Source organism: Coturnix japonica, chromosome 14 (assembly GCF_001577835.2).
Source record: "Coturnix japonica isolate 7356 chromosome 14, Coturnix japonica 2.1, whole genome shotgun sequence".
Lineage (NCBI taxonomy): Eukaryota > Metazoa > Chordata > Aves > Galliformes > Phasianidae > Coturnix > Coturnix japonica.
This window is the reverse complement of record NC_029529.1, coordinates 2067656-2138905: the sequence shown is the minus strand read 5'-3', so window position 1 is coordinate 2138905 and position 71250 is coordinate 2067656. Positions and strand designations below refer to the sequence as shown.

The 71250-nt window shown below is 45.9% G+C and overlaps 1 protein-coding gene across 13 annotated transcripts; it reads left to right on the top strand.

Annotated features, from left to right (window-relative positions):
• Nucleotides 1-13949: 13949 nt before the first annotated feature.
• Nucleotides 13950-48827, top strand: PDGFA (platelet derived growth factor subunit A). Of its 13 annotated transcripts, none has more exons than XR_001558353.2 (8): nt 15012-15197; nt 15753-15849; nt 22966-23070; nt 25304-25491; nt 32417-32543; nt 40374-40547; nt 46004-46204; nt 46859-48827. XR_001558353.2 is itself a non-coding variant. In XM_015876874.2 (7 exons), exons 1-6 carry the CDS (start codon nt 14686-14688, stop codon nt 40505-40507), a joined length of 714 nt encoding a protein of 237 aa, XP_015732360.1. In that variant the 5' UTR covers nt 13950-14685; the 3' UTR covers nt 40508-40547; nt 46004-48827. The 13 variants fall into 13 exon arrangements, 8 of the variants coding, with proteins under 8 accessions (XP_015732360.1, XP_015732363.1, XP_015732364.1 ...); XR_001558352.2 differs by having other exon boundaries at nt 46004-46401; XR_001558354.1 differs by lacking the exons at nt 40374-40547; nt 46004-46204; nt 46859-48827 and adding exons at nt 34032-34114; nt 35063-35176; nt 35293-38644.
• The last annotated feature ends 22423 nt before the right edge of the window (nt 48828-71250 follow it).

Below are 71250 nucleotides of genomic sequence, written 5' to 3'. Positions count from 1 at the left end.
TTGGATCATTAGAAAACCTCAAATACCCAGGCAGGCCCATTTCTGGCAGCACCCTGCAGCCCTGTGCTCTGACACAGCAGTGTGTCAGGGACATCCCAAACGCAGGGCTGTGGCCCCTTAGGATGCTGTGCCCGCAGTCAGGGCTCTGGCAGCCCGCAGCTGGCCTGCACTGCGCCAGGACAGGGACTGTTGTGTCTACGGGGCAGTGGAGGAATGCTCAGTTTACAAGACAATGGTTTTTAGGAAGCTGGGAAAACTTAAACAGCCTTCTCTGATGGAAGATGGTCCCTTTCCTCCCTTTGTGTAATGAGGGCAGCTTCTCCTGTAAAGAGATGATCTGTTTAATATAAGAGATTTCCAAAGTCTTAGCAAATTAGTATCCGAGAACAGGCGTCTGATGTGGTTTATGTTCTTTATGATAGATTTAGGTTATGGGAATGTTGGTTCCAGAGGCAGTGTGATTCATGCTGAAACCATCCGGTGCCATCTGATCCACACGTCCACCCGAAGGTAGAGGCACTGCTGTGCCCTGCGAGCTGCTCCACTCTGAGTTCTCACTTGCAGAACAACTGCAATGGCAGAGAAAAAGAAATGGCTGCATTCTGCCAAAGAGAGGTAATTCCGAGCAGGGCAGCACTCACACAGCAAGCTGAGGGGTTTCACAGCGATGCCTGAAGGCCTCAAGTTGCAGTGCTGTGTGTCAGGACCTGAACCTGCACCATGCAAAAAGCAGGTCCTGTCCCAGGCTGCATTGAGGGAGGAACGGGGCGATTCCCTCAGCAGAACTCACAGATTCCCTTTGGACTCCCATAGCTCCTCATGGGCTCCTGTGAGAGCAGGGCTAGGCCACCTGCCAGCAGCTCTGCAGCATCGCATACCTCAATTGCCATGTAATAAGCAGAAGACTCAGGGATCCTAATTTTGTTTGCAGGCTTGTTTCTTTTTTTTCTTCTTCTTATTTTTTTTCCCCCAGGTTTCCCCCTCTATTGCTCAAGTTTCAATGACACATAAAACTAGAAGGAAAATCTGTGTCTTCTTTTATATCACCAACCATGTAGCTGAGTTCTGGGGTTCCCTCATTCTAAATGTATTCATGTGAAGACAATTTCAGAGTCACTGGGGATTCCCAGGCACCAACAAGCACTGGAAGCACTGTGTGAGCTGCATGTGCAGGAGCAGCACTGCACCGTGCCTATGGCAGCGTCCTCATGCGTGCAACCAATGGGCTCCATTTCACCTGCAGTCACCTCCCTGCACCTGCACAGAGCACAAAACTGCTCCAGGAAGGACAGAAGGCAGCAGGAGGGATGCAGATCTCCCTGCTTCAACAAGCACATCCCTTTCTGCACCACATGGGGTCATGGCCTTGGGCAAAGCACTGCAGATAAAGTCAGACCAGGGATTGGGGCAGTGGCCAGAGCTGGGCCAGCAGGTAACTCCCACCTGAGATAGCACTGCGCTGTCAGGACTTATTGCCTTTATCCACAGCCTGAATGTTTCAATTATCTTTCCATGTTTTGGCATTTCCCTAACAAGCAGCATTATTTTGTTGCTTCTGTTTCAGCAGAGACAGACAGGGCCTTGTTTTCCAAACGTTACATGCACACACACTGAAAAGCAGCAGGCAGTGACAAGGCATATTTGGTCTGCTTTGGTGGCTGGAAAGGTCATTCACCAACCCCTGCCTCACCACCTTGCCCCTCAGCAATGAATCCTCTTTTCCTCTGCGATGATTTCGTTGCTGACCCCACCAATTAATTGCCATAATTCGTTCAGTCTGAGTTTCTTAGAAGTTAATCCTCTCCCCAGCTTGACTTTCCTAAGGCAATTTCAGTCTTGGTGGAATAAGGAGTTACATCAGTGCTGACTTGAGCCTACGGTTTCTGCTTTTTGGCTCTATTTGTATCTCAAATTGCTTATTGGCATCAGGTGGTTGTTTTGAAGATCTCTCAAAGCTCCAAGCCTTCCTCTGCGATGCTCCGCACATCGATAATGAGCCGCTCTCGCTAATCTCCCATCAGGACTCATAATGTCATACGAAAATCCTCGTCAAAAAAAACCCACGTTCATTGCAGTTTCTTTGCAGTCCAAAAGGTCATTCTGCCTGAGTCGTTTGTCAGAAAATCTCCATTTGGTGCAAAAGTTTTCAGTGCAAATTGCGAGCTGCTCCTCGGTGACAATCAGTGCTTCATTCCCAGTAGCCACCAAAAGGGGAGATATTTCCTATGGCTGCTGAGAAGGGCAGGTGCGGCACTGAGGGATGCAGACTTGTGGGTGTGATGGGGATGGGTTGGGGCTGCCCTTGGTGATCTGAGAGGTCTTTTCTTACCTTGATGATTCTCTAATTCAACCATCCGCTGTGTTGCAAAGTCATAGAACTGTTCCAGTTGAATCTTTAAAGGGCATCTGTCCCCATCCCTGTGGAACACCCACAGCTCCATCACATGCTCAGATCCCATCGCCTGACCTTGGGGCACCTCCACCTATTTGGGTATCTTCTGACAATGCTTCACTGCCTTCATTGTGTCTGTAGCACCATGCATCCCAAAAACCAGCATTGCCTCTCACCGGGCAGAGAGGATGGTGACTGTGACATGAAGAGCTCCGTGGCTCCTGAAAGTAACCTCTGTGATCAAAATGCCTTGTTTCAACACAAAAACAATAGCACACGAAACCTCAGTTCCCAAGGGGGCAGGATTAAAGGAATGGATTTCAGCCAAATGGGGAAACTGGATGGAATCTGCGTGCTGACCCCCAGCAGTGCAGCCCCGCAAGCAGTGCGCAGGTAGGGGAGGGCTGTCTGCAGAGCAGGGCTGGTCTGTAATGCAGCGCTTCTGATTGTTTCCTACCCACTTGATACGCCACCAAAATAGATCCAGTTCTCCCCTGTTTTAGCCTCTGCTAAAACCCTCAGACCGCATCTTCTCCTATAACAAAAAGTATGTGGAATTGGCTAAAAAAGAAACATTCCTCTTCTCACAACAGTTAAAAAAATTAAAAATAAAAATCCACTCCTTTCCTAAAGAAAAAAATAGCACTTTATGGGACTTTATAAAACCGCTTCTGTCCAGAAGGCTCCTGCGTCAGCACGGCTTTGTACCTTTAACCATTGCTGTGCCAAGCCTCACTGTAAATTATTTATCATCCCAAAGTAGCTGCTGAAAATAGAGGCTGAGGGGAAGAGCAAGAACAGCTCTGCGTATGGCATCGTTTGTTTTGATTGTCCTGAAAGTCTTGCCTGGAGCCTGCAGCCAAAATCTGACCATTAAGGAGGGAGGGAAAGGGGAGATGAAGCTGGGACAAACATGGGGTGAGTTCACTGGGGCCCGGGAGTAGCTGGGGAGAATGGGAGAGGAATCAAGCAGCAAGCTGAACTTGCAAATGTTTTTGGCATGAAATCACAAGGGCAAATACAAAGCTATCCACACACATGGAACTGCCACTCTGCATGGACAACCCTATCTATCTATCTGTCTGTCTATCTATCTATCTGTCTTTCTATCTATCTATCAAATCAGACTGGATGGGGGTTCTTTGCCTCTTTACAGTGGAGAAGAATACCGCGGGGCCACTCATGAGCTCAGCACAGGGTGCAGCACTGGGTAAATGCAGCTGCTGACAGATGTAGGACACAAGGATACACAAGGATAAATGCAGATGCCATAGGAGTGCTGTGGGATACAAGGCAGATAAGTGACACAAGAGCGATGTGGGATGCAAGCACATTTTTGCAGGAGTGTGGTGGCACTGGGCAGCCCTCAGAGCTGGGATGAGCCCAGTGGATGGGGACACTGTGTGGGTGCTCAGTGCCTGGCTGTGCAGTGGCTGCTGCTGATGCAGAGCCAAGAGGTGCACAGACCCTGCATCCAAATGGGGGGAGCACTGAGCACCACAGCCAGGCAGTGCTGCCGGCAGAGGGAAGGACATTTTGTTGTAGAAGCTTTATTTTTTTTTTTTTTCTTCTTGGATATCTTTTTTCTTCCAAGTTGCATTTCTTTGCGAGGCTTTGTGGACAGAGTGGGCAGAGCCAAGTGGGAGGAATTTAAAGGGAGAAGCCAGTTCAAGGTCACAGCCTGATAGGCGAACATAAACCAAACAACTGCTCATGGGATGAAGCAGAGCCCCAGGGCCATGGGCGTGGGGTGGGCCGGGTGCTGGGGCAGCACTGGCAACACACAGCCACCAGCCAGAGGTACCCGGGGAACTGGGGACAGTCTGCAGCCAAAACAAGGGGGAAGACATGAAGGGTTCCTGCAGGGAGCCCAGGGGCACAACCCAAGAAATGAGCCTGACTCTGCTGTTTGGGTCTTGGCCCTAAATCTGGGGAGGGAACGTCTGGGCAGCTTTCCAGATGGGGCAAGTGAAGCTTGGGAGAGAGCAGCTTAAGTCATGGCTTTGGTAAAGGAAACCTGCAAGGCTGGATTCACAGAACCACAGAACGGCCCATGTTAGAAGGAACCTCAAGGATCATGAATCTCCAACCAGGCCAGGCAGGGCCACCAACCTCCCCATTTACTAGACCAGGTTGCCCAGGGCCCATTCAACCTGGCCTTGAACACCTCCAGGAATGGGACATCCACAGCCTCTCTGGGCATCCCATTCCAACACCTCACCACTCTCATAGTAAAGAACTTCCCCCTAACATCCAACCTAAATCTTCCCTTCTTCAACTTAAAACCATTTCCCCTTGTCCTGCTGTTATCTTCCCTTTCAAAGAGTTGACTTCCCTCCTGCTTATAGACTCCCTTCAGGTACTGAAAGGTTGCAATTAGACTGCCCCACAGCCTTCTTTTCTCCAGGCTGAACAAGCCCAGCTCCCTCTGTCTGTCTTCATAGGGCAGGTGCTCCAGCCCCCTGATCATCTTCATGGCTCTCCTCCGGACCCTCTCCAACACCTCTCAGTGCTTATTGTACTGAGGGCTCCACACCCAGACACAGTACTCCAGATGGGGCCTCACAAAAGCAGAGTAGAGAGGGGCAATCACCTCCCTGTCCCTGCTGGCCAGCTAGATTAGAAAATAATCATGATAATGAACTATCACTGCTTAGCCTGGCATGGTTTTGGCTCCTACAAGCATGGCCAAATTTTGTTCTCAATCTGTTTCATGCCAGGGACACCCCAGATGCCACTGTCTTACTTCTTGCTCTTGGTGCGGCTCCCTTGGCCCAGAGTCAGCCCCGAGAAACCTTCTGCTGGGTGCATGAGTTACAGTCCTGGTGTGACCAGGCTGATAGGTTGTTCGTAAAATGGCTTGAAAGCCATTTGGGAGGGAAGGAAATACATTTCCTGCAATCTGAATGACTCTGCACACCAGCCACATGCAGGCATGTCTGCTGTCACCATACAGGCCTTGTGCAGCCCACTTGGACAGGCCAAGGTGCCCACACACACTGCAGGTCTCAAGCCAGACTGGGGCTATTCAGTGGGGGAAGGTTTTCTGGCATGACCAGTCATGTGCTGGAAATTGGACTGCAACCACAAAGTGGATCAGAGCTGCATTTTGAAGCAGTGATGTAGAAGTTAAAGACTCCATAGCTGATTCCCAGTCTCTTGAGCCATCTGGCTCCCTATCACTATTTTATCTCGCTCAAATGCTGTGAATGTTGAGGCCCTGCTCTGCAGTAATGGCATTTCCAATTAAATCGACAGCCAGTTTGGGTTACACAACTACCAAGAGAAGAAACATGAGGCAACTCGGAGCGTCTCTTCCAGTGAAAAGCCTTTGATGACAGTTATGGGTGGCTCAGGGGCTGCAGGGGAATTCCAAGTGGATGGGGAAGCATCAGTGCCACAGCCAGCGACTGTGGAGGGTGGGACCAGAGACACAGGGAAGATGTGGTTATGAGATCAGAGTGGCCTGGGGAAAGTCAGAAATGTGTGGAAACCCAGTGGGCAGCGTGATGCTGGGGTGAGCGTGCGATGGGAAGGGTGTGGTAGTGCAGGCTCCAAAAGATGAAGTGCTTGCTGAACGCCAGGAAAAGAAGCAGGTCCATCCTGGTGACGTCAACAGAGCCCTCCAGGCTCGGCATTAGTCATAGGGCTCAGTGCTGGGCTGAACCTGGGCTGTGCTTGACCCTGCCCCGGCATCCCTCAGACAGCCAGCACTGAGTAAGACCACACAGCACACCGCACACCTCCAGGGGGAAGTGATTAAGCCATGAATAAGAGATCCACCAGCTGTTGTGCTTTGGTGTGCGCCGCTGCTGTCGGAGCATGGCAGAAAACTAAACCGTAGGCCAAGTGACCAAGGGTGAGACCTCCACGAAGGGCCACGGCAACAGCTACAAGACTAAAAGCATGAGCAATGGAAACAGATACAACACTGGCATGGGTGTTTGAATGCTGACATCTTAATTTCAAACAAAGGAGGGTAGAAGACTATTTCTGAAATCCTTCTGATGCAGTAACGCTCCCAGCTCCCACTCCAACAGGAGCTGAACTTACGCAACTTTTGGACACCCTTGGGAAATTCTACCACTTCTTTGCTTTCACAGTTGTCAGGAGTTGCAGCTGGTGTGGGAGTGGTGGCATGTCCTCCCCATCAGGGCACCAGGGGAACACCCCACTGCTGGGGGACTGCCCACAGCCCCCATCTGCTCCAGCACTGCTGCAGCTGAAGGGAGAGGGGAAAGCTGTGGCAGAAGAGGGAAGAAACAAAGAGGCTGGGGAGATCTGGAAACAGCAAACAGAGAAAGAATGGGCAGAAACAAGGGGAAAAATGCAGTGAGAGGAGGAAAGAAAGAAGTTATAGTGAAGGAGCAAGAGAAGTAAGCCATGTGATACTAACAGAAACTGTGCGAGCAATTTGACTGTATGCACCATGGCTGGGCTCTTGCCCGTGGCATTTAACTTCACAAACTCTCCCAGCCATTACGCACCGAAGGATCATTAACGCAGCAGATGCGCCAGACATACGTAGGAGCGTGTTAATATAGGCCCTGATGTAAAAAACACCTGCTGGTTTGGCAGAGCAGCTCAGGAAAGATACATGTGGCTCATGTGATTCTGCGGTACTTACAAAAGGTATCTGCAGCCTTCTCATCACACCATGTGTGATTCCCATTTGCCTTGCCGGGAGCTTTGCACAGTGATGGTGTAACAGACACATCAGCCTGGAGTTAAATGGAGCCGGCCCCGTTTACGATAGCAGAGAAGCTGACGTCTTAAACATTGTTCTCCTTTTCTTTTTAACCCCCATATGAAAATATGTAGGACATGGGGAGGAATTTTCTCTCTCCACAATGCCTACACTCTCAGTCCTTCTTGTTTACAATGGTGGAAGCTTTCATAAGGAATTGGGCTGATGCCACATGGCTAAGAGACACATTTTGAAGATGTCTGCCACACAACCAGCCTTGTCCCAGTCCTGAAACCACACCACTGTCATGGACGTGTGAAGCCTGAGAAGCACTGGTGTGCTCTCCCAGCACGCAATCTCTCGCACAGCACCAGGCTGGTACCTGGAGATGCAGCAGTGTCATGAGGCTGCTTCCAAGGGGCATTGCAGGGACATGGGGCTCTGACTCACACACAGCCAGCAAACAGCTGCTGTGACTTCAGATGTCACCGCCCCACAGCTGTCTGTGAGGGCTCTGCAGGAGGCTGGAGGGAGGCCTGGGATCTGCGCTGCCAGCTCAGGGCACAGTGAGATGCAGGGCAGGGCAGGGGCAGAACTGCACAAAGGACGAAGCTGGATAGAGTGAACATTAGCTCTCTCAGATCACTATGGCCCATTCCTCAGGGCCCTCAGCAAACAGGTTTCTGCTCTCTTTCCCTGATGCTCCATGGGATTTTCTCCCTGGGTTCTGCCCATCCCTGACCCCCCCTTGCTGGAGCTCCAGCATCTCCTGCTCCCTGCAGAGGCGGGCAGCAGGGCTGCAGCCGGCCCTAGGTATTATCATAGACACAAAGCAGGGATGCAGAAAAAGCTGTTCTTTTATCCCTCATCTCCTTGCCTGCTTCTTGGAATTTAAAACCTTTCCTGCTCACCTTTCTCTTCTCAGATTTTCTTTTAGCCCAAAATAACTGCAGCGACACAACCCACCGCCTTGGATTTCATTCTCAGCCTCACAGTCGCCACTTTATTTTGCCTTTTCCCAGTTTCATGAAAGAACGCAGTCGCATGAATAACAGGATTATTTATCATCCTCTCCCTCCCCTTCCAGGATGACTTGCTGTTTATGGAAAGCACTCGAGTGCAGGAGAGATCGTGCTGCAGTTAAACAGACAATGCTTAAAGGGCCATTGCCCACGCTTGGTTTAACAGAGCCTTTCTCACTGGTTTCCAAGGAAGGTGTTCTGCATCTCTGCTGCTGGGCACCACAAATTGATGCTGGAAGGCAAACTAGTGCTACATTCAGTAGGATGGAGAAGACGACTCTGCACTTCGATTTTGGTGAGAACTGAGAAATTCACTTTTGGTGTAAATGGGACACATGTCCCCTTGGTAGCCCAGCACCATAGCATGTGCAAGAACATGCTCCTTGTACATGGAACAGTGGCTAGCAGGTCACTGACCAAGTTAAGACGTCCACAAGTGGCACAGCCAAGCAATGTGACCACTGTGTGCTTGGGAGATCTCTACTGCTCCTGAAGAGCAGCAGGGTGTTACCAAAACCTGCCTGCAGGTGAGAGATCAGTTGGGTTAGGAAGCAGCTGCTCCCATCAGCTCATCCACAACCTGCCCTGGTCACAAGACGGGCTGCTGGCCTTCACCACATCCCTCTGTGTGTCCAACCATGTGCCTCGTGGCTACAGAGCTCCCACAGCTCTTAGTGAGACACTGCATAAGCATGAAACATTGAGGGTGAGCACTGCAGAGCACTGAGTTCCGTGGGCAGTTCTGCTGAGCACTGCATGCTTCTGCTTGGCCTGCTTGCTCTGCTCTGCTCACCACGGCCAGTGGGTCTGTGATAGCACAGTGCCTTGAGAGGATGGAGGTGCTCAGAGAGGGTGGGCTTCGGGTGACACTGCAGAGAGCAGGAGATTTCATGCACGGCCCTTCCAACTGTCTGCAGCCTCCGAGACCATGTGAGGACAAGGATGCTGTATTTTTAGAAGATGAAAGAAAAAAAAAAAATGAAAAGAAAAAAATGAAAAGAAAAATTGTACAGAACTCTGCAGCACAGTTTCTTTTTTGCCTGTTTTCTTCTTTTTCTTTTTAAGGAAAGTCACGCTTTCCATTTGCTCCTCTCCTTCCCCTCTATTAACTGGGTTTCTCTGACAAAGAAAAAAGGGTCAGATATTCAATTAGGAAACTTCCCAGCCATTGCAAACATCTGCAGTTCAAAATAAATCAGCAATTCCACTCGGGCAGCCTTCAGACCTCCTGTGTCCTTTGGGCATGGCCGGGTCCTGCAGCCTCTGGTGTGTGCAGTGCTGAGAGCGCGTGCATCACTCTCGTGAGTTTTTATTGTAAGGGAGGGAACCTCACAGGACAAATGTGTAATGTTGTAGAAGCAACAAGGTTGCATGGATACCAGAACACAAACGGAGCGGCCTGCACTTTGAGACTTTGAATTCTTGGGAGGAACAGCTATCTCACTGTGTTTGGATGGTGTTTGGATGGGGCTTAATAAAATGGACTGCTCCAAGCTAGGCCTCTGCAGGCTTCCAAGCTACAAACAATGAAGAATAATATCACAGTTTTATGGTACTTAGCATGGCTGAGTTACATCCTGGATGGTCTCCACAGAATCCCTGTGACTGGCTTTGATTTGAGTCAGAAAAGAAAGGTTTTACACCCACACTGTTGAGGATAAATGCACACCATGCATGGGGCTCTGGAGATTGAACCCACGGCATATTCCTTGCATTTACAACACGTTTCAGCACGGGATACCCTAAGCTGCACTGGTACTTTCACAGTTACTCAGCCGGATGAACTAAGCATTACTGACAAAGCACGGCCCATTTTTAATAGCTCTAACCACAGGGCAGAAGATATCTGTGACTTGCAGCAACTCCATCACCCCACTGGGGTGGGGAGTGGGGAACAACTGCATCTAACCCAGCAAAATAGCAGGCTGTGCTGGTATGCAGGAGCCCTTGCTCAGTGCCTAAACATGGTATCTTGCTATCCAGGCTGGCAGGGCTGCTGATCCCACTCAGCCCTAAAGGTGAAGCTCATGTCGCTCAGCACTGAACAGCTCGGTAGGAAGGGCAGGGGGAGAGCGCATCAGAGTGTCACTGACTGCCTTTGCTATGAAACCTGGGCATTTCTCCAGGGAGAGCTGGGTCTGTCCCCACTGAAGTCAATGTTGGACAATTGCAACAGCTTTATCAGACCCTGCCCCATGCACAGGGCAGCAAACCCACTCCAAAAATACTACAGCTTCAAGTGCCAAGGTGCACAGGTGGCACGGGCCATGGGCACCACTCTCCTCACCTATAGGGATGCTGTAAAATCTTTCTGAGCCCCTTCTCGTCACCCTGCTGAGCTGAAACCTCGGAGCAGATCTGCATCTCACATCTATTTAGGAAAACTATCAACCATGAAAGCATCTGGAAAGTCACACCGAGAAAAGTTTCAAAGAAAACAAAGCCTGGCCAGAAAGACGGAGCTGGCACACGGATCCAAAAGGAAGAGCTGGAAAAGGAGGAAACAGTCTTCGTGGTGCTGGAACAGCAGCTCTTCTGCTTGCTCTCCTTGCAGCTTTCCTGTTGCTGTTTCTGGGCCAGGTGTCAGGACTGAGGTGGTTTGCCTGCTGTCAGCCCTCTGCTTTGTAAAGTGCCGTCTGTTCTGCACTGCACCTGTGACAGCTCTGTGCCTGTTCCTGAAGGCAGGTGGCATCCGAGAGGAGGGAAGAAAACCCTCCCCGTGGCACGTGCCCCTCTGAACTCAGGCCAACAATATGGTCAAAAGCATGAGCTGAACTTGTATCCCCAGTGTTGTCCTGTGAGGCACTGACATGGTGTGGGTCTCAAATGCTGAGAGCATTTTTGTGGTCTCTTTCCAGAGCCAACACACTCGTGGCTCTCAGTCCATCATCAACTGCCGTGGCAGGATACAACCCCAGAGCACAGCAAGCCCCATTCAGCCCCTGCAATAAAGCAGGTCGCTCTTCCAAACCAACCTAACCCTCAAGCCAAACACTGCAGAAATGGGAGCATCCCTCCCTGCCATGGCTGTGCCCCGACTGCCCACCTTCCTGTGCTCACAGCCACTGCTCGTCACTCTGAAACATGAGTTGTTCCCACACAGCTGGAGCTCCTCATGTCTCTAAAAGCAGAGCCTGCATGGACTGAATGGAGCTCAGCAGGTGGTGCTGGGAGCCCAATGTGGGGCACCCTGCCCTCGTGCGTCACTGCTCACAGAACACTCGGGTGCTGCTGAAGAAGCTGCATTTCATGTCAAGGAGTGCCTGCATCCCTTCCCCCAGACCAAGAGCTGTGCAAATCCTCCCTCAGCACTCCATGATAGTGTAATTCTATTATAACTCCTGACATTTGAGGGGCATGTAGCAGTGTGTGCTTCAAATGAGACAAATGAGACATCTTGCTGTTTCCAGATAAATAAAGAAGCGCAAAACCTGATTTTCTGACACTCATTGTATGGATTTTCTTTTCAGCCTATAAATACCACCCCGTCACTCCACATGTGTGGTTACAGGTATTACATAAAAGAGGAACCTTCATGTTTGGTGCACACGTGTTATGTCGACTTGCTGACTGGAGGAAGGTGCCATGCAGAAGTCAAGATCAGCTTTTGTGATGTTTTTGCACTCCTGGACTTCCATGGCACAAAGTTTGCACTTGTCTCTGAAACAAAAGGGAAGGAGGTGGTGGTGTGTTTCAAAATCAGACAGACAGCCCAAATATAAATCCTCCTGCAGATCCCATGTGAATTTTATTCGCGTTCCCTGCTCCTCGGTCCTTTGGGATCCTCCATATCTTGCATTATTATCAAATATTTGCAACCATTCATATGAACAGCCCGATGTTAAGAGCTACTCTGAGTGTAACTGGACCCGGAGGAGAGATGCTTATCTGAGCTCTGCAATGACAGATTCAGAAGAGCCGCCGATGCTTCTCATCCAGAGAGGGAAGTGCAGGAAAAACCCAAACTGCATCGATTTTTGAACAATAGATAGAGTAGGAGTTATCCCTATGGCTTTCATACAGCTGTACCATCGGAGGGGGCTCCAGCACTGCTGACCCCGGGCACATCGCCTGGCGGGAGAAGGAAGGAGAGGAGCACACGAACACTCGGTGCCAGACTTTATTTCACCGTTTGGTTATTATTGCTTTTATGACATCACAGACTGTAAGAGCTGCCGCTTCAACCCACAGAACTGATAAGTGCAGAGCAGACATTCCTTTTCTTTTGTAGCCAAAGCCGTCGCTTTTTGCTCTGCGTTACCGACCCCGTGCGGGAGGTGGGGGCGGCCGGAGAGCCCCGCAGTGCCCGGCTGGGGCACCCCGAGCTCCTCATTTCATTTATCAGAAGGCATTTGAGAACGGCTCCACACTGGCTCAGCGTTTTCCCTTCTTTAAAAACACAACATGCTCCTTTCTCAAGTGCTTCCAAATCTTTTTACATCTCTTTCCCTTTCCAACCCCCACCTTTTTTCTTTCCCCCGTTGTGGTCCTGCAGACCACCCTGCAAGCCTACATGACATCACGAGGGAGAATTAAACGTACTTGAAAGGCCACTTCTGTTTTGGTGGGAACTTCTATGCAATTGCAAAGTGCCCATTAAAGCACAGGTTGTTTCCTAGAAGCATGTCCAAGCAGCAGCGCGCAGAGCCCTCCAGGGCTTCTAGAAAGCATTCGCTTTTGAAATGCTGAAGGAAATTCAGAGATGAAAGGATAAGTCTCCCTGGCTGTGCATTTACAGTCTATTGTCTTCCATGAAGGATAGTATCACTCCTCAGTTGTGTTATTGCAGTTAATCCACTTAAATGCTATTGGATTTTCAGATGAGCTGAATTCTTTGCATCTGCTATTAAGATGCTTTGTTTAGATGAGAAAGGGCCGTTATTTAAATCACAATGAGTTCAGGGAGATGTCAGGGCGCAGCAGCACCTTGTGCCAATCTGCGAGGGCAGAAGGGGGCATCGGCGCTACGGGAGGGCGGAGGATGCGAGTGAAGAGCGGAGCCGCCCCGCCCGCTGCTCGGGGTTGGGGGGCGGCCCGGCCGCGGGGGTCGCGGGATGCAGCGGTTCCGCGGCCGCGGTGGGGAGCCCCGCACCCGCGTATGGCGCAGCCGCTGCCGCAGGGCGCCCGCTGCCTTTCGCTCCTACTTTAATTTGGGGGGGGGGGGTGCTCTCTCCTTTGCAACGAAGGCTGCGCTGCGAAAATATTTATATATATATATGTGTGTGTGTGTGTGTGTGTGTGTGTGTATATATATATATGCAGAACCAATCCACTGCCACCCTGCCCCTCCCCTTCTGCCAAAGGCGAGCCTCCCCCAGTTAAAAATAAAAATAACCCCAAGCCCTCCGCGATCATGGCGATCTCTTCCGCCTTATATAAAAGGCAGCGGGGGCACAAGGTGGATCCCGTCAGGTTACGGCGGCTGTTGCGCAGCAGCTCCCCCGCCCCGGTGCCGCAGAGGGCCCCGCAACCCCCGGCACCGCTCCGGCTTCTGATTGTATTTCTTCTTTTTTTTTTTTTTTCCCTTTCCCTCCTTTTCTCCCCCCTCTTTTTGCATGTGGGCAGACCCCTCTCGCAGGGCTGCAGCTGCCGGTGGCCCCCACGCCACGACTTGTTGTCGGTGGGGTTGGTGCCGGGGAGGAGGGGCGGGGGAGGCGCCTGGCAGCGCGCAGCGCTAAATGCCGCTCCGGCGGCCGCACGCTGCAGACAGGCCTGGCTGCTGCGAGCACGGAGTTGCAGTTCGTCTCCGCTCCCCTTGGGATTTAAATCTTATTGCGTAGAGACAGATTATATATATATATATATATATATATATATATATATATAATTTTTCTTTCCTTCTTCCTTTTTTTTTTTTTTTTTTTTAATCTCTCCCGTGCAAAGTGAGGAAGGAGCTGCACCAAGGCAGCCCTCGAGATCTCGCAATAATTGCTCCGATTTATCGCTGCTATTATTCATTAATTAATTCCCGTTTTTAAGCTCACCCATCTGAGCGGGCCGCTCTTAAGAGAGAGAGACGTTTCCATCCGTATCAGTCATTTGATTTTTCGCCCTTTTCGCAAGGGAAAAAAAAGAAAAGCGGAGAGAGGGTGCAGGGCGGCCCGGCGGGGCGGGGGGAGACGCCGGCAAATCCCGAGCTCCGGCGGTCCCGGCGCGGAGCGGCCGCGGGGGGAGGCGGGACCCAGCGCCGCCCGCCAGGGGGGCGAGCCGCCCCACACAGGTGATGGGCGTTTCGGCTGCGCTCCGGATCGACTCCTTGGGTTTCACTTTGGTCTGATCTAAGCAAATATGCAGAAGTACCGGCTGGTCTAGTCCTAAGAGCCAAGAGGAGCGAGCGAGAGCGGCAGAAAGGAGAGCGGCCGCGCTCCCGTTGGAGGGGAACGTACAAACAGCGGCAGCGCCGTAATTCCAGCACCGCCGCCCCGAGGCAGCCCCGAGCCACCCTGGATGCGGAGGACCCTCGAAGCCACCCCGCTGCCTTTCCCCTGAGGGATGGTACTGAATTTCTGCGCGGCAGGAGCCGGCCTGCAGCTCCTCTCCATCAGCGTTGCCTTCCCTCCGTATCTAAAGTGCACTAGACCGCGATGAGGACCTGGGCTTGCGTTTTGCTGATAGGTTTTGGCTACCTGTCCTTTACCTCCTGCGAGGTAGGTGCGAGCGCTTCGCCGCGTTCTCGGTGCCCGAGGGACGCCGCAGCCGGGGCTCGGGGCGGGGAAGGGCTGCGGCTGTGCCCACCTGGGGCCCGCGGGCATCCCCGCGCCTCGGCCCGGCTGGAGGAACCCGCCCTACCCCAACCCCGAGAGGCAGAAAGCAAGTTGCCATTTCGTGCGTGCCACCGGCGAGGGGAATGACCGTGCATTCCGCTCCGGGGCTGCTGGCTGCGCTTGAAAAAAAAATAATAATATAGATGTACATACGTACCCGCATGTTTATAGGATATATAATAGAGAGATTCACGCCCCCCGGGTACAAACGGGCTGCGGTTATTTGCAAACAGAGCGGGAGCGGAGCCGCCCGACAGCGGCCGCCCCCGCGGCGCACAGCGCAGCGCGCAGCCCCCGCGGCACCGGCAGCGCTGCGGGAACGGCACGAGACGGTGCGGGCACGGGTTGGGTGCGGGCCCCGAGCTGAGCGAGGCCCGGGGGGCGAAGCTCCGGGGGGTGGGTGGGAGTGTTGCTACTCCCCGGGCTTCGCTACAGGTGCCTCGGGGTGGGGAGTGCGCGCCGCTCGGCGCTGCGGGGCGGCTTCAACTTTCCCCGGCCCCGGGGCTGCGGTAACCATCCCCGCTCCGGGAGAGCCGGGGTCGCCGCGAACTTTCAGACCGTTCGGGCAAACTTCGGCGGGCGGCTCCCAGCGGAGGCGGGGGGGGGCTATGGGAGAAGCGGCGCTGCTCCGGCGGGCACCGAGCCCGACAGCCCGGAGCCGAACCGCTCCGAGGTGCCCGGCTGAGCCGTGGCGCAGCCCCGCGGGTCCGCTCCGGCAGCCGGCGGAGCCGGGGGCGAATGTTTCCCCCCCTCGGTCCAAAAGCCCCGCGGCGCCCCGCGCCCTATTGGAAACCCCGTGCCCATCCCCCCGGCCGCGGAGCGCCGCGCGGAGCTGCGCTCTGACCCGCGGTGTGTGTGTGTGTGTGTGTGTGTGTGTGTCTTTGAAGGAGGCCGAGATCCCGCAGGAGCTGATCGAGCGGCTGGCGCACAGCGAGATCCACAGCATCCGCGACTTGCAGCGCCTCCTGGAGATTGACTCCGTAGGTAAATTAGTCCCGTCCTCCTTCCTTCCGCGCCGGCGGCCGCCGCCGCCCCGGGGGGGTGGCACCGCTCCGCGCCCCGCTCCGCTCCGCACCGCGCGGGGAGCCGGGCTGCCGAGGGAGGCGGCGGCCACGGGGCCGCTCGGGAGTTCAAACTTCGTGGGGTTCGGGGTGGAGAGGGACCCGGTGACCCGCGGTGTTTTCAGAGCTCAACGTCTGTCAGCAGAGAAGAATTTCCGTAAGGTTTGCTGTTCTTGCATCGCTCTGTTATCTTTAAACTACTGTCCTAGAGGTATTTAAAATATTTGAAACAATATTTATGAATGAAGTAATGTCTCTTCAAGCGCTGGGCTTTATTAAAAGCAAAATAAACCGTCCGCGTTGATTTTGAGCAGGAACCTGTGCATGGAGCTCACCCTGACAAACACGCTTTTCCCAAAAGAAAATAGCACGGGGTTATTTTCTGCATCATTAGGCGTGCAAATGGGTGTAGTGAGAACGTGCAGTTCAAACAGATCGTTGCAGCAGTAAATCAGATGGAGCAGCACAGGGTTGCTGGCTGCCTTATCGTTGGTTTCACTGGATGCACTTTGTTCCTGGTGATTTCGTGCCTCAGTTGTGAGAGAACAAACCCGACACCTTTGATGTGCCCAAGGGAAACCCGCATCGCTCTGAGGAGCAAACATGGAGAGAAATGAATGAGTTCTTGCTTGCGTTGGTACGGGGCCATCTCTTTCTAAACCATAAGCTGTGTGTTTTTGTAAAGGCTGTGCCAGGTTCAGTTACCTTCATTCAGTGTTGCAGGATCTTTCTAGAGTGCAACTCATCGCATTTGGTGTAGTGCTACGTTGAGGACAGCATTGGAAGATGTCTTAGAGGCATAGCTTTCAATTTTCATGTGATTAGGGAGCAGAGTTTCCCATTATACTGAAAATGGGAGTATTTCTTTCTTGCGCAGTACTTTACCATAGAGACCAATTAGTAATTACCAGATCTGTTGGCATTGCATTAGTATTTTTGGAGAGCAATGCTTCATCATCAGTGCAATTAAAGAAGCTTTCACAGCAGAGGAGGGGGATGCAGTGCATATCTCCCCTCTGAACATTGCTCTGGACCAGACAAGTGTGCTACTGCTGAAATCAGAGGAGGGCTGTGCTGCAGGAGGGCTGGAGCTGAGCGCTGGGATGTTGGAATGCTGTATTTGAGTCAGTGTTGTGTAGCTACCAGAGTACGTCTGTGTTTTCAGGTATGCCGTGCTTCATTTTTAAATACCACTTGCAAGGAGAGCAAAAGTTCACAGGGCTCCACTGAGGCAAGCAGACAAGTGGTGGAGGGAGCTGAATCCATCAGCGCGTGTAGCAGGGGAGAGAAATGTATTTCAGGAAAGAATTATTTACCTCGTGGCAAATATTAACCAGAGGATGTGTGACCAAAAACTGAAGAGGTCAGCCACGAGTTTACAGCTTCGTTCTGCTGTTTCCATGCGATGTGTCAATTTAGAAACCATTAGAGAAACGAGGCATACATATTTCACTATTTCAGTGCAAAATGGTAATGCTTTAAGACATGAACTCAAAACAATATTAAAAAATAAAACATCCGGCCTTTCAGCCTCTGCCTGCTCTGTTTGCACGCACGCTGAGCTACGCAGACAGGGCTGGATCTTCATAGGCAGTCTCTGCTCCTTCCTACCTGCCTGTATGCTTTCTGGGCATGGTCTTTGCTGCCGTGAGTAATGCCTATGGAGGGGTTATCAGAGTGACTAATCCAACATTGGAATTACCGTGTTTTCTTCAGCTAACAGGATTGGGCCTGTTTACTGTCTGTAATATGGGCTTGGCTTAGCAGATCAGCTGTGTTTTCCCTGCTGTTGGTGAGATGGTCTTTCTGAAATAAGTGCATTTCTTTAGGGCTGTCGTTGCATTTAGGGAAGGGCTGGTTTGGTGAGGGCCTGTGCAGTGGCTGTATGTCTCTTTTATGGCATGTACTGATTGGACTCAACAATCAGAATTACATACTCCAGCAAGTATCTTCTCCTTCATTTCAGTGCATGGTGCTGCCAGCCCTTCTGCGTGCGAGTAGCCCTGTTAAAACTCAGTGGGTGGACTTGAGAATTAAGAATGATCTTGAACGGGAAGAGTTTGCAGGATCATTCATGCACCCAGAAAATGTCTGATATTACTGAGTAACAAGGCAGAATCTTGTGGGAAACGAAGGAAGAACAGTCGTTTTCTTTCCTGCCATGCAAGGCATGCATTTTTAATTGGGAAAGTAAGTTTTGTTAAGTCAGAGTGGGCAGGTTTTTCTTGTATTCTGACAGATTTGGTCGCTATATTGTAGCACAGAGATGACTGATAACCCCCTTCATAAAATTAGAAACGACACCCCCAGACCATCTGGCGTATTACTTAAAGAAAAACACAACCCAACATGGAGCTCATCATTGTTTTCATAAAGAGACAATCCAGGCCAGTTTGTCAGAGCCCAGTTCTGTGTCCGATCCGAGGAGAAAACCCTGTGAAGGCAACATGCAAATGCTACATTCCATCAGAAAACAGCCTTGTATGTTAACTTGCTGTGATTGGGATCTGAGTCAGTGCTGGGTGTTCGTTGGCACGACAGAGAGCAGAAGCTGACCCTATTTAAAACAGAAAGCACGCACGATCCCAGGAAGTAGGCAGCTGCAGCGTGCAGGGTTCAGATTTACTACTAGCAGACTAACTCGCCAAAATGGGGGCATTTCCTACATTCTGCCTCTGAAAGCTCTCCTTGCCTTAGCAGTGTGGTTTCTCTCATCGCGCTTCACCTCTCCCATCTGTCCTGTGGGAGGTAGAGCTCATTTCATCACCTGTTATGTTTGCCTCCCGCTGGGAACAGACTTCCCCCAGTCGTCTCCCTGTGTGGGGAAGCGCCAGGCTGAGTGTGTTTCACTGCATGGTTTAAGGGCATCAACCACAAGGTCAGCTTAGGCCATGTGAATGGAGCGGCCTGCGAGTAAGAACTAGCAGAGCAGCTTTGTGCTCATGGAGGAACTTCTAAATGAACAGTTTATGGGCTGCATCCCAGTGCTCAGTCTATTGGAAAACCTTCTGTTGACTTTGTGGCTTTTGGGGTGGTGCACCAATTAGGGATGTTGCAGTGTGATGTTAGTTTGCCTTGCACCTCTTAAACACGATGAGAGGCGGGCAGCTGCCTCCTGCATCCTGTGCTTTTTTCAGGCAGGTGGATAATGCTCCTCTTCCCTTACAGTTGGTGGACCCCATCTAAGAAGGGAAAAAGTAATCTAAACCAAACAGGACCTTGCAGGCTGCTACACTTATATTTCCTTTATTAGCTCAAAGCTGAAAACTTAATGACATCTATTTCTGCATTTGAATGTCAGAAGGGCATATTTTGCATCAGCCAGAAAGGAGATCAAACAAACAGATTGACGTTGCCTTGGGCTTTCTGGCTCTAGGACCAATTTATAAGACAGACCATTTCACTTTATTGTACCTTGCACCAAATTCCTGGAAGCAGAGAGGCTGAGAATTTCCCCAGCTCCTGCAGTTGGTACAAGAAATCTTGGACCTGCGCTTCTTGGATGTACATCCAAGTGACATCTAGAAGGGTTTGTGTTAGGACTGCTTATGTTGGCGACTGTACCTTGCATGTAACGTTGCTCAGGAAGGAGGTGGCAATGTGAAAATATAAAGTGACAAATATAAAGTAACAGTAGTCTCAGGGTGCTTTCCACTTGCTTTTTTTGGGAGAAGAGTAATGGTGTATTGGCAGGATGTCGCAGGAGCTCTGTGATTTGTGCTCCATGACCTAGTGGAAAAATGCCAGCCTGACAAAAAAGAACAATTTCAGCTCTACTAATGGATTGACCAAAGCTGAATGTGAGAGTTTTTCTACCCAGCATTGATATGTTGTCACTACATGAAAGATTACAGAGAAATGTCTTGATCAGCTGCCATGAAAGCATTTTTAAAAATTATTTAAATGTTAAAAAAGAACTTAATTAATCTGGCACAGTGCAGCATCCTCCATCTTTGCTTAGTGACAAGCAGTGTTCAGTTTCTAAACTAAGGACTGCCCATTCCTGAGCTTTCTGCTCTCAGGCTCTTTTTGTGAGGTGCTCAGCACCCATAAACCCCCATTTCCTTTGCTAAGAGCTGGAAGACCTTATCCTGCAACTCATGGGTGGGAAAAAGTGATGTAAATGAAGGTGTGATTTGTTAAGGAATCTTTCTGACAGGTTGTAGGTTGGGCATTGGGTTTCTTTAAAGTCAGACTGGAGAGAGTTATTTGTAATTACTGCAGCACTGTTGTTTTGATGAAGTGAAATAAAGTCTTCTGAACGCCTGTTTATAGTGATATATGGATTCCAAAGCTGTCTTTCTGATTTCTCAGTGCAGTGATTTGTCTTTGGACTTCACTGGGAAATGGAACTACTTTCAAATGCCAGTGGGGGGGTCAAGAGGAGACCGAGTGCCTTTAGCACTGCAGTGTTGTCTTCACCAACCGTGTGCTCCTGTTTATTAAAGAATAAAAAGCAACATCATGGCTTTGGAGATAGAAATAATACAATTTGTGTTGCATAATGCATTGGGGTTTGACTGGGACTTGTTTGGCAGTTTGCTGTGCTAGCTGCATCGATCTTTTTTTAACCACCACAACGAGATGTGAACTTACAAAATGATATACATGCCTAAGATATGTAGTGAGACAGTGAGATACAGCATGAGCCAGAGGCCTTCTTCACCTTAGGAGTCGTCTTATAAGCAACACATGCTCCTCGACGTGTCATTTTGCTTTATAAACATGATGATGGAATATGGCTAATTGCAGCTGAGTTGAGCAGTTAGATATAAGCACATGGCTAAACATATTGGTTAACTGATCATACTATTCCTTTAGTCTTAGTTGTTTCTTTAAACAAGACGGCAAGGAATCAGTCATGCTAAAAGGGAGCTATGGCAGGGTGTTGAATAAGGGATTAGGACTTGGGGCTAAAGCTGGTATCACTGGCAGCTTCTCTTTTCAGCAAGATGGCTGTGCCCACCAAGCAGTTAGGGTTAGCAGCTTTAGTGCTGTGTTTAATCTCTTTTAAACTCTGCCTGAGTATGCACAGAGATGCATCTTGCTCTGAGCCTTGCTTGGATCTCATGCTGAGCAGTGTTCCTGCTGCTTTCTTTTGAGTATCACTTCATTGCCTCAAAGTGAGGGAGAGGCTGTGACAACCTGAACTTGCCAAGAAGGACGTCAGCATTAAGGTGTTGGGTGGCTGGGCGTTAGGAAGCAGAAAAAGGCTGGAGGAAGATCAGAACGGATCCTCATTTTGCATAACACCATTTGGGGTCAGGTGGATGGCTTGCTGCCATTGGAATGGGATGCAGGAGACCTGGCTCTGTTCCCCAGCTCAGTTGCAAACTTCCTGTGGGATCTCAGGCAAGCCATTCTGTTTACCCCACAGATGAGTTTTGTGGAGTATGGGGTGCAATAAAAGCAGAAATAAAATGCATTAGTCATTGCTGCGTTACGTTACAAGACTGGGATTGCAAATAAGGCCCTCAATCAGCTAATCCATTTGGTTCCAAAATTTCCCACTGCAGTCAATGGGAAGCAAGCCCTCTACGCTGGTGGAAAGAACCTACTTACCTGGTAGATTGAAACTCTGGATTTCACGCTGACTTATTTCAGACAAGGATCTGTTCTGCTGGTGAGGAAAAGAGGACTGATGGGGCTTCCTGGCCCTACCTTTTTGACTCCCATTTAATTTTGTTTCAGCTACATGCAGTACTGTTTTCCAAATAGTGATGGTATATGTTGAGGCATAGAACTCTCCTTAAGACTCTGGAGATGTTTCTCTTTATGTCTTATCCAGCTCTGAAGGAGGTTCCATGGGTTACATCTCTTTAGGGCAGGATTTCTTGGAGGGGAAACAGAAGGAGCAGGTTTATGTGTAGGGCATGCCCTTATGAAGAGTGCTACTAATGAAGAAGTTAAAGCCACTTGCAGAGTCACGGGCAGCTGTGCATGCAAAGTGAACTGAAGGTAGGGAGTGTGACAGCGTAGAAGACAGAGAGATGTAGGTGTTGCTCACATAGAGAGAGCATAACTGAGTACTGTGTAAGAACCATTTACTTTTTTTTTTTTTGGTGTATTTGGCAGTTTTCTTTGGAACCAGCAGCAAAACCTTGAAACTGTCCATTGACATTATGCACTCCAAGAAGCAGAGTGCTAAATATCTTCGTTTGCTGTACTGAACTCTGCACACAGTCCTCAGCGTGCTTACATCTGCCTGACCCCCTGTTTGCAGACTGTGCTTGCTGTTTTCAGAACCCCACTGCATAGGATGCGACCTGGACTGTTTCACTTAACGAAACCAAATAGTTGTAGCGGTTATTTTGTTGTTTTTTTAATGATAAATTAAATGCCAAGTTTTCAGTCTTTGCTTTTTCTCATGGCCCTTTAACCCATGTGGTAGGCTTATTTAGGGAACAAGACAAGCCTGGATGCGGTCCCAGAGTTTGCAGTAGCTTCAGATGCCCCTCCAAAGGTTAGGATACTTCACAGGGGATTTGTTCTGCAACGGAGAGGCTAAAAGGAAAGCCACGCTAGTTACTTTGTGCTTTTAATTCTGTCCTGGTACAGGCGTGGAAACCAAGCTAGAGAAAACGTACAGAGGCAGTATTGTTGCTGTTGGGTGTGTAGCACTGTTTTCTACTGTAGCCTCATGCCAGGGCTTCACAGAACTTCTCATAAGAAACATTTCCTTTGAAATACTGTTGATCTCTCACTGGAAACATGTAGAAATAGGAAGTTTTACTATGCCTTTCAGATAAAAGTGCACGTGTTTTACTTTGGATACAGTTCTGTATTACAGAGTGCGTGCTGTTTTGGGGGGGCTTTCAGTAAAACAGGTGTTAGAATTATGCTGTGCATGCTTATATGTGGCATTTCATGTTTATGTCTTCCCTGCCTTAAATCCATTGCAATTGTGTTGTTAGCAATTACACTGGATTAACTGCAGCATGATTTGGACTTGTGCAGTTTTATAGGTGTGGAACAGCACTGTTAGCAACATTCCTGCTTGTTACATTGCTGAGGTTTAATACTTTGTCTCCTCTTTCAGGATACGATGATGTTTCAGAGACAAACTTGAGGTCTTACAGTGTTCATTCAGCCAAACATGTGCAAGAGAACCGTCCTGTGCCCATTCGCAGAAAAAGAAGCATTGGTAAGAGACAAGCTATTTGTACTTGGGGAGGAAAAACAGAGGGGTGCTTTTGGTCAGCCAAGCAGGGCGTTCGGCTGGAAGAATGGGATGTGTACAAAAAGGGAAAAAGGCCATTTCTAGCTTCTGCTTTTCTGTTTGCACAAAACGAGCTGTTGCCCCAGCAGCTTTCTTGTGGAGGTTGTCCATAGGAGACAGACGAGCACAAATTCTTTGCGTTCACTTTCTTGTTGCAGCATGTTACAAAGCTAGACGTTGGTTGGAAAATGCTGTGATATTCAATGTATAATTCATAGTGTGGGGAACAACTACAGCCGTTTGCTTTGAAAAAAAAAAACATCAACAGTTGGTAGAGTTTTCAGTACAGAAGCTCCACAAAAGGAAACAGCTTGACTCCTTATTCAAAAGGGGAAAAAAAACCAAGTTTATCCAGAAAATTAAAAGCCATTGATGGAAACACTGGGACATTCATTTCGTTGTTGTGTAGAGCACCAGGCCTGTTTACAGGGGATGGTTTTCTTATTAAACACTAATGATGGCGATCCAGTAAAGAGCAGATCCCCCATTAAAGAGATGCTAAGGAATGTTAAAGCAGGTTTTTATAAGCAGTGCTCATTCATCTGATTAGATCTGTTTGACCACTTTACTTGATGGTGGGAAGCATACACGTTGTTATCTATTTAAGGCAATTCAGAGTCAATATATTCTAACTTGGAGCTGTGCTTGCCCGCAGTAGATAGCACAGCATGTTGTCAGCATGGATTTGCAGTGTGAATTGGCAAGGGTGCTCGTCGCATTGAATGCCTCTGGAGAACAGCGGTTCTGAAACAGTCTGCTGCACTTGGCACCTTGCTCTGCTAGGTGTTGCATTCCTCTCCGTAGTAGTCAGTGGGAACTGTATATGCTCAATAACATGGAGGAGTTGCCAGTATCTTTGCTATATTAGATCCATTAATTTTGTCAAGTTCATGGCACTGGGGGTTGAGAAGAATTTTCACTCTGTTCAGATGACCAAAATGTACCTCTTTAAAAACCAGGCCTGGATTTTCATATTGCAGTGCAGGCCAGGCCTGAGCTCCTTGTGCTTCAGGAGTAACTGAAGAAGCACAGGCAGAATTACAGTTCCCTGCCCCATATGACCCGAAGCTATCACTGCTTCCACTCAAAGGCAAAACATCCAAGCTGCCTTCACAGAGCTCACCACCAAATGAGCTGTCCCTGCAATTACTATTATTTTTTGGACCGTTTTAAGTTACCAGTTTGACTTCCTAGGCAGTCCCTAGGTTGAGAATGATGCATGGTTTGGATTTCTCATGACAGCAATCGTGCAGTGCAGCAGGACAGAGCCGAGGGTGTCCCTGCTCATTGCAGGGGAGTTGGGTTAGATAACCTTTAAAGGTTCCTTCCAACTCAAACTATCAATGATTCTGTGATTCCTCTTGTTCTGGTGCTCATGTGGCTGAAGCTGCCAGCGACAAGCTCACCTTACCTGAACCCAGCAGTGAAGTTGTTTTGCTGAAAATTATGCTGCAGGTTCCTCAGTCATGATGCTCTTGTGATTTTACTTTACTCAAAAATCACAAATGAAATAAAGCCCAGAATGCACAGAGCTTTCAATTAGAACAAAATGACTGTTGCCCACTGAGGGTGTGTGGACCAGATTCCATATGAGGGTGTTAAGGTTGTGGAAGTGGAAACCCAAGACTCAGAAGCTCCAAGCTGGCGTGGGTTGTTTCCCAGCTCAGCCAATTTGAGTGTGATAAAAATACCCTCAGTGCAGCTTCTGTGGCTGCACCTGCCAGGTATTGCATGTTGGTGTGATAATATGTGTGCGGTGATTGCCCCAATACTGTAAAATAACAGCTGCTGTTCAGCAGTTAGTATGAGGCTGTATGTGAGGACAGGCTAAAGGCAGAGAAACCTCTTGCTGTCACTTCTGAAGAGCCAGGATTGTCTTACCCAGCGGTGTATGCTATGAGCTGTGTTGGGAGCTGGGCCTTTGTCATCACGCACTTTAGGGCTGGGTTTTTGGGAGCAAGTCCAGCTTTTCCCCAGGGCAGCACCCACAGTGCAGCGTTAGGCAAACAGTGCTCGGCGTGTTGGGAAGTGCTGGGTGTTGAGAACTGTCTCGCCCCGGGCTAAGGATGCCGCTCATAAATTGGTGGTGTACGGTATGTGGGTGCTCTGAGGTGAGAGCAGCTGTTCACCTGGAAGTGTGCATTTCTTCTGTTCGCAGAGGAAGCCATCCCGGCTGTCTGCAAAACACGGACGGTGATATATGAGATACCTCGGAGTCAGATTGATCCCACCTCGGCCAACTTCCTGATATGGCCGCCGTGCGTGGAGGTGAAGCGCTGCACTGGCTGCTGCAACACCAGCAGTGTGAAATGCCAGCCCTCACGGATACATCACAGAAGTGTCAAGGTGAGCAGAGCGGGGCTGCGGAGCCCTGAGAAAACCTCCTTGTAAGTGTAGGAACTTCAGGTATCGTGGCTGTTCTGCATGACCCGGATCTTTAATACCCATCCTCTTAGCAAGAGGGCTGGCTGCTATACTCCTCTCTGTGTTGAGTGAGCCAAGGGCCTTTTCAGATGACACGACTGCTGGAAAATCTTGGGTTTGGATTTGGTTTCCACGGGGTTCCCTTTAAGTTTTTCTTCTTTTAGTAATGAAAATAAAGTTGGTTGTGTCTTTCCCATGATCTCGCACTGTACGAATCTTACAGTTAAGAAGATAAAATGACTCAAGGGGCATTGGACTTAAAAACTTAAAAAAAAAACACCCAAAAACCAACAAAATCTCAGTGTGGAATGCTGTTTTCTTAATTAAATATTATGCAGCCTAAATTGGGCTTTTATATTTGACAACATAACACTTTTGATCTGAAAAAAAAAATGTGTTTCAAATTATCTTTACCCCAGGGATAGAAGACTCAACAGCTTCATGCTGTATTTACTCATTAGACAAAATCCCTGTTGCAATTTTCCAGTAAATACCACGTGAAATATTTCTTATGTTCATTAGGCTTCACTCTGTTCTAATTTTTATCAGTGTTTAAACAACTAATGTTGATTTACATGTGCATGTAGGAGATTAGGCTTAGCACTAACACTGCTAAAGCTCGGAGTTCGTGTTGCTTTGAGTATTTTAAGAGCAGGATTTGTTTAAAAGAAACCAACCCACATTCTTGAGCATAAAATTGCCCTGTGCAACACCCTGATCTCTCTACTTGGAATGGATTTCTTCTTGATCAACCCACGTAGCACTCTATGTTGTAAATACAGCGCGTGGCATCTGGATTAGCACAGTGTTTTTCATACACACAGGCAGGCATTTGAGCAGGACTTCTTTTCTGAGCATCTGAAAAACGTTTTCCCATCCAGATGAGCTGGAAGAACATCTGGAGAGATTTGCTCACTTTTTACAATAGCAATTATATTTTGCACTTGCTGCTCATCCTGCATGGGAATTTGCAGCAACAATGAAAAAGAGTCGTCCTGTGTATTGTGAACTATGTTGGTGTTTGGTGGTAGAACTGAGTAGCCCTGTGCTTGTAACCTGTCCCTGCAGTGGATGGGGGAGAGAGACTGTGCAGGTTCTCTGTTGCTCAGGGACCCCAGGGACTCCCTAGAAGCCTCAAGGATGCAGCCTGTAACTGGCAGCACCTTAGTGGGATGTCACTGCTGGGGCTGCTTCCCAGCACACAGTCTTGTACTCAATCCTCTGATAATGCTTTTGAGTGCTTTTTGATTTGCATTCATTTTAGTAGGGTGCAAGCTAAAAGTAGTCTCTGCTGAGCAGCTGCTCTTTGTGGCTGTGTAAATATATTGCCACCAGTGATATCAATATACGTCAGTCTGCTTTGGAGGACGTTTTTTTCCTCCCAAAAAACTCCCAAGACTGCTCCAAATAGTCATTAAGTAGAAGGGGGAGGGGAGGGGGGGAGGACAAGAGGTCAAGCAGGAACAGGATGTTCATTGTAAAGGTTGTAGGCTGACCCCACTGTCACACCAGAAATCTCTGAACAGAATCCATATTTATGCCCTCCAGAGTCATATCCTCTTGTAGCTTTGATATAATTGATGGTTTTATGAGCTTTTTGTCAATCTGACATTCTGAGCTGAGTGTCTGCTCATGCCATTAAGTAGCTGGCCCGGAGGAAGGGTCGCTGGAAAGGTAGGGGGAGAGTTTTTGGAGAGCCTCTCAGCTGTTCTGCAATGTGGTTGGAAAGCTGTCTTGTATTTTCCCCTGATGTCAGACTGCATAAAAGCCCTCTTTTGATTAAACATTGAAAAGGCTTTCCCCGCTTCCTCTTCATTGACAAGGTAGTGAGATCATAGCTGGCCCATTCACACTAGAGAAATGTTCACCCAGAAAGGTCAGCAAGTGGGTTTGCATCATCTAACAGCCTAAAGCAGAGGGTGTTTTCTTTGTCCTTCTGAGGGCCTCTGTATTCAAGGTTAAGAGACAGCCGAAGCAGTGTGAGAGGAGCAGCGGAGAGGTTTGTACTGGGGCATTCCTTTCTTGGGGACGTGACTTAAAGGCTATAGGGTTTCTGAATGTCCTCACTTTGCCTTCACAGAGCCATGTTCAGGTGCCCAGCATTCTGTTACTAGGCTTGTGGAACTGGAGCTGCAGGGAGGCTTCAAGCCAGGGGTGTTGTTGACGTGGGTTGGTGACATGACTTCCCCTAAACAAGTGCACTGAGGTTTCCCCTTAGTTGGGTGGGTCAGTGAAAGGGAGGTTACCCTGCACTGTAACGTGGTGAGCCCCAGAGAGCACAGCTTCTGGTCTGAAAGAGCTCTGCTCAGCAAGCTTGTACCTGTACAGCACTGCAGCAATCTGAGTTGAAGTACCTGGCTGGGAGCTGCCCTTTGATAGGAAGGAAAGAGTTGCTGTTCTATCCTTCTGATAGAGAAATGGTAACAAGGATTGGTGAAGAGAGGTATCGGTGTCTGTTACAGACATATTTCTTCTTCTGCCTGCAAAAGCATTTTAGTAACACCTGCAGATTCTGTTGCTTCTGCACAGGGAGATCACGTATTTACCAAGTACAGCACCATAATTTATTTGGGGGGTTTCTGGACTGAGTCTTCCCAGTATATTTATTGTAATATTCAGCACAGTTATCATTCATTTTTTGGTCAAGGCAGCAGAAAACAGTTAATATTGCAGACCGAATCTTGCTTCCAGTGTTGAGTAGCCAAGCTGAGTATTACTGTTGTTTGCAGCAATGCTTGTTTCTAAACACAGAAATGACATAAATCACCTCAGCTCTGCCTTCTGCTTTGCCTTGGGCCATAGCCATAACAACTTCAGCCATTTCTGAGTATTCAGCACTGAGCTGATCGGGGAAATTTAACCTAGTGTGTTCATACAGTAAATTAATACAGGGGAAAGGGAGCTGGAGGGAAGGGAGTGCTGCTGCTCAGCTGTCACTGGGCTGAGAGGTTGTAAAGAGAAGGACAAAAACACAGGAGGTATTTAGCAGAGGACATGGGAAGGTTCGGAAGGGCCCTGTGGTGCATGCAGGTGAAATGGTTGTGCATCCTGTGTGCAGCCTTAAGGGTGTTTTTCCTCAGTGACCCTTTCTATCAGTAGGGTAAGCAGCACTTTGATTTTAGCTGTGACCTAACAGAAGATTACTGCTGGTGGCAGGCAGGACCAGCTGACAGGGAAGACCGAAGGTCAATTTAGAAGCAGAAGAAACAAGGGAAGCCCCAGCCCACATGAAGTGTTCTAGCATCTTCCCAGCATTCCCCACAGCAGCCTCAGTCTCTCATGCCTTTCGGGGCTGCATTCCCAGCATCCTGCTGCCATGGCATGGTGACATGTCTGGGTTTCCCCTGACCCCACAGCAGCAGCAGCACCCAGGGCCTCTCTGTGTGCAGGGAGAGCCCTCCCCGAGTGTGTGCACAGAGCTTCCCTTGGGGATTGGGTTGGAGGAGTGCCCTACAAATGTCTTTAATGGACTTTTTAATGTGGGTGGCAGCCAGGCAGCGAGGCAGCGTGCTCAGCTGGCAGCGTGTCTCCTGGTGGGCACTGTGCCCATCTCTGGAGCATGCAGGGACTTGGCAGGTCCCTGCTGGGCCCCTCTGGTGCCTTTATGCCCTGTAGGCCTGCGTCTTCCTTGTAGACCTGAGGGTGGTAAAGAAGGGGTTGTAAGGTGCTTGAAATGGCCAACCCCAAGGAGCATCCTCAGTCTGTCATTTTTGGTTTTATTTCTCATCCTTTATTCAGCTGCCAGCGTCACAAGCTTTGCTGCTCTGTGTGTTATGAGGAAGTTTCTATGCTGAGATTTCCATGCAGTTTCTGGCCCGTGGTAACAGTCAGCTGTGTTGTAGTTCTGGACGGGGCTGCTTTCAGTGCTGTTTTCATCCCATTGTTACTTCCTGATCACTGTCCTGCAGGAGCTCTAGAAGAGATGTCTCCATGATATTTCATGAGGCCACATATGTTTTTCAGATCTTATTTCTCTTTTGACTTAACCACCACCCCATACTGTACAATGGTACAATCAAATGCAGTACCACTGGTTACACACTACTTAGCCAAGCTAGTTGGTTGTCTTCTTTCTCTCTCTTAGCACTTATATTGCAATCTTCTTCAGTCCTGGAGGAATTTGAGGTTGTGGTTTTTAGTTCTGTTGCATTAGCAACAAGTGGAAGAAGCTGATGTTGGTATGGGTAGTTTGTGAGGACTGGCCATCAAAGCAGTTGGTATTACATGTGGTAGTAACTGTACATGATAAACACTAGGGACAAAAACACAAAGAAGGAAAGAGACACTGACAAACGGCCAAATCCCACGCTATTAGCATAGCCATCCCTGTTTATAGCCACTAAAAATCTGACCTGCAGCCTTTATCGTTTTAGATTAGCCTTAATTACAGATCCTGTTTGGCAGCAGGTGGTAGGAGGTGGCACAAGCACGGCAGTTTAACTCTTCGCATGCTGCTGCAGTTGTAATGTTCACAGCATATTGAAAACCATCATTCCTTCAACTTGCCTCACAAGGGCAGTGAAACATATACTGGATTGTATTGTAGCTACAGTGTAGTGATAAACCAGAGATACAAACTGCTTCTTGAATTCTTTATGATCCTGCTATTCAAAGCATCGCCTTTTTTCAGTTGTTTTTTTTTTTTTTAACTGTTGTTTGATACCAGGTAGCAACAGAAACTGCATATAACTTCCAGTTTGGCAAACAAAGCAAAACAGGGACAGACTTTAAAATGTTGGATTACATTTTTTTGTTGAGTGTTAGTTTCAATAGGGCTGATTTATTCCAACAGCTATAATAAGCATGGCAGATCTGCAAGAGGTTCCGTGATTGCTGGTTCTCTCTTTCTTTGTCTATGGTGATGGAGGTGTCTTAATTACTGTTTGTTTTGTAAATTTTAAGGATTAGTCAGCCTTTATGCCAGATGACTCGGTTGTGCCATACATTTTCATGTCTATGCATTCAAGGACTTGTTGGAGTTGGGTCCTGATAGGAGATTTTGAAGCTTACCACTCTGACCCATTGTTAGTCTTCTCGTGCTAAAACATTCTTGTATGCCATGGCCAACTCTTAATCTGTTTATATGGAGATAGGACAGTTTTTGAAGATACCTTTAATATGGACATCTTAGTTAATGTATGTGTCTCACTGCAACTTTTGTTTGCGGGGTAAATGAAAATAGTCTCCAGATTCTGTTGACAGAAGAGGCGGTGACTAAAACCTGGATTTGAAATGCTGGCTCTGCAAGCAATGGCAGACCTCCCATTGACTTTAACAAGGCCAGGATTTTGCTCTCGCTTCTGTTATTGTCATTCAGAGATCCTTGGTAGTTTATGTACATCCACAGAGCCAAAAGAGTGTTTCTGGGAGCTGGAGATGTGATGTTTTTTCCAGCCATCACTCTTGTTCTTTGAGACTGTTCCATTCTGGGGAGGGTCAGGGGATGGTTTTCATGGTTTGAAGGTTGATTTCAGAGCTTTGAAGCCCCTCCAATCACACCAGCAGACCATTGCAAGGAGGGTGTGAATGCTTTACTTAGGAGGTTTTGCTTGGATTGGATCTTCTGGCTCTGTCATTTAACTTCTCTACAGATAATCTGCTTCTCTTGTCCTTCTGCTCCCTCACCTGTCTCATTTATAATGCATACCTGTACTAAGTTGTCTTCCTATTTGCTGGGACAGGCATGATGCAGTCCTTATTGTTTCAAGCAGTAGACAAATCACTAGTAGAACTGAGGAGCCATGATTTTATTTCAGTGCTTACCATTGCAAACAAATGGTTACCACCCACTCAATCCAATTGTAAACTAAATTTAGACATTGTCTAGTGCTCTTATCCCACTCTGTGACATCTTCAGTTGCATGGCCGTGACCATCGTGGCTGTTAACCCTCAGCACAGCTCCATGCCCAGCACCCCACAGCATATCCGTGTCAGTGTCCCAGCCCAGCAGTCCTCCTGTCCTGCCAGCTGGCACTGGGCTGCTCAGGTTTCCTCATGTTCAGTGTCCCTCCAACCTCAATGCCCTTTTCTTTTGTGTTGGTTTTCTTTGCACTGAGACCTGCTGCTTCTCCAACATGCTCCTTTCTCCAACCTCACCTTGCCCCCCTGACTTGTCTTATAAAGGGTGCCAGTGCTTTGGCACAAAGTGGGGCAGAGAGCAGTTGGAAGCAGTTTAATGGATGAGAGAGAAGCAGTGTACCTGCTGGCCATCCACATAAAAAGCCAAAGGCCGGATCTAATTTGTGTGTGGTAGTTCCCTTGGACCTGTCAACAGTGTGTGGGAGCTCTTGTAAGCAAGTCTTGGGTTGCTGCTAGGAATGAGTAGGACTGAGATTACTGCTTTCTAGGCTGACACTCAGGTACAGGGTCTCTGTGGGGTTGAGTACTTTACTTCCAGAGGACTCTGAAGAGAACACTTTGTGGTCTAGAAAATGTGTTATGAACTAACCAAATGCCTTCACTGTTAGCCTTCAGCTTAAGAGCAGTGGTCAATATATACAGAACAGCATACTAAAAGTGGCAGTCTGCAAGAACCAACGCTGATGAGAGTTCCTATATAAGTTTATTGTGATGTATGTGAAAACTGAGTTGCTTAAAAGATCAAAATGAAGTGAATGGGAAATTATTTTTATCTTGGGGGAAAACTGTTTCAAAGTGCTGAACTTGAGTAAACAAATAGTCTGTGCAATAAGTGGTTACATGATGCACAATTAAGATAAAAGAAGATTATCTTGCTAACATTTTATATGGGTTTGGCTTCATTCAAAAATAGGGGTATATAGTTATCTGTCTTCAGTCCTGAACTATGTTAATGTATCTCAGAACATACCTCATCGTATTTTATAGGTGGCAAAAGTGGAATATGTTAGAAAAAAGCCAAAATTAAAAGAAGTTCTGGTGAGATTAGAAGAGCATATGGAATGCACCTGTACATCAACAAATACTAATTCAGATTATAGAGAAGAAGAAACTGGTATGTTTTCCTTTTATTTTTGAATTAATGCTTATTTCATATAGAACTTGTTTTTATTTTAGTAAAGAATGTAAAGCAAATCTTGCTTCCAGTGAATGCAGTAGAGCCCCAGCTACTTCTGTGGGTGTCGGAGATGCAAAAATTAGAGGCAGTTTGTGCTGGATGAAAAAGTTTGGACTTGAAGTTTAAATTCTCTCAATTCTCATTAGGTTAGACTTTAAATAAAAGGAAATGCTCAATATTGCTCAGGTCTTGCTTAATTAAGTTAAAGGTTGTCCTATTGCAGCTTATTGGTGAACTCTGTTGCCTAATTTCTTTCGACTTTGTGGAGACAGAGTTAAGGCTGAGATTTACTTGACCTTGGGGAAAATATTCACGAAACGAATATGAAGCACTTAGGAGTAGTTTTATATTCAGAAGTAGTGAGTTTTGAAACGACAGTGCCTGTTCCTGTTGTCTTCTTACTTACACGTAGTCAAGAATTGGCCAATGTTAGGTTAAATGTGTGCTTGCCCTCTCAAGACAAAACTGACATAAGCATGGGGAAGGATATGTGGGGAAGAGTACCTAGTTTCAATGCAATTTTCATAAAGTGCCTAAAATTATTAGCTCAGATCCTCTTCCTACGTGTGATGCAGGACTTGAAACTTATTCAGAAAACCCATTAAAGTAACAACAAAAGTTCACTTTCACCTCTTCCAGAGGCTTGGGGTAAAGTAGACTCAGCCCCAAAATTAGAGTCTGTGAAGAGCAAGTAAATATAGGAAGAAGGTTGCTCAGTGGTGATGGATTCCATAGGTGTCTGGGTAAGGACTGCCTCTCTCTAGCATGGAGGCATCAAACCAGGTCTGAGTGAATGTCAACTCTAGTTGCTATGTACAGAGCAGAATTATAGTTTGTATAAAAGCAACGATAGGCCTCTGTTGTGGTTTCTGTTGGACACTGATTTATAATCTAAGTAGATTGTTTCAGCTCAAACTAGGTTGAATTATGAATAGACAAAAACATGCTTAAAATGGTTATTTTTGTGTATATGTGGTTTGATATTTTTTCTGTCTTGCATTTGGAAAAAAATGTTGGGTTAGATAAATTATGTGTGAAAAATGGGGTAGAAATTTAACAGGAGAATACAGTTTTCTGGGATTTAATAACTGATGGGAATAAAATTTGTACCTGCAATTGGATGGTGAGCTGAAAATAGCTTATCTGCAGAGCTGAAAGTGTGTGTTGAATACAACATGGTAACCGTTAATTATAGATGGATCTCCGTAATGACGTATGCAGTGCCAACTCCGTTTATTATTTCTTTGCTTTTGTATAATTACTTTACAAACAGAATGTCAAATCAGGCGTTATGAAGTTACTGCTTTAATGCAAAGGATAATGAGATTTCTTTGAAATGTAAACGGTTTGAGTATTTATTACTTCAGTGTTCAACGAAATGCATTACTTTAGGGCTTTTGACCAGCCCTGCCCTTATGTTAACAGGAAGGCCTAGGGAATCAGGTAAAAAACGGAAACGAAAAAGGTTAAAACCAACATAAAACCTACTGGAACTATTTGATATTCAGGTAGGACCTATATGCTGAACACCCTAATAGCACAAGTACTGGAAAACTTAATCAAATACCATCACTTCAACTTAATCACTGTTCAAAATCTTGACACTTGCTACCTCAAGGCTGCAAAGAGATTAGATTTGATTGGCTTTGATAATTCTACCTGCTGGTATTTTTCCTTTAAGCTCCACATCACCATCAGCATCTGACATTCTTGAGCTACTTCCTTTTCTTGCCTTGGTTTTTGGTTTTTTTTTTCTTCATTTTTATTTTATTTTTTTTGAAGGTGCTAATACTTCAGCTTCTGAAATCTCAAGTTCCATCGCCTCTGCTTTTGTTTCATTATTATTGATTTCTGAGGTCAAACATCACGTAATAATGCATGAATGAATTGAGGTTACAAATTGTTGTGTCCCCATCGTTGTCTATAAAACATTGAGTGTACATATGCAGTAAATACTATTCTTTGCATGGCCATCAAACCCCTGTTTTAGCATTAACTGGGATTGACTGTACATGCCGCTGAGGAGGAAGATGCTTAGAAATGCCACTTCTGTGTTGCAAGGCTCTGTTCAGTCTCAGTCTGATGATAACAGTCATCAGAATTCATGAGTTTTTCAGCATAGTGAAAAGCTAACACCCTCTCAATGCAAAAAATGCCTGAAATCTGTTGGCCAATGTACTTAGCAGTGTGTGATGATGAGAGAGACATTCCAAATTGAACAGGGAGTTTTCATTTCTTAATGACTTGAAATTATGCAAATTGCAGCATTTACATTTGGTTCTGGTGTTTGGAGTGGGAATGATTTGGATTTTGCAGTGTGTGTGCTTAATGCCCTTATGATGGTGAACTGAATCTCAAACACCTCTTTTTTTTTTGCACGTAAACTCCCAACGGCGGTTCTCGTTTTTACTGATGTGTCTTTACTAAAGAATGCTAAACTTGATATCCCGTTTCAGATTAACAGGTATTTATTGGGAGTAGTATGATAGAAGCAAAGATTTTCTAAAATTCAACTTTAAAAGTGCGCATGTAAACTCAATCAGAGCAGCATTTAGAGCTTCTTGCCCCAGGTTAGTGACTCTTCATGCAGAACAGCTTATTCTTTTTAATTTTTAAGTCATCTGCTTTGAGGATAGGACCTTTGATTCTAATCATAGAGTTATTGTATCTTTTTTCTCTCCTGCAGATGTAAGGTGAAAATAAGCTAGAAAAAAAACTTCTCTCTGGGACATGGATGTACATGGTTTGTTACATTCCTGAACCTACTATGTATGGTGCTTATTGACTGTATACTTTATTTGTTCTCCTGTGTGGAAAAACAAACTGGCTCAAAAGAACACTTAATGAGAACAAAGAGACAATGTACATTTGTTTAATGTGACATCAAAGCAAGTATTGTAGCACTCTGTGAAACAATAGGAAGCTTCCCTGTCCAAAAAAACAAAAACAAAAAAAAAAAAAAAAGGAAAAAAAAATAGAGAAAAAAAACAAAACAGAAAAGAAAACAGACAGTTGAATGAATGGATGGAGGATACCAAAAGTACCCAAAAACATGACAAAAATCAGAGTGAATAGTGGATTTCTGTCAGAGCAGCCAACGGTGCTTTCCGTCAAGAAATGTGCCTGCGTTCTTGATGAAGATGGATGGACACTGATGGACTTCAGGCACAAAAAAAGCAGGAATGTATGAAATGATCGAATGCCGCGCCAACACTATAGAACAATACATCCTTGCTTGGTGGTATTTGAAAAGTCTATACAAAAAAAGAAAAGAAAACCTTCTGGGGAGCCTTAAGTGGAATTTTTTTTTTTTTTTTTTTTTTTTTTTTACACACCATAAAGTGATTATTAAGTTTTCTTTTTACTCTTTGCCTAGCTTTTTATTATCTCTTGGGCTACATTTGCCAATAACACGTGTAAAAGACTGGTATAACAATAAGAACACACAACATTGCGGTATTTCTCCTAGTGGGATGCGAACTAATGAGATGTATTAAAATAAAAGTGGTATACCTATGCATAATTTTCTAGACGTTTCTTGGTTTATGTTCCCCAACCTCCCCCGTAATTTAAAGCATTACGTAAAAAGAAACAAAGAGGAAAGAAAAGAGAGATGTGCGTGAACAAATCATAGGATATCCATATGAGAATCCTTTTTGTTTTTCCTTTAAGACTTACGCCAGTTGCCTACTAGTGATATTGTGTTAGCAGTTGTCATTCTTACCAGTATACAGATACTTTTATTTCACATGTTGGAGCTGTGTGAAATGTACCAGTTCTTGTATCTGCATTGTACAATGTCATGGTGGCATGGGAACTACCTTGCTGCAAATATTTGAACAAAACCTAAAAATTCTTTATTTTTGGTAAAAATGTTATGCTTTATGTGTATTCAACAGAAATATGTGTTTTTGTAAAGGTGAAGTTTGTATTTTTATCTAAAAATTAACAGTTTTATATACCTGAGAAAGCCTGCTATGTTTTCTTGAACCAAAAAAAAAAAAAAAAAAAAAAAAATGAAAAATTAAAAAAAAAAAAGCATTTTTGTGGTCATATTTTTGTAGTAGAATAGCCCAAATAACATCAAAATCTATTTTAACTATAGCAGGGCAGATAAAACAGTCTGGCACAAGCTCCTGTATTTTCAGTGCGCCAAGGGATTACGTGTTGAGCTCCCCATGCATTGCAGTGGGAGCCTCATGGCTAAATCCTGCTTTACTGCTTTGGAAATTCAGGGCTGTGCCAGATATGACACGGCTACTCACAGCGCCAAAATCCCTGCCCCACCCCAGTAGTTTGGATTATGTGCCCTTTGTTTTATTTGGGTTATCTCATTGGATATGTAAAATGAACTACTGGATTCTTTTCTTTGTGTAACATCGGCAAAGAGATGAAAGAGTTTTCTCCTCTTAGTTTGGAATGGGAAAGAGTTTGTCTTGAGACAGCGTTTCCACTCCAATAAAAAATGCCTTCAAAGTGGGAGTGAACTGCAGAACCTTATAACAGCAAAAGAGAGTTTTAACCTTTCCATTCCTTTACATATGGTTCAGCCATCTCCCCCCAACCCCGTTCCCGTAGCTGTGCCCAGTTTCAGCCAAACAAAGCAATGTTAGCTAACAGGCACTGTTGGTTTCAGATGCTAATGCAGAGATAGTTAAGTCACCGTTCTATTTTGTGGTCATTTTCCCAGTGTATTTGTTGAGCACCAAAACTGGAAGTACATTTAACTAAGATTGTCTGTGCTTGTTTTCCACTAAGTGTACTGTTCACAATGTTATGCACATGAATGTATGTGTCTGCGTTTAAAGAAGTGTATAAAATGTAATTTATATATTTATGTTTCAGTGGGATGCCAATAATGTTGCTCCGTTCCTTTTTATTTTTCTTTTTTATTTTTCTTTTTTCTTTTTTCTTTTTTTTTTTCCTAGAAGATATCTAATGAAAAAGAAATCATTTATCCATTAAAATCATGTAGATGAAAAGCATTATGTGACCCACTCAGACACTGCGCAGGTATGAAAGGATGTCAAAGTCACTTAAGTGGAATTATTTGCAAGAAAAAAAACCACCAAAACCTTTTGGAGTGTCCTATGGTCACACTGGATAAGAGGTTGCATTGAAACCTGTGGGCCAGATTCCCTGGAGTAACTCTGTTGAGTATAATGGAGCTCTGCTGATTTACACCACCAGTGAGTCTGGCCCGTGTTAAGCTCTCGGGAAGAAAGTAAGCTAAGAAGCATGCATTTTGCTGGTGCCAGCAAATAAGCGTGTTATGCCAAATTCAGCAAACCAGGAGAGAATGAAGGCTGAATAGAGTCTTTTCCAGTAGTCGTTTGTTTGAGGCTTGTAGTGTCGAGTTAATTTTGCTACTAGGAACGAAACGCACACGAGCCTTTGCTCTCAAGCACAACGTTTATGTGGCATGCAAGCAGATAACACAAAAATCTCAGGGCTATATTCTCAGCTAGTATGAATTGGCAAATGTTTTTTACTTCAGCCGCCCCTAAGCTAATTTACATCAGATGAGGATCCAGTCCACAGTTTCAAAGCACAAGGAGCAGTGTCATGACATACGTGCCATTTTGCTGTCGTCCGCCTGAGATTTTACCCGGAGCCTTGTGAGCATCGCAGGCTGTGCTGTTGGGCCTTCTGTGAGCTGGCAGATAACAACCAGAAGGAACAGTGACCGTAAAGGTTGTGACACAGGAGACGTTAATTCAAAGTTAAGTTGGACATTTCAAAGGCCATATCCTCAGCTGGTGTAAATCACCGTTGCTCTGTTGCCTGCAATGTAGCGGTACCAGCTTACACCACTTGAGGGGCTGGTCCCTCATTCTTGCTCATCCCTTTCACTCCTCAGTCCTGCAGGGATCTCGGATTGTCGTGTACTGTTAATGTAATCCTGTGTTCTCTAATACTTAAGCACAATAAGTGAATATAAGAATGAGTGTCAGACTTAACTTTGAATGTCCGAGCTCTGAAATGGTTTGTTTCACCATTGTGGCTGTAAATTAAACAGTTCTCTGTGCATCTGTGAATGCCGTGTCATACCTTCTTCCAGTGTCTGTTGGAGTTGGACTCTGCCTGGGCTTCTGAAGTGCAGCACTTGGAGTGACAGGGGGAAGGGTGTGAGCAGTTGGAGCTGCCAGATATGTGATTGATAACTGCTGTTTGTGGGGTGGGGTGCCAACAGGGTGCTTAAGGAAGAACCCAAAGGTGGTAGTTGTTGGAAGTCTCCTTCCCATGCAGTACTTCCATTCCTTGTTGTTTTTGTCCTTGCACAAACTATGTGGAGGTATGGGGGCAAAATGTTCTATCATTCTGCAGTTGCTTCACCTGTCCGGAGATTCAGAAGTTGTTGATCTGATGTTATCTTTTTTGCAATCTTTTCTGATCAAAAAGCATATGTGGAGGGAAGTGTCTGAATACACCTCAGTGCCATCATACGGTGCACGACTGCTGATTGTCTAGTCAATTTTTTTGCAGTTTAATTCTGTGCTTCAACTTTCGGAGCTGCCCTTCAGTTGTTATTGAGTGAAATCAAGGATTGTGTGCCAGTTTTCCTTTCTCTTCTGCCGTCTTTCGTCCTACTTGGCATCTGTTTTGTTAGCACATGGTGACTACAGGCAGTTGCTCCTCTCCAGCCCTGGAGGTTCCTAGGCAACTCCAGATCTTTTGCATCTTTGAGCTTAGGCCTTTTATTCTACTTGGAGCAGCATCTCATGTATCTCCTCCCTTCAGTAGTCTGCAGCATTCCAGCTTTGGGGTTCTCTTGGCTGTCCTCCTCAGGTCCATATTCACCTTCTGTGGGCTGTTTTCCAGCTACTCTCTGCCTGACTTTCCCATCTCTCTGTTTCTCTCAGAAACAATTTTCCCTTCCTTGGTTCTTTCTCATCACAGATCTCTTTGCTCTCCCTCTGCCAGAGAGAACAGTCTTTGATCTGTTTATCTTGAAATCAATTGCTTTATCTAGGCATGTGCCCTGAGATCCTGTCTCCTAGGCTTACAAGCTTGTAACTGACCACACACATAAAAAACAAATGCTCTTACACAGACAAGTGTTTGTGGAGAGAAGATTCATCTTTGCATGTGGCAAAATAGTGCTGAAGGTTCCCTTAGAAGCTCTGTCCAATTGCAGTAACATTGTGACTCTAGAATAGCGGTATAGAAGCTCTTCAGACATCTGATGGCTCATTTAAACTCAGAATCCCCATTTATAATTTAATTGGAAGTGCACACAACAGCAAAGATGAAGTTGCAAAGCTACCTCAGATTTTCATGCTCACATTTTACTGTGAAGTGGGAGAAATAGTGTTTATAAGGCTTTGAAACTCATCCTGAGTATTGATCTGGCCCTGCCTTGGGCTGAAAGTTCTGGTTGCTTTCAAACATAAACAAGCAGAGGTAACTATTTGTTGTCAAGGAAATTGTTTTCTTGGTGTTTCCAACTCCACCGCTTCTCGAGAAGTGAATCTTAAAAACATAAGAATTGTTGAAACCAGTGAAGTTCCCACTTAGGTATTCTTTAATTTCATGTAGGAGAGGAGAGCTTGTCAGTGTTTTATTCCCCAAAATTGAGCTTGTGTGTGTGTATATATACATATATATATATATATATATATTTAAGTAATTACTGTGTGTTTTCCCACATTTTAATGTCACAGCTTTCCTATGCTGCTCTTTGCTGTAGTGTCTCTGCGGCACAGCCTTGAATGGGTTTGTACTCACATCCCACTGAAATAAAGAACTATTGTTATCCCATTCTAGGCGAGACCGAGGCATGGAGACATGACTGTGCAAGGTCACACAGCAAGGCTATGGCAGAACCAGGGATAGGACTCAGATCTGAGTGCTCATCCAGTGCCCTAAATCACACGACCATCTTTCCTTTCCAAGAATGAATCCTTGCACCCTTAGAGATAAATACTGAAAAGATTGAGGGTAAGTCATTTTGCCTAATTATTGTGCATTGGAAACACGATCCAAAAACTGCCATATCAAAGAATGTGGTGACTGATAAAAATCCAGCTTTCTGCCCATGCAGTTATGCGGCCTTTTGTGCTATCATGAGCTAGTCATTTCCTGCATCTCTAAGGAGCCAACCTTTTGTGACTTTGTAATGAAAATTATGCACATAGAACAAATTAAGGGTCTGATTTTATGGGAATTCGTGAAAATTCAGTAGACAATTTTTCATTGTCCCTCGCTTCATTGTCATTCCTTCCTTTTATGGTGTGGGGAGCATTTCCTAAGGGAGCTGTTTGTATCATAGGCCCAATTCTGAATTCTTTTCCCAGGCCCTAACATGGAAAAGCACTTTAAGAGGTGCTTGTGTTTACCCTTCTTCAAATCAGTGCCTGAGCCCGTGAATTTAGAGAAGTATCCCACTGACTTCAGGCAAATGGGACAGAGTTGGTGTCTGTTACCCTTTTTTCTGACAAAGGATCCCAGTTGGGACATAGGGGTCTTCTTGTCCTTAGAGCGTTGAAGTACGTTGTAGATAACCCCAAATATGAAGTGATGAGAGTAGAACATGCAGCTGGATTCCCCTCTTCTCTGCTCCCGTGCAGGTTGCCATTTTGCCTTGTTTGTTCTTTCTTTTTTAATCTATTTATTTATTTTTTTAAACTGCTTTTCTGGCAGGAGTGTGTTCAGGTCTGCAATTACTAATGCCAGCAATTCCCATTTAAGATGGAATCTCAGCATAGTTTGAAAACTCACCATCATATCAATAACAGACACATTTGAGATGGAAAAAAATAATGAGTTAAAATGTGGCACTTTTTATTAAAAAGGAATGATAAAAGAAAGTGAAGAAGACCAGAAGGCTGATCATTCATTTTTCAGTTCTGGAATGTCACCTATCAGTCATTCCAATTATTTGCTGCATCAGGCCAAATTATGTGCTGAAGTAGCTCGGAATCACCACAACACATAAAAGTTATGGCTGGTTCTCGCTGAACTGCTACCTATTATCATGGCATATGACTGTAAGGTGGGGCCTGCAATCACAGCTGTAAATCAAAGAACGAGTCATAGGTTAGGTAGTGTTTTCCTTGGATATTGTCTCTAAGTTTGTTGTCTGTATGTTAGTTTCTCAAGTGATGTTTGATGAGCTATTTGGTTAGTTGTGAAGTCAAGAATACGTCGTTCCCAGCCTGAGAGCTACACTCTCATCTTTCCAAGATCAGGACTGTTTTAGCCTCTGTAAAGTACCTTTGACCGTCCGTAGTAAAGGCATCTGTTTTATTGTCCATCTTCGAAACTGAGACTGGCTGCTAAGATCAGGTATGCGAAGAATAGAAACACAGATGCAGGTGGATGCATAGCACGTAAAATCCCATGGAAATCTAAAGAAAAAATGAATTGGTTCTTGAGAACAACCAGAAATCAGCAGGAAAGAAAAACATTTTAGACACTTGAAAAGCCCACCCCAGTTTATTCGGCAAGTGAACAATGGATCCAGGAAATCTGTATGTAATGATCATTCAACAACGGGGTAGGTGTTGATGGAAAATGTTTATGCTTAAACATTTCAGCAGTTAATGATCATCTTTACAGACCATAATACTCAAATACTTCACTTATCGATACATCAGGGCTTGGATGGACTTTGAGTCATATGAAAATGAGACATTCCTCAGGCCAATGGTAGCAGCGTGTTCTAGTAACTGATCAACCAATTACATAATTACCTTGCAGAAATAGATGCAACTCCGTTGACTCCGCTGGGAATGACAGTTACCTGAGAGCTGACCCGAAACTCACAGCGTGCAGCAGATAATGGTTTCGTATTTTGCGGTTTAGTGTTGTTGTAAAAATAGACTCACTTCCTGGAGCAGTTAAAACAAGAAAATATGGAAGAGCAATTTCCCACAGAGATTCATCCACCCTGGAATTTGCTGAGGTCCCCGGATGCAAACATGTGCTGATAGAAAACATAAAACAGCAACTTTGTTTAGGGAAGCCTCTGACCTGTCAAAAATGCAAGGCATTCATTACCAGACTTTTCCTTGGCAATTAGCGGGTAGAATTACTCACAGAAATTGTTTTGTTTGCTCACGAGGGGAGAAGCAAGACATAAATTCAAGATATCCCCCATTTGACCACAAGAAAGAAGACTCTGTTCAGAGGGGGCTGCGGGTGAAGTGCTGAGTGGCCTCAGCTCCCTTTGGGGATGAACTCAAACTTGTAGATCTCACTGACGTATCCAGAGCCCTCCAAAGTTGCTGGATGCCCCCGGCTGTGATTTTTTCTCAGCAGTCTCAGGGATTTGCACATCTGATCCTATTTCTTTTTTTCAAGACTTTCAGTAAACCTCAAGTGGTTCCAAAATCCTTCTGTCTCTGCTCTGCAGAGGCTAATTCTGACCCAGGGATGTTGTGTTGAATGTTGCCTTCTTTCTCTGGGTAGTTAGACTCAAACCTCAGCTTTGCTTTCTGCTGTTAGGTGAAAATGTTTTCCAGCAGTGACTTCAAGTAGCCGTCACATGCTCCAATCACTGCAGGAACCAACATGACATTTCACATGGGATGTCCTCCTAATTCCAGCCATGCTTCACCTTTTCACCCTTTTTTTGCCTGTCTATCTATATAAAGGTGATGCTTGTTGAAGTTGAAGACCAGGGGAATTTTAAGAGGGCAGATATTCTGCTCTGCTGGAGCCTGGTGCCCAGCTGTGCCTGCTGTCTGTGGCCAGGGAAGGAGGGAGAGATGCTGCAACACTTCAAGGAAGCCAAGATATGCCTTCTCATCCTCCAGTCATCCTTCCTAAAGATGCAACCCTCCCTGGCTGCCATCAAGCCCTGCAGTTTCCCTCTTCTCCTCTTGTCCAGAGGGCCTGTGTTTCCCTGATGCTGACATATCCCTCATGCAGGAGAGGGTCTCACACTGCACAAAATGGTTGAGGAGAGGTGGTGTAGCTTAGGTAGGATTCCCATGGAAACTGAAGGCTCACGAACTTGGAAGGGAAGACTCTTCTTTGTCCTAAGTCATCCATAGCAAAATGAGCTGCTCAGAGGGTACACTGGAGCCGGGCAGCTACTCAAATACATCTTCAGGACCTGGATTCCCCCTTAGCTGCAATGTGTTTTCACAGTAAAAGTGACAAAAGATAATCATAGAATAATAAAGGTTGGAAAAGACCTCTAAGATCATCTGGTCCAACCATCAGCACATCACCACCACGCCCTCTAAACCATCTGTAACAGGCTTTGTGTGAGTCCTCTAGCCTGTGTATTTTGCTGCTGGCCACAAATGCAGCTTTTATGTTACCCAGTCACTGTGCAGGGATATCTCTTTCTCTTCTATGCACTTCAGAACGGTCCACCAGCAGCTTGTATCCATTGGTTGTGAAGATGCTGCTGGCCAACCCAAGCTATTGGGCTATGTCTGCCTATGTAATGGGGGCTCAGGGACCTCACAGCTGGGGTCAGCAAGTGCAAATGTTTCCCATTAGCTCCCTGAATTCCCCTTAGCGGTGATTCAGCAAGATGCTCAGCAGTAAAGCTGAACTTGAAGCACATGAGATGTTTCTTTGAAGTTACTCACACTTCAAGTTAGGCACCATCTGAGCTGGCTTGCTTGCTGAGGAGCCCTCTGTGGTAACACAGTGCAAGCCTGGTGTTTTCCTCTTGTGCATTGCCTGCAGTGATGCTAGTTTCAGCAGCAGGATCTCAGGAAACTATTCCATAGCACTGAAAGAAATCAGAAATCTTTAACTACTCAGTGGCTTTCTAGCAGTAAACTGCTAGAGTAGAAAGCCCTTAGCAACAACTGCCTTCTCTGGGCCTCTGAGGACTCTTCCTTCCTTATTTTCTTCAGCGTTTCTTTTCTAAGGCAACAGAAGAAAAAAAAAAATCTTAAAATAGTTCCTTGAAAAGGTGGGAAATTAAGCAGATCGTATCATCTTGATTTCTTTATCTTGCTTAATGAAGAAGTTTGCCAATAAAACAAGCAGACATGAAGAACACTTTGAGCAACTTCAAAAGAGGCGAGATCAGGAAAAGATAAAATCAGAAGTGGAAACTTCTAATACGCTTTATAGCTCATTACTTACAGGAAATACATTGTTGTGTGAGATACTAATGAATTTTGCAGGGTGAAGTTTCCAAAAGAAAAAAATAAGGTACCTTCTGTATCTTATAAGAAGGGCCTTAAGTCTTTCAGCATGGTAGCCATGCAAGGGATGTGAACAGATGTTCAGTGGAAGGATTCTACCCCAAGGAAAAAGCTTTTGAAAGTTGTTAATGTACACGGTGTTGAATTTCTGTAGCAGCTTCCTGGACTAGTTGCTGAAATGAGATAAAAGGAATGGCAGAGGTCTGTCTTGCTTTCAGCTGGCTTGTTCTACACCACAGAAAGCAGAGTGCTGCATTGCATACATCCAGCTGCAGGAAGGACAGCAAGATCACATCTGTATGTGTAAGGGTGAACAGGTTATGTTGTGCTGATGCTTTCTATAAGGCAGTGATGCCAGCAGAGTCAGGGAAGAAGCATGGATATTCACATTTAATGTATCAGTGGCACTTGCCTGAAAAATTAGTATTTGCCAGGTTCTTAACTAACTCAATTGAAGAAGTAATGCTGAAATCCTGTTTCTGGACAAGGGGCTGAATCCCACGCTAATGGATTTGCTGCTAGTGAGTTGATGCTCCTCTGGGCCTCACAATTATTGTGGAACAGAAGTATTTCCTATCTTTACAAAGTACTTGGAGGTCCTCTGGGTAATAAATTGTCACCTGGTGTAATCAAGCCCATCACTGGTGACCAGAGAGCTGAGGGTTGTACCACTGGCTCACCTCATGGTTTCCAGTGTGGATGTGCTGTCACAGCTTGAGTTCTTGCATTTCTTCTTAAATAAAACAGGATATTTAAATATGAGCTTAGTTTCTCTTTCTGTCCTTAGACACCCAGATGCCTCTAGACTTGCAGCCATTGGAAGGCTATCTGACTGAAATCAAGATGCATTTGCCCTTGTGAAAGTGAGATTTGGGCCCCCAGGTCATGGAGATGCTTTTGCAAATATTCTGTCTGTCCTCCCGTTCCTCTGTAGATCAACCTGCTTGGCCTGAACTGAAAGTGTAAATACCAAACAGCTGAAGGACAGTCTGCTTGCTTCCTTTTGAGTGTTTCCCTTACGGAGTGCTTGAGGTCACGTAGCAGGTGCTATGACCTTAGGGACCTGCCTTCTGGAGCCTTTTTTAAGTTGCTGACTAACTCCTCATTAACGAGCCATTAAATTAGCTGGTCAGTGGTAACCATTCAGGCCAGGCTTCAGGAGAACATTCTTGCTGGGATACAAGATGGCTCTTTCCATATGCTGGCCAGGGATGAAGGGCTGGAAAACCGTGTAATGGAAGAGACTGTTAATGTGATTTTCCACAACTTTCCTTGCAGCTGCATTTTTGAGGAGGGAGAGCGAGATGGCTGGGCTTGCAGTAACACGCTGTGTCGTCATAAATGCTACAGCCACCATCTGTTTCCAGCCCACGACTTGAAAGATAACTGAGCAGTAATCTCGTAACTCACATGAGCATTTTACACTTGTGAACCCTTCCCAACCTTTGTCTAATAACGAGGGGAGTGCATGGTGCTAAGGTTTGTATTTTTCCTGTGCATATTAGTGTTTATTTGTATGTCTCTTTCTGTATATTTTCTTTTATTTTGTTCCACGGTCCCATAAAAATATATATATATCTGGAAGGAAAATCAGACCAGTTCCACAGTGGAAAGAAACCTAACGAAGGTGAAATCCCAATTCCATTGACCTTGCCGGCAGAGTTCTCCAGGAGGAGGTGCGTTTAAACATCCCTCGCTGTGTCTGTCTTAGTTACGTGTTGATTAACAGAACGACATTAGAAATTGAAGAGGCAGGTTGACGAGCTGCCCTTTCCCTGCAGAAAAAGAAGTGCTAGAATAGCTGGACATGCGCATTTTAAACCTGCACCATCAGATAGGATGGTAATGGTAGGTTGGATTTTAATGAAAACAGATTCTTCTGCTAATCTTGGCTCCGGGCTGGCCCTCCATGGGATTAAGGATACCACCTGCTGTGCCAAAGTCCTGCTCAGGTTTGAGGCTGCTGGTGGGTGGGAAGAACACAAACATCAGAGTGGCTGGTGAGCAATCACAGTCTGTCCTCTTGCAGTGCCCTCAGGAAAAGCAAAGATTATTTAGTTGATGGAAATAGTGCTCCTCTTCAGCCTGCAAAGCAAGGCTAACATCATTAAGGATTTCTTTTTGACTGTTCAGCAAAACCAAGGGCTGCTGTTTCTGTGGACCTCCTTTCGTCTTGGACCCAATTTGCACTCCTGCTCCTAGCACAGCCGAACCGGCTGCGTAACTCCTGCTCTCCTCTGGCCTTAGGAACGATGACTTCCATCATCTCAACGAGACTGCAGAGCAGTTTACGGATGAAACAGCTTCTCATTTCATATACCCCACTGCTGCTAGAACTGTAAATCTTTGTTGGACTGGGTTTATAGCAAGCTGCTACTGCAAGCAAGTGAATTGCCTTTTCTGTTGTCATATGCACGGTCAAACTGTTCAGAAAGTTGCCAAACACGGAACTGAGCTCCTGATGGAAAACCAGTTCAATCTCTTTCCATTTTATTGAAAAATAATAAATAACTCTCAATCAAATGAACTTTTTTTAACATGTGATGCCTGTTGAGTGATCCTTGGTATCAAGCTGTGCCCAGAATGCTGGGTCCAGTAGACATGACATGCTGTTCCATCAAGACAGAGTTTGTAGGCTCACTAAAGCTGGGTACAGGTTAAAGAAACAGAACCAAGCAGTCCCTTTTTTTAGCACTACTTGTTGTTCTGGGCGTGTTCAATAAGGTAGTGAGGGTTCATCCACACAGCTCAGCTGTTTGGTCCCTTCCACCACGCTGAGGCCTCATCCAGCCATGCCGACCTCTGCTTGAACTGATGACAAAGCTTCACTGACTCGTGTCTGCTGTCTTGCAGTTTGATCAGTTATGATTGTTGGTGAATCTTTGGGATCTAGAAGGCTTACCCAGTCTATTTTGATGCTTCATGATGGTTGATGATCTAAAAAGGAGGCATTAGAAACTCTTCAAGCCAATGGGTCAGTCATGTAGATTTCTGTATCATTTTCTTAAGGGATGAAGCGGTTGGGAAGGCTACCTTAATTTTGTCTTTTATACAGACTAATCGGTTATGGACCAGGGGTGCTGTCAGACTAATGGGCCTCTCCACACTTACTCCTCCTATCCTGCCAGGTTTGGTCCCTGCTGCCTCCCACCTCTTTGCCCATAGGCCCATCTGAGGTGTTTGCCCACACAACGTGCTGCATGTCCCTTGGTATCCTAGGAGGTACAAGCAGCTTTTCCAAGGCTGGTTTTCACATGAGAGGGGGCACACGAAGGGCAGTGGCAGGGAAGGTCTCCGACATGAAATTCCCAGGAACAGGATTTGCACATTTTATGACTGGTCGGCTGGAAACGCAATGGAGCTGAATTATTACTCCTTAATCCTGCTTTCTCACTTTCCTCCCAGCAGCCTCCTCTCCTCAATCTTAGGTAATACAGAAGCTTATAAACAAATCCCACTGCGTGAAAAATAGCAAAGAGGGGGGAAAAAAGGACCTGGGTTAGGGCTGTGATGGATAGACAGGTGGAAGGCAGGCACCAGAAAGGAGGATGAATGGTAAAAGCCTTTGATGGAAGCACTAAAGAGCTATTGAAAATCCAAGGGTTGGGGGGAGGGAGGAGAAAGAATAGCAGGAGGAGGGAAAGCAAGGGAGCCGTGCCCCCCTCCCCTCCGCCCTCTTTCTCAGGATGTTGAAAGTATTTGTCCTTCGTTACAAAATGATTGAACTGCCGCCAGGCCAGGCCACCCTTCCAGCCATTGCACTGGGAAGCTGGCACTTCTGAAAGCCTTGTTGCTTCTCAAATTTTATAGCTTTCCCCTTTGTGGGAGTTTTTGTTTTGTTTTGTGCTCCTGCAGGATTGTTTTCAGTTTTGCTGCATATCAAAGAAACTACATTTTGCTGCTCTGACCAACACAGAACCCAGGTAATGAAAGGAAGAATTAAAGTGCTGGGGCCCGTTTTTATCAGAAGACCCAGCCGTCTGCCTTTAATTGAGTTGGAATTTTGTGCATTTGGTATTCATGATATCGCATTAATATTCCTTTGGTTTATCTCTAGCACTTTTTGAAGGAATTTTGTCCTGTAAATAAAACTTCAACCTTACTGAAGTCTCAGTGTGTACCAAAGTAATGCCTGTTCTTCATAGCTGTGAGCAGTGAGAATGATATTGCTATGTCATCATTAAAGTGTTGGTTTGGGGTTGTTTTTTTGCAATAGACGTGCACGGGAGAAAGGGCCCTGTTTCCCCTTTTTGGAATGGTCTCTGAGCTTCTGGGATCTCCTGTATTTGTCTACAGATAGAGAGAACTACATAAGAGATGGTTGCTGTTGCTAGAGGCTGTATTTATACCATGTACTTATATGTTTATGTATTTATATCATCTTGGGAAGGACTAAAGCCATGTGCGTACTCAGAGAATGAGGTCTGGCTGTCTGGATGGCCACCCTCTACCCACAGCCTTGTTAACCGGGAGGTGACCCAGGGCTGTGATGTGTGAGTGATGCCACCCACATGCCACTGCTGTCTGGGTAAGCAGAGTGTCCTTGTCCTGGTGGGGTGAGCAAGGCCCTGGGCTTGCTGTGCTTAGTGATGAGGGGTGGGCACATCAGCTGCATCGCCCCAAGGGCACTGCTCTGTGTAAACAGCACTGGCAATCAGCTGTTCCTTGACTCCAAGATTAGATCCTGGGATTAGGACTCCAAAGAGCTGACCACGCTGGATCATTAAAATAGGCCCAGGAAAGACAATATGCAACACATACCCAGCTGATTTTTTCACTGCTGCATAAAGAAAACCTCTGATAAAACAACTTTGCAATAGCACTGTCTACATGGATGTCTTCAGCAGAAGCACTGCAGTTTGCAGTGCCCTGGAGGGAGGTTACCCTGCTTACCCCACCTCCAGGCGAAGAGAAAGGGTAAGTGATTCGCTCAAGGTTAGACTGGGAGTCTCTGGGGATGGTGCTTTGGTCTCCTGCCTTCAAAGGAATTCACCCCAGCGACCAAAGCAAATGGCCCCCGCTGTTACAAGGCCGGGCCGTGGCGTGTCATTAGCACTTTGTATCTGAGATGCTGTGTCCGGGAAGGTAATCTCTGTCCTTGCAAACTCAGTCTTAGTTCTCAAGCGTGGGTGAACGCTTGTCATCGTGCCAGGATGACACAAAGTCTAGAAATCATGATGGCAATTAAGGTCATGCCATAACAGGGGGAAAAATGCTGCCTCAGAAGTGTCCCCGTTTAGTGTCACTGCTAATGATTATTTAAACTGCAGGACATGACAGATGCAAAAATCGGGTTGTAGCTGTTATGACTCATGCCTTGAAATAACATTTTCCTTCTTACATTGTGAAAATTACGGAGCTATGGGAAGTGAGGGAAAATGGGATTTCCTTGGAGGTTACAGATTTTCCTTTAATCAGCTTTCATAATGTTAATTAAATGTTTGGAACAATGGCTGGGTCCTGGGATCCGCCCGCTCTTGTGTAACCATCTCACAATACCGTTTTCACTTTCATGTTTATTTGCCAGCATGATTCAAAGCAGGAGCTGAGCAAGGCTCCCACTCAAGGAGCTCCTTGGCTTTTGGGAAACTCCACTCCCTCTGTTACATTTCCTACAGAGGCACAAACCCTCCCCTCCTGAGAAAGGGCAGCTGAGAGAGCTCACAGCACTTTCTGTACCCTAATTATCCTGTTAGTAAACAGGGAAAATAAAAACTCTCAGTGGCTTTAGGGTGATGGTGGAATGCTGGTAGAGATACATATGAAGGCTGCTCTGAAAGTAATGCCTCCTGTGTTATTTATGTTGGCCCGCAATGTCAGAAGTGGATGTTGGTGGGATGGCAGTAGGCATTGATCCTTCCCACCAACATACCTTCACGTTTTGTCACTGTGTGACAGATGGCAGCATCAGGATGTGTCTGTAAAAGGGTGCAGAAAGCAAAGTAGCGCCGCTGAATTCCTCCATGTGGAACTGACATTCATCAATGCTTGATCAATGTTTCTAGAGACCTAACAGTGGATGTGAGCACAGTGCGGGGTGGGTGGTGCATTTCAACAGTGGTGACAGTGATGTGAAAGACCAGACAAGTTGTGGATGGCCATGCCCTGCTGTCATGCCACTAAACAGAGAGCATCTCGATCAGCTCATCTGCACAGATTGGCTAATGGTGGTGACCCTGCAGAAAAACAGCGCTTTGTAGCTGAGAATGTGCTCTATCAAATAGTGTCATTGTGCTCTTTGTTGTCGTTACCATGGAAATAAATGGGAGGCGTTACTTTGGGAGTGACCTATGTATATGCCCATCCACGTGGAGAAATAGGTGTGTTTATAGAGATCAATACGTGGATAGATGCATTCCGGGTGATGCAGTATATTACAGTGCCACTTGTTCCCTGAAGTGCACACTCTCTGCAGTGCAGTTTGTGCCTGTAGCAGCCATCCCTGCTGGTCCTGTGCCACCACCTCACTGCTCTGCCCAGGTATCTCACCCCATGGGACAGGATATGTGCTGGGCAGACTGTCACAGCCCATTAGGTCCCGGTTCCGGGTTTGGGGTGTCTGTCCTGGTGCTCTGAGCTGCCCCTGTGTGTGTCCACAAGCTGCTGCAGCACTGTACTCACATCAACACAGGTGTGTGTGCAGGCAGCCTGGATGCCTTTGTTCCTCAGGCTAGAAAAGGTGTTTTTTTGGTTTTTTGGTTTTTTTTCCCTCAGAAATATCACTTTGAAGCTTATGAATTTCAGACAGTATCAGAAAAAAAGGAGTCGAACCTATTCTATTTTAGTTCAAATCTAGCCCAATATGTGCGAAATGCCGTTTCTGCAGGAGTAACATTAATCAGCCATGGAAGATCTGCCTTGTTAAGCTGCAAAGATGGAAACAAGAAGTGGCGAGCACAGGGCAGCTTCATTCCTTGCAGTGGTGATGCAGCTCTGGGTGCAGGAGGGCACCTGGGCTGAGCTGGCTCCTGCTCCCTGGGCAGCATGTTCCCTTCCCTGCACAAGCTGCTTAAATACAGCCATGCCAGCTCTCAGCAGCAGTTTCCCTGTTGACACAGTACTTTTGTCTGCTTGGAAAAGGTGCTCTGCAAACAGGAATGCTGGCTGTTTTTTTAGGTTTTTTTTGTTTCGTTTTTTTTTTGTGTGTGTGTGTGTTAACTTATTTCTGATTCATTGGTTCTAAATTAGTGGCTTGGAGGCACATACCTTTACTACGAGAAGGGGAGGAGCTGCCTCTCTTCTCCCCACCTTTGGAAACTTTGACCTGCTAAGATCACACGCTGTAGGAAGTCTCCGAGGTGAAGTCCCAGGTGCTGCCAGCAGCAATGGGCTGGAGCAGCTGATGAGGTGCTGTTGGAGGGTGTTTTGAGGGAGTTGGAACATCTGGCTCCATTTCCAGCAACCTAATACACCAAAGGCAAGATACATTTCAAGTCCGATTTTGATTGCATGGAGGCTTTATCCTTAATATGGGAATTGGCTGTGTATTTAGTGTATAAAATACGTGTTTATTTTCTGCTTGGCAGTGTGAGACACAAGAGATCGAAACTTCCCCTCCACACCCCTTTGATTAGCAGAGGAGTGGCAGGAGGAATTTTTCCTCTCTTGGTCATTCTGGGCAACCTTTGAGCCCACTTTTCCCACCCTGTTCCCATGTGAGTCATGTGAGCCTTATGTAGGATGGGAGCCGTCAGCTGCCCAGCCCCACTGTGCTAAATCCATGGCAAGGCGTGTAACACGCGTGGCACCATCCGTATCCCACACAGTTCCCATCCCAGCAGGGACAGCACTTCTTTTTTAACACTGAAATATGAAAGCTTATTCCATGGAGCTGTCAGGGTTACCGGGCTGGGCCTTTCTATGCTATTGGCTGTGAAGCTTCTCATCCTTTTGTAGGCTCAAAACCCTCAAAGCCATTTATACCTCCTGGGTCCTCCCTTATAGGTGATAAAGGACATTGTTAATTTACACTCCAAGGAGATGCACAACCCTGACTGCTCATTTTCAGCAAAAACAAATGGCTATTTTTGCTGTCAGCCCGGCTTGGCATCACCTCCTGGTTCTCTTTTGGTTTCTATTCCCCGTGAATCATTTCTCCATTCCACTTCTCCTTTGTTTGTTCTGTAATTGCTGGCTGAACCTGGAGGTACAGCTTCCCTGTGGGAGCATCACTGCTGTCAATCAGAGCAGAGAGGTGGTACAGCTGGTACAGTCCTTCCTCCTGCTCGGGAGTGAATGAATCATCCCCTGAATATGCAGTATCATTCAGGACAGGAGCCAGGATCCTCTACAGACACATGAATTCCAGCATCTCTGGAAACATTATTTCCACATTTTGGGCAGACTGAGGTGCAGTAAATAAGCAAGCCATGGTATTTGCAACCTCTGTAGTTTTATTTAAAGTGACTGTCTGTTCTAAATGCCCGTACTGGTATTAAAAGTACAAGGAGTAAAGCATGTATCCCTGATCTGATTCTGCCCAAGGCAGCTTCACAGTATGGCCCATTTAATGCCATTGAGCAGTCCATTGAACAATTAAGAACCCACCAGAAACAGTAACTGCCTGCTTTCTTCCTGAAGCTTCACACAAACCCGTGCATCCCAATCTCTGCTGCTGGCCTCTGTGTTCACTCCCACTTTTGCTATTTTTCCATTATTTCAGCTCCTGATTAAGACACCAAACCGCAGGTGTTCATGCACATGCTGAACACAAAGCACTTTGCCTGGAAGCATGGAGCTGAGCAGGTGGCTTTGCATTGCCCTGAGCTCTGGCTGTACAGCTCAGGGCCTGGGGATGGAAGAGCAGACACGTGGAGTAAATGGAGAGCATGTCTCAGTTAGACTGTGGGTGAGTATTGAAATGCTTTAGTGAGGATAGAAGCCTTCATGCCTCAGTTTCCCAATGGAAGGTCAGCTGGCACCCTGCCATCCCAACCAGCCCACCCTTTTTTTGCCTGCATTTCCCAGCTTGTCTTCTAGATGAAGAAAAGCCCATTGCATCTTCTCAAGGTGACTAACTTCGACAAAGTTCTGCCTCTAAATACAACACAATTAGATAGTCCATGATACAGCCTTTTATAACATCACCCAGTTTTCCTTATGTCCTGGGCTGCGCTGATGACTTCAGTAAAGCTGCCCATGGTAAAGTCTATGCATGCATCTCACTTCAGTGTGCAGGGAAAGGGAGAGAAACACTGATCCAATAGAGCAGAGGAAGACCAGCCAGGAGGGCTATGATATTGCTTTCAGTACTCCTATTAACACCAATAGGTAGGGTGTTTCTCTGCTTTGTTTTCGTGCCAAGGTTATAGCTACATGTTAACCTTCATCAGTCCTTCTGACGATAACAGTGAAAGTAAAATACCATTAAAATTATCTTTCTATAGGTTTAAACCACCCTGGCACTTCTCCAGGCAGTGTTTGTGCCCCTGTTTATGCTGCAGACCTTTGTGACCCTAGAATACTTTTATTTACGAAAGCGTAAGCATCATTTCCATGGCAACATGCTGTTCAGGCTGCAGATAGAGGATTGCAATTTCCTAAGCAGCAGAAAAAGCAATGCTGATTTTTTTTCCCCCCTAATCAGCCAGTAGCAACTTTTATGTGCAAAAAACCATCAGCCATGATAAATCACTTAAAAGCTTATTATAATCAATGCAATTTTAAATCTCAGCATGGTTAGCATAAAAATAAAGACAGTTAGATCCAGTTGTTTAATGGAAATGAAGATCGTGCGATGCCATCCTCACTGCTGCTCCATCAAATTGGCTTCAACTTGCTCTGAGGTGCAGCCTAATGTGGAGCAGTTTGCTTTGCTAGAACAAAACATTATTTACAGAAGAACTACTGCATGATTATTATCTGCTATGGTTTTGGACAATACTTTTCCATATTGGAGGAGATAATCGAGCAGGTTTGAAAGAAGTCCAAGCTATAGACGGAGGAATGTTATTAGCAGATATGTTGGTTAGTGGCTTGTGTGAAATAGCTCTTCATGCTTTCTGCCTTCAGAGAGCACTGGGATGGAGCTGAGCCCCTAGAGTGGGAGTTCATGCCAGCAGAACTCTTTCTGCAGTTGATGGTATTGAGGGCAGTTATATAGAACCAGGTCTATAAGGAAATGTTGCTTGGCGGTACCACAGCACTCCTTCTTCCCCAGAAATCGTTTTGCAGAAGTGCATTCACCCCACAAACAGGAAAGCTGAAGTACTGAAAGAAACAACGATGTGTCTGAAGTTGCCCTGGTTGGCAGTTGGAGATGTCCTGGAGTCCCACCAGGAGCCATGGCCCACTGACTGGGGTAAGGTGTTTCAAGACTGGAGCCATCCCCTGCCCACACCTCTGGGACTGCTGCGAATTATTTGGGGTGACAGGTAAGGTAATATCAGGCTAAATTCTGTAATCATAGAGGCACATTCCTACTTGATAAAAGTAGGTATCCTGTACTTTTTGAGGCAAAACTTCCCATAGTTTTTAAAGCATTAGGATGGATTGAGGACTGGCAGAGAGGGCCTCCATGTTTAGGGGATCACCACACTTGGTGATATATGGATGGTTATTAGCTCTACTGGAAGAAGCTCAAAAGACTACTTTCAAACACCAGGTTTTCCATACTGTGGCAAGTGAATTCAGCATTCTGGGGAGGATTACGCTGTGGAAATCAAACAATTTCAGGACATCAAGAACTAGAAGAAAGCCTTAACTAAAGACACTACATGATGATATGACAAAGGCCAGCCTTAGTACCCAGTGTTCTCTCCTTAAGTTGTGTGTTAGACTTGATTTGGAGTGAAGGAACCACTAAGTACTTTCTACCCTAGGGAAAAGTGCTCACCCTCATGTTTCTGGTGATGGAAAGGAGGAAGGCTTTTCAGCATGCTCTTATGGTTTCAGGCTTGAACTTGGAACTGTTTGTTTTTGCTACGCCACCCCTTCCGCCCTAGTTAATAGTCAACTTTGAAACCCAGCTTTATGTCCCATGTGTTTGATTTACATCTCAAATGCAGGTCCAGCAGGGCAGGCTGTCTAAATTACTTGTCAGCACAAGGGAAGGAGGTGACACAGTGGGAGGAAAAAGTGAGACACGGCAATAACCCAGTATAAACTCTCCAGCAGCTGGGCAATGCTGTTACTGGGAGAGTCCCCAGCAAGAAACGACGGCTCACCTTGCTCAGAGGTTGAGGTCTAACCCAGGCAACACACAGGGACTAGCTTGTCTCCTTTGATTTATGCTTGATTCCTCCAGCACTGCAACCCTGCATCCTGTTTTCCCTGTCTGCTGCAGCTGTACATTATGGCAATGGCTTGGAAAGACCTAGCAAGAGAAATTTCTTTTGAAACCAAAAATAGCCCGTCACGATCTTATTTTTTTTGGTCAGCATCTTGCAATCTGAAATTTATCACCTTTCTGAAGCTGGACTGACATACAGGAAACCTATCCAACAGCGAGTCGGAGGGCACAGGGCAGAGCAAGTTCACTGGCCACTTTTGAAAACCATCTGGCTGGAAATATCATTTTCAAGTGCTCTTTGATGAGGTAACATCAAGGAGCAAAGCGACTGCATACACCACGCAGGCCAGCGCCAAATAGTTTGCGTGGCCAATCAATGGAGCATTGAGGGAAGGGGAAACATTTGCAGAATCAGTCAAAAATGAATTAGATGTGTTTTAAAGCACTTATGTTCCAGACTGTTGACTCGGAATGACACAAATATGATCAGCCGGTACTTAGAGCCCTTCACAGCACGGTCTGATGGACGTGGTGATATCTAATGCTACCCTTGCTGGTGTTACCCAGAGTCACACACGTGCATGTTTTGACAACTCTGACCTGGTGTGCCCGTACAGCAGGATGACCTGCTCCTTTCATCTTTTAAACTGAGTGCTAGATCGTCGGGCTGAAGAGGGAACAACCATGGGGATGGCAGGGGTCATAGCCAACATAGAGCATCAAGTCTAACACCGTCAGGGGCTGGCATCAGCCTCGTGCCTCTCCAGTAAGCCCACACCCACCACAGCTTCTCTAGATTTTACTGGAAATAGCGACGTCTGCTTCTCGTGAGTTTGGTAAGAACTACCTGCCAGGTTCAGCCAATGTAAAACCCCATAAATTAATTCACCAGCCTTATTCCCGGAGAACTGCTCAGTGCTCAGCTTCTCCGTAGCTGCACTTTTCTCTCAGTTTATTTTAACGATGGTACCTTGCTCTCAGTTTCACCACACACGTCCTCTATTTTGCTAAAAATGTACTGATGAACATGAGCTGTATTACCAGAAATCACATTCCAGTTCCTGTTCCTTGGCTCATTTCTCCCTCATTTCCCATTACCTTCCTATTTTAAGACTGCATGCATGACATACCTGTCAGCTAGATCCACTCAAATATTTATCCAGTAATTTAATCAGTGAATTTCATGGTAGATTGCTGACTACATTGATGGTTTTCTCCTCGTTCACATAGCAGCACGTTAGGGAGCTGGGATATTTGGGCTCATGCAGGAGATGTATGAAGTCAATGAAATTTATAAATTGTAAGGAATTTCTCCCTTGACATCTGCAAGGTGCCTCAGCCAGCTGCTGCACTAAGGTGGCACTGGAAAGCACCTGGGATGGATCATACTTGGACATCGATGTGTTGGTTCCAGATGTGGGCCAGTCTCTGGCACATGGCACAGAAGAGGACAGAGTCCACCAAAACTAAAGCCACCCAAAGCCAGCTCCTTTCTTGGAGTCAATTACCAGATTAAAGCAACATCATATGCAATACCAGACATCCAGGCTGTGTTCCTGAAACTCTCCACGGTCCCAAGCTGGAGCACACCTCATCTAGGCTGAATTCCCAGCAGGAATGAGCTTCCCAGAGCACAAAGGCTGAACACCTCAAACCATCCAGCAGCTGCCCCAGGGCTGGGTGCTCCAGGCTCTGTTGGTTTGGCCCATCAGCCCTTTCTTCACCTCAGAACGGGCCCTGCGGCAAAGGGAGGAGGAGGTAGCACCCTTTTATGGTGCCAGTAACAGCTCAGCATTATGTTGCCCCGAGGCAAGGCATGCTGCTCACTCAATGATTTCAAAAGAAGCTTTAAAGAAAAAAAAAGAAGGAAGAAGGAATGAGGAACTAAGTCAACACACCCTGTAGGTAGGTTCTGGCTTCTCTGGGGAGGATTAGAATATAAACGTCTAATTCTGTATCTGTTTAATGTGTTCTAAACAGCTTGCCCTTTGTCTCATTCCCCCTCCTCAAACCTGAAAGTGTTGCTTCTTTACTAGATAATGCTCTGCCCTGATGGGGTGGGAGAGATGTGAGGTATGCATAGATACAGATAGTCTATCATCCATTTCCATTAATAGGTATTAAGCATAAGGATACAGACGATGCTCTCGCTCTGTTGCATCCTGTGACTGCTCTGCAAGAATCTCGTTACTTAATGTTTGAAACATCCTTTGGAGGTAGATGAATGCCATCGACCCCCACTCGTTGCAGGCTCTGGGAGCAGCAGCACACTCAGGCAGGCGCTCACCACAAGCCCTGGCTCTGGCCACAGTCATCCTGCACTTCCCATGCGTGTGCTTAAAGGCTTTGCTGGACTAGCTGAGCTAGTGTGCTTGATGTCTTGCAGGATAGGGTAGGAAGGCAGAGAGAGATAACGGATTTTATCATGTTCCCAGGAAAGTTCACTATGGTTTCATTGATTTCTGCAGAAAAGAAGCTGTCCTTAAAGAGCTCGCACTGCTGGGAAGGAAGCCTGGGAGATCCCTGTGCCTCGTCCTCTCCTTGAACTGCTGAGCCATACTTCTGAAAGGAAAAGGGAACGTGGAGGTGTGGACACTCTCTCTTACTCCAAAAAGAAGAAATATTCTCGTATAACTGATGTAAATCTATAGCCATTAAACAGTGATATAACTAATCCTGCAGTAGGCCCTGCAGAAAGGCTGCATTAGTTATAAGCACAGGGCTGGAGACTGTGAATTTCAGAATACCTTGGCAGGCTTACTGAAATTGAGATAAATAGAGATTCTCAGAAGTGTGGATTTTTTATTTCTGTTGTACCCTAACTTAGCTGAAATTCCAGACATGACTGCATTTTACATGGGAATATCTCCTGCAGAAGTGGTACAAGCTGTAATAGGAAATAAATAGCTTCAAACTCATTGAAATTCATGGCATTTTTAGTATAACAGTAACCTCAAACAGCTCTTGTTAATTGCTGAAGAAATGCTGCTTTCACTTCTGAAACAGCAATGGTAGATGTCAGCCAAACCAGGAACATGGCAACATTTCTCAGCTGGAACATCTCCTCTGCAGACTCCTGTAGATGCAGCAGACAAGGTAGTTCAGCATGCCCTGATTTTCTCAAAGCTCTCTCAAGAATAATAATTGCAGTATGTTAGTTAGTCCTCGGGGATAGCTCTGTTTTCCATGCATGTAACCTTTACTGCTCTGGGATGCAAGCTATTTGTTTTGGCAGCACGAAGCAATCCATAACTTCACCATGATAACCATTTTTAGTTTGGCCTGCAGTTTTATTCTTTTTTAAGTTTTTCTTTTCTTTTTCAAATCCATTGGTCCTGAGAAGTCAAATTCCTGACTGATTCTCGCACCCCCCCACAACCACATTTCCTCATAAGGGAGCCCTCAGAGCAACCCTTCTCCCTCCTGGCTCTCTGGCTTTTTCTTGCCTCATTCACTAAGAGGTCCGTTGTTTCTGTTTCATCATCTCTGTGTTAAGTATATCTGTCCTTGAAATTTCTGGACTCTGAGGTAGGGAGGTTCCATGTTTATCACCTTGCAGGAACATCTGAATTACATTTGTCAAACTGACAGGTTCTAAGATCAGGATAAACAACACAGAACTCATTTTGCTGCCTGCCAGCCCTGAGCATTACACGTAGGGTTTGGGTTGGTGGCTCTTGCATCATTACAGGAAGAGAGGTTCTGTTCTTTGGACGTAGCAGAGCTGATGAAAATAGACATGTGTGGCTCCTGCTGACATCCTGCTCTATTGCTTTCATAAGAGAAAACATCAAAAACATCTCTGCAAGAAAAAAAACACCTATTCAGTCTGTTGGCAATGGTTTGCCATCCAGCAGGTTCACGCAGGCTGTTTTTATGGGTAATTCTTTTTTCAGATGTCCAGTATCCGAATATAGCAGATGTGAGTGTTTTCTGTATTTGAAAAGAGGAAAAAGAGCCATTTTGTTGAAGGCAGCACGTTAGGTGCAGAACACATGCAAGGTGGGGATGGCAATCAGAATCTGAGCACCTGGTAAGGATCCTCCACGGATTTGATCTCCACGTCATCTTAGAGGCAGCTGTGGGGCAGTAATTAAATTATAGCAAAAACACAAGGCTCCTTCTCATTGCATCATGACCAAGTTTAGGCCAAAACCTGTGCAAGGCTGAAGTGCCACAAGCCTGTCTTTGCTCTCTTCTTTTGGAGCGTAACCCTCATGAACTACATTGCTTTTGCACAGTGAGCTCTCTGCAGCTCCACTGCAGTTAGGCCTGAGCAGAGCAGGAGTTGGGGGGAGGGATTATGTTGAAGAGTTTTCCTTAGGAGTACAGGAGAAGTGGCAGAGGTTTGTGTGACACTGGAAAAATATCTCCAGGAAAAAACATCTATCAGCCTGCTGACAATGCCTGCAGAAACCCCGGCTCTCCACATGGCTTGTTCACAATGGCCCTACAAGGCTGCCTTGCAGGATGGATTCAGCCACTTGTGCTCCTAAGCATCCTTCTGTGGTGAGTAGTGAGGGATGTTTTGGGTCTTGAAGTTGTACCTCACCCCAGTTTTGCTGCCAGTGGGGACTATACAACAAACAATGCTGCTTTTTGGCAGAACCAAATGTGTAGATATAAAGATGCTGTTCAGTAACACCAATGGGTTCATCCCTATAATTGGGAATTGATGAGCTTCACTACTAATGTATTAATATTAATCATCTCAATATATTAAAGTGTTAATACTTTTCAATACATATGTTAATGAGTTAAAGTTAAGTCCTAGCTAATTAACATCAGTGCTTTCTCTTCCCTGCTGGGTGCCACTGCTATTAACTCCCTTGTCCACAGGGAAACTGAGGCTCAGAAAGATCCCAGTGACTTCCCAATGCTGTTCAACAACCATGGAGCAAATCAGCCCACTTCCCAGGCAGTCACATTGCTGGTGGGTACAGACATGCCACATCCCAGGCTGCCTTATGAGCTGGGGGGAATAGTTTCCACCACAAGTGTAATGACAGCCCAGGAAGAGAGGGTGAAGATCCACCTTCTGTGCATGGAGATGCACCATACAACACCGCTGGCATCTGATTTCTGCTTTGGGGCTGCCCTCGTGTCCTCAGGTCCCTACTTCAGTGCCTGCCACTCCTGCCCCAGCTGCTTCTTTTCCTTCTTTTCTCCAGGGGAAAAGTGCATTTTGCCCCTAATATTCCAAATTACCCTGTTTTCTTTTAATTCTGCCATTCCCCTTCCCTGTTGCTACTCCTAATTTAACACTGAGAAGAATTCACCTTCCTGGTGATGTCTAGGAACTGCCTATGTTTAAGCCTGCCTTGCTAACCCACTGCTATAACTGAAGCCCACAGATACGTTTCCCCACTCACAGGTGTCATTCCTCTGGATCTTTTCAGTTATACTGCTAAACTGACACCCATTTATTCTCTTATCTAGAAATTCTCCCTTCCCCTCCAGCCCCGTCTACCTTTCATCCCAACCATCTGGATAACTGCTGCTAGGCAATGCTATCTCAGTCTAATTTGTAAGAAATAATTGATTTATTGCTGCTGCATACCTTTCCTGATTTTCCTGGGCATGGCAGAAATAAGAGACTGTTCTAGCCTTAAAGAAGTTAATATAAATTGCATCCACATACAGCGTATCTTGTTGATAAGGAGACCTGAGCTCAAAGGAAGCCCTGTCATATCTTAACTCTCTGGAGTTTTGGGGGTTTATTTTAATAATAGCCTGAATTTAGCATATGCAATCTGTGGTATTTGAAAAGCTTAAAACAACAGCCACAGGAGGATCCTGCGGTACGTTTTGCAACCCATTCTCACATCAGCAGAGTGCTGATCCTGCATGGAATTCATTCCACATTTTATTCATTATCTGAACAAGTTATCAAGACAGCTCTCTGCCTGGCTTGAGGTACCAGCATAGAGCTGAAAGATTTCCCCCACAGAATTCTCTGAAGCAATGCTGTCAGCATAGCTCTATTTAAGGGGTTCTGCCCATGCAGTCAGTATCTCAGTGTGGAAGACAGAGTTTGCAGCCTCTGAAATTCTACCCTCCTCTCTGCCATGGAATGGGAAAAAGGAGCATCTTGCCATCATTCCTTTTGCATATTATGGCTTTGAGGGGAAGGGGAAGCTGATAAGACAACGAGGGCTTTAGAAACGATATTCTAAGAAGTAGAACAAGGCAACAAATATCAGAAGGCAACATCTGCAAGCAATCTTTAACCACCACTGAAGGATGCCTTTAAATCTACATGTCATGCCCTACTTACCTTTGCTTTGGGCTTAGTACCAGTTTGGAAATAACCTGTACTCATCCATACATCATTGCTTTTGCTGGGTGGAGAGTTAGAACAAAGAACTGTTAGGCATGGAGGTTTTTCTCCAAGTTAAATGCAATTAGCAGATAATAACTGTCATTTTAGATAGATAATGTGGGGCGGCTTTACGTTCACCCCCAAGTTTTCTGTGATGTGCCCCTGCAGGATGCCTGAAAGACCTCTTTGCCACCTACATTCATGTTAAGGTCGTCTATCAGGAAGTGATCACAATGAAGTATGTGTGAATGTGGTGGAGAAATGCCATTATGCATTGACCTGGGGTAAGGGACAGGGTAATGTTGTGATCTTCACATGTGAAATAGAAGCTTCTGGGGGATTGGAAGAGGGACTGTGTGTGAGGCCTGGGGGTGAGGTAACAGACCTGCTCCATGTGGTGCGTGATGTAAACACTGGGGAGTAAAACAGTCATTTTGGTGTGGTTTGGCAGGATCTGATGCTGGAACAGTGACACTAATGACAAATAAAATGGGCTGAAATGACCTGGCAGCAAAAGACCTGGTCCAGGTATGGACAGCAGTGCTGGTGGGATGGAGCACATCTGGCCTAGGAATGTGGCACAGCCATAGGCACAGCATGTTGGGGTTGAATGTGCAGTGCAGGCACAGTAGGGAGATGGCCAGGAGCTCACATGAGACTTCTTCCAGCTCTGTAAGCCTGAAAAGCTGTTTCCGACATGTTACTGTTAGAATTGTGACTGAGTTAGGAGGTGTGGAGGACCTGAAATGCAGACATTTGAAGACTTGTTTCTAGCTCAAAGCTTTTGGAGCAGAGTTCCTTCCTTCTCATTACACCCTGTGTGGTGTGTGAGTAAATGCCTTTTCTTAAAGTCATCAACCGCATGAATTTTAATGGCCCGGCTCAAGATCTGCCTCTCTACAAGGCGTATGAATAAAACTGGCTGCTCTTGTGACACAGTTTAATTCTTAATTCTTTGGTTAAACTGGAAAAAATCCACATTCTCCTTGCCCACCGTGTCCTCCTCCCCCCTCAGTGCAAAAAAATACCAAATGTACAGGTTATAAATAACACAAGTTATCTAATGTTTTTCCATATAAGGATAGAGCAGAACGGGAAATGCAATTTTCTTTTTTGCTTTTCGTATTCATATTAAATGGACACTGCAGCAAATTGAATATTTCCAGCAAAAAAATGTGTGATTTTTCTTGTCATACTGACTGTAGGTCTACTGTTCTTGTGTCTTGCTTTGAACTTTGTTGGCACGTGTGTTGATGCTTCAACAGCCAGGAACCTGAAGTTTGACCTTGCATTGCATACTGGTCCTTGAAATTTGAAAGCAAGGAAAACAACGCTTCTTCGCTCTTGTGTTATGCCCTATGGAAGGGAAGGGTGCAAATAGGAGGGGATGGCCTAGGAAAGCATGTGGGACAAGTATCTACCTGCTGAAGACTGCCGTGAACTCAGTAACAGCACCTTCAAGACCGTTGCTGCTTCTAGCCAGAGGGCAGATATTCTGGGGTCTGCACAGTCATTTCTCTCTTCTCGCATAGTAAGCTTGGATAAAGGATTGATGCTGATCTAAGGCTAAAATTGAAGTTAGAAGTAATGGCTTTGTTTGTACCTTTTTTCCTTTTTCTTTTGATAATGTATATCCTTCCAGACCCCTTTTCCCTTGAATAGGAGTTGATTCAGCTTTGGCAAGCAGTCCCCATCCTGCTGTGCTCCTCCTCTGATGCCTGAAGTCACCTCCACTTAATTCATATGGAATTAAGGAATGGAATTAGGATATGAAGCTGTTCTGAGCCTCTCTATCTTGTACGTGGTGATAAATATCAGTTGCTGAAAGCAGTTTTGTTTCCCCTGGTAACACTGGGCTTAAGAACCTTTCTGTGAATAAAGAGTCCGGCTACCTGGTTATTGACAGTCCAGCACTCCTGCTTATCTCCTACCCTGTTTGCTCATAACCAGGTTTGAAAACGTTTGTGTAAACAACTGAAAAGAATGGAGATATTCACTGATCTTGGGAGTGAAGTGAGTGAAAGCAATGAACTGCAGTACTTGTTCTTTATGCATGTACAGCAGCATAAGGAAACTGTGGGAAGCTAATTTGCAAGCCTGTTTACTGAATACCTGGAACAACTCCCATTTCCCATTTAAATTAGCTACGGGAAGCTGAGTGTCTAATTTGCTTCTCCAGTACCTGCTTTTTCCACTCATTTATGCCCTTACCTCGAGCATTTTAGTAGTCTGTCTCTCCTGGCATTTCAGATGTGTTTATTGCTGCATCTATAGTCTGTAGTGGCATCTCCAGGGAAAAATAAACACAAATTGCTAGCACGCTGGCCTGGCTGGCTTTGTACCTGCTTTGCACTACGTGGGCACAAAGAGCCATTTGGAGTTCAGGAGAGCAGCAGGTCAGGTTTGTAATATCCCCAGGCCAAAACCAGTCTGCAGCTCTTGCAGAACAGAACCTTTGAGGGAAAGATTCCTTGCTGCAGTTTATGCTAAACCTGTTCTGCACCTGGAGGTGTCTGTACAACCTATATTAAAGCAAACAATACATAAGTAGTGTAATAACAGTATTTAGAGTAATCCCTTCCACACACAACAACACCTTAAAAGCTTCTTTCCAACCTCATCTGCTCATGGCCAATCTGAGCTGTGAACAAGGCCCCAGTGTCACTGGCTTTGGTCTTTGCTTGGGAGAGGAGGGGACACAGCTTTGGGTGTGAGAACTGCTCATGGAAAATGTCCTGGGTTCAGTCCCTGTGCTCTGGTCTCCAGAGCCTGTGAGCTTGAAAGCTCAGCTGCACTTCTCTAACCAATTATGGGCTGTGTTAACACCGCTGCTTGCTTTTGCAGAGGTAGATTTCTCAATGGAAAATTGAGGGAAGTGTTAATAATAAATAATGACTGTTTTGAAAAAAATGGGCCAAGTTTTCTTCTTGCCTATGGGCAGAGCCATACAAGGGCTCTTCATCATTTGTAGCCCTTCTTAACCACAAGTCAGCTTGGAATGTGCTAGTGATCATCCAAGTGGAGGTAAATGCCTCTCATTTAGCAGCTGATGGCTACTTGGGATTATAACTTGTAACAGCACTAAGCATATTAAGCAGCATTTTTAACTGATTCCCCAGCCATTTCTGGTAGTACACCTTCACCTGGCAGCATGCCCCTCACACTGCAGGCCTTTCTATAGAACTGTAAATGGACCCTTACACATTTCCTGCATATGTTTGTTTGCTACTGACAGGAGAAGAAAATTTCTTTATTCTTTTCTCCCTGCTCCCTCCAGAGAGGTCAGGATTTATCCCTGAATAATTCCACGATCTGTTTCATGCTAATTAAATAGAAAGTGAGTAAGAATTTTCGTTTATGGCATCCTTAAGCCCAGAGGTCTTATTTTACATTTCAGTTCAAGGCTGAAGGAAATTGAAAACATTATTCCTTAGAGAACTGAGATATAAAAACACTGGGAAACATTCGTGTAAGCAGTGCACACAGAAATATCTTTCATTTATGTTCCCATTTGTTAAAACAAAATGGTACTTTTTTAAGGACATGATGAAAACTGAACACTTTCCTCACCATGGGGATGTCACTGGTATCAGCCTTATGGCCAGAACTGCATCTCCTCCGTGGCCCTGAAGTGCATCCTTTGCAATACACTGGAGTCAAAATTTGTCTCAATGGGTGACCAGGCTTCTTGAAGCTGCTGTAATTTGCTCTGTATTATTCTTTAAAACAAGTAGGAGTGGTGAGAGAACTGTCGTTCATCGAGTACCAACATTTGATCAGCTGGTTTGACTTTTATAAAGGTTCCATTATGTCCTCCTCAAATACCATAGATAGTGACTGCAGTGCCTAAGAAGCAGTCAAGATATACATGTTTTTAAATCAATGATTGTCATGGTTTTGTAATTTTGTAATTTTGCTATCAGTATTCCACATCATAACATCATGTAAAGCATGGATACTTCTATTGAATGTGCAGTCCACAGAAGAAGACTACATATCCCAGAGAACAACAGGGGTAACGATAAGTCACGGGACCAGGACGCTGTATAATCTCGTTCCCAGGCTGGAGTGCCCTCCTTCTTGCTCGTCGACCTTCTCGGAGGGAGTGGAAAAGCGTTCCAGCCGTGTCGCCTAGACGTTCACAGTAGGGCCTTCTCGGTTTTCGGGGACTGGCTCTGCCTCTAGTTTCGGTTCGACATTAGCTTAGACCTCAATTAATTATATTGGTGTTATCTTTGTTATTTCGGTATCATATTTAAGTAAAATGAAGTTTTTTCCTCCTAGATTGTCGCTGTTTTATCCCACTCCTTTTCCCCTCCTTTCCGGGTCCCTGGGGGGGGGGGGGGGGGCCCACGGGTGTGGCTTTCCCCCTGTCACTGGGGCCATAGGTATAAATCTAAGTTAACCCGTGACAAGGTGAATGATGCTAAAGTCATTCCAATGGGGTTCTAGTATAAAAATGCACACAGATAGATGTATGCACTTACCCAAAATAAAAATCCAACTAACAAACTGCAACCAGCAGCTGCTATATTAGCTTTCTGAACAATTTAGGCTCCCTTTTGCAGGTCTTTTTAGGCTTCATGATCACTTTGTTCTCTAGTGGGGGTGCGTTGCTATGAAAAAACATGTTTTCTCGCCATTGATCTTCCCATTTGAAGCCAACAGAGCTTAGTTAAGAGGAGGAAGACTGGGGCATAGTTCTGGTGGAGGCTGAAACTCCTTGATGCTAGCTCCTATAAAACTGCCCAATTCAGTAACAGAACCCTTGAATCTGCAAAGGGAGAAAAAATGTCAAAGTAAGACTCAGTAATCAATGAAAAGTGATCTTGGGACAAATCAAGGTATTGCTGGAGAAGAGGAGTGATGGAAAGAGCTCATCTTTGGTTATAGATAGAGTAATGAGCAAAATCTCCCCCATATCCAAGGTCTTCACCTCGGCGTCTTCACTGGTGGCAGGAATTCTAGTCTTTTTCACGTCCCCTAGAGTCTTGCCACCCGCCATACCTCCATGTGGGGGACCAGGAGGTAATCCCTCCCACTGTAAGGTCTAGAGCAGGTCCGAGAGTGCCTCCTTAGCTGATAAGTTCTATGGGGCCAGATGGCGTGCATTCCCAGGGTCCTGAAGGAGCTGGCTGACCGGTGAGTTGCTGAGCCGCTCTCCATCGTATTTGAGAAAGTCATGGCTGTCAGGTGAGGTCCCGATGATTGGAGGAAGGGTCACGTTACTCCCATGACCAAAAAGAAGGGGCAGCAGGGACGACCCGGGATACAGGCCGGGAGTTGCCGCGCTCGGGTGTGCTGCTGGGAAGATATGGAATCAGATCCTCCTGGACAAACATGCTGATCACATAAAGAACGAGCATGTGATCCGAGACAGCCAAGCACGGCTTTCACCAGGGGACAGGTCATGCTTAACTAATCTTGTGGCCTTCTATGATGGAGTGGACGGCGTTGGTGGAATGAAGGGAAGCGCGACCGATGTCATTTACCTCGCGACCTGAGCAAGGCCCTTTGACTGGGTCCCCCATCACATTCCTCATCTCAAATTGGAGCGGTAGGTGGATATTGATTGGGGTGGAACACTAGATTGGATAAAGCAAATTGGTTTGACAAGGCCGCAAGACAAGAGGGTGGTGGTCATGGCTCATGTCCAGGTTGGAGAGGGCCGTGTCGGTAACGAGCGGCGTCCCTCAAGGTCTGTCTTGGGACCGCGTGCCTCTTTAAACATTCTTTATTAATTGACATCATGGACGGAATGGGTGCACCCTCAGCAAGTTGCTGATGACACCAAGCTGAATGTGGGTGAGCAGTCGATACCGGTGGAAGGGAACAGATGCCGATTCAGAGGGACCTTGAACAGCGGGAACAGCTGGGCTCGCGTGAACCTAATGAGGTGTCAACGCACGGGCAAAGTGCAAGGTTTTGCAGCTTGGGCCAGAAGACACCGCCAGGTCACCTGTACAGGCTGGGAGGGGTCCTCCCCCAGAGAGCAGCTCGGCTGAAAAAAGACTAGGGGTTCCTGAAGATGAGAAACTTACAACAATGAGCAGCAGTGCGCTCTGGCAGCCCGGAAAGCCATAATGGATCCTGGGCTCCATCAGAGACAGAGGGGTGGTCAACAGGGATAAGGGAGGTGATCGTCCGCCTGCTCACTCTGTTCTTGTGAGGCCCCATCTGGAAGTACTGTGTCCAGGTGTGGAGCCCTCAGTAAAAAAAGATATGGAAGAATTTGGCACAAAGGTCCGAGAGATTAGGCGCACACAAAGCAATGATCAGGGGGCTGGAAGCACCCCCCTATGAAGGACAGGCTGAGGGAGTTGGTTTGTTTCAGCCTGGAAGAAAGAGAAGGTTCGTGGCGTGACCTCATTGCAGCCTTCAGTTACCTGAAGGGAACTTTTACTCCCGCAGGATGGGGATGTAAAACGGCGGAAAGGGCATAATATACGCAGGACACGGGGAATGGTTTAAGTTGAAGGCAGGGAAGATTTAGGTGGATGTGTTAGGGGAAAAGTTTCTTCTACTAGAAAGTGGGGTTAGGGTCCTGGACACAGCGCTGCCAGTGAGGTTGTGGATATGGCCAACCGATCCTTGGAGGTGTTCAGACCAGGTTGGACGGGGCCCTGGGCAACCTGATCTAGTAAATGTGTATGTTTGGTGGCCCTGCTAGGCAGGGGGGTTGGAACTACATGATCCTTGAGGTCCCTTCCAACCCGGGTAATTCTGTGATTCTGTGATTCTGTGATTCTGTCTTAGTTAACATACATGAACCAGAGATTCAGTGGAAGCTGTATAGTGAAGGCAGCAACAACCCAAAGGCATTACAAGAAATTGTCTAAGCCATTAGGGAAGATGACAAAGTTTCTTTCTCCAGTGGGCGTCACAGCAAGCTTTGGCATACCAGTGCAGTCACCCATATTATCACCACGGAGCAAACTGAGGGTGTTCTTAACCATAACACAGAGTCAAATGAAGCCACTTCTGCAGAATCTGGAAAACTAGACCGCGTGAATGTCCTTTCTTCAAATGTGGGAAATACTAACTCAGCCATGCTATCCTCCATGGCACCTTCTTGAAGGATTGTGTATGTACCTATCAAAATCCCTTCAATTTCATGGTTTTTCACTGGCTACTGATACCAATGAAGTACTTCAGGAATCTGCCCATGCCCATAGCAGCTGTTTTGCACCTGGTTTTATGGGAAACTGTGAAATGAGATTTTCTCAAGATTTTTTGGGGGTTGAGACTGGGCCAAGACCTGACACATTTAAAACAACTATATGAAGCTTTATTACACAAGGAAAATTATGCATTTTGGAAGAATTCATTACTAGGAGTCTAATGAACGATCAGGAACTCATAATTCATGTTCTGATTTTTTACTGGTATGTAATGACTTATTTACTTATTTATTTTAATCAGAAAGGCTGATTATGGTGACTAATCCCAGAAAAATCTTTCATTTTAAGGGTAAATCACAGAGGATTTGCTTTTCCGCACATAAATATCTCAGAGAATAAACATAATACTGTCAACTAATTTTCAGTTATTCAAAATACTGTGCTAAGGCTGCTTGAAATTTTTCCATCAAAATGGAAACTGGATTGTTAGTTGGATGTTTTTATTACTATCTGCTTTAGTTACATTTCCTTTTTTTTTTTTTTTTTTTTTTTGTTAGAAAACTGATATATCTTTGGCTGGAAGTCTTTCCCTCCTCCAGTTCCAAGAGCAGAAAACGTCCAACCATTTTCAACTAAACAGGTTTTTGGTTTTCAGGTTTCCAAGAAACAAGGCAAATATATCTATCCGCTGTAGCCCTTGTCTAAACCATTTGATCACTGCACTACAGCACTGGGCAGATTCACAGCTCAGTAGAACAGTAATGTGCAGTGCATGCCAACAGATCTGCAGGAGAGTCATATCTCTGCCTCCACAACTTACTGTGTGAGGAGAAGAAAGGGACAGAAAGGAAAAAGACAAAAGTTGTGCATTAGCTGAATGTTCATGTTACTTGATCAGCCCTATCGTTCTTTCCTGTATAAGAGTTCAGGTAGAACATAAGCCCTGGGGCTAAGTTTGGAAAAGGAGGGTATGGGTGAAGTGGGAAGGAAGAATGGAGGAAAAATTGTGTAAGAAAATACGTGAAGGCATTAAAACTGATGGAGAGAGGGAAAAGATTATAAAAGGGAAAAAATAAATATACACAAGTGAAGAGTGTGATGGCAGGTGAGAGGTGAGCAAATATGGAGGAGCAGAATAGAAAGGACCCTACACTGCAAACAGGAAGAGCAAAGCTGGGACTTCAGAGCTGGGGAGCTGGCAGGAGGCCATGGCCGTGCCTCCCCCAGGGCTGCTGCTGTTACCTGTGGGGTCACTCGGCTTCATGTCCCAGGTGGGCTGCTCTAGGAGGGGGAGCTGGGAACTGCAAGACTGGGGCTTTTTGCCCTCCCCATCCCCTCATGCTGTCTAGGGGAGCTGTTGGTGCTGGGGCTTCGCCTTGTGGAACATCAGCAAAGAGGCGGCTGGGAGCTCTCTGGCTCCCACCGCTGCAGGGAGTGGGATAAAGTACATGGTGTTATTAACCTGGTAGCTGCAGATAAAGTATTTATTGCAGTGAGAAGTGGCACAGTGATGCATTTCATTCTTCTACTGTTAAATTGGTAACAGGCAGCGCAGCTGAGTGAACCAGTGCTTCTATTACATTTCAAAAGGTAGCTCAAAGGATTCATCTTCCCCACAGTGCACACTCCCATATTCTGTGTGAATGAGATGGTGTTACTAGAGCTGCTATCTCCTATTGGCAAGATGGGTATATTCCAGGAAAGCCATTAAGCAAAATGCCCAAGTCTGATGCTGACGGCATTTCCTCCCCCCAAGCAAATTTTCTTTCTTCTCCCTGGCTGCCTTGTGTATTAGCACACATGAAAACTTCACTGATATGAATTATACAGATCCACCAGAGAGGCTGTGTGG

Bases quoted from the DNA above. Each gene is read 5' to 3' on its own strand.
- PDGFA (XM_015876871.2), top strand. From the start codon at position 15,027: ATGTTTATAGGATATATAATAGAGAGATTCACGCCCCCCGGGTACAAA. The intron at 15,850-22,965 runs GTAAATTAGTCC...CTCCTCTTTCAG, and splicing joins CCTGGAGATTGACTCCGTAG to GATACGATGATGTTTCAGAG. The intron at 32,544-40,373 runs GTATGTTTTCCT...ATCCCATTCTAG, and splicing joins TTATAGAGAAGAAGAAACTG to GCGAGACCGAGGCATGGAGA.